Below are 72,089 nucleotides of genomic sequence, written 5' to 3' on the forward strand. Positions count from 1 at the left end.
CTTTTTTTAGAAAAAAAAAAAAAAAAAACAAAACAAAACAGAAGACAAAACCACAATGAGATACCACCTTGCACCTAATAGGATGGTTCTATGCAAGAAGAAGAACAAGTACTGGAGAGGATGTTGAAAAACTAGAACCTTCCCACCCTGATGGTGGACATGTAAAATGGTGCAGCCAGTTTGGAAAAGTCTAATAGTTCTTCAAAAAGTTAAATTTAATTGCCACACAATCGGGCAATTCCACTCCTAGGTATGTACCCAAGAGAAATGAAAGCATAGGTCTACACAAAGATCTGTACACAAATGTCCACAGCAGCATTGTTCACAAAGAGGAAAAGTGGAAACAACCCAACAATTGTCCCTTAACTGCTAAGTGGCTAAAGAAAATGGGGTATATTTTCACACAATGGAATATTCTTTAGCCATCAAAAGGAGTGCAGTACGGACAACCTGCAACAAAGCATGGGTGTGAATCTTGAAAATGCGAAGTGGAAGAAGCCAGACACAAAACGCCACATGTTGTGTGATTCTACTGAGAACTGTCCAGAACAGGCAAATCCTTAGAGAGAAAACAGACTGTTGGCTGCCCGGGGCTGGAAAGGGGAGCCATGGGGATGACCCTTAATAGGTACCGGGGGTTTCTTTTTGAGGTGGTGAAATGTTTGGGAATTGATATGGTGATGAACACACAACATTGTGAATACACTAAAAACCACTGAAGTGCACACTTTAAAAAGGTAAACTTTATGGGTATGTGAAGTGTATCTCAATAAAGCTGTTATATATAAAAAAAGGAATAGGTTATTAAGTGCTGATTTTATTGTTAAGGCTCCCACCTTTTAAATTCCACAAGACATACCCGCAACCATGCCCGTTGGCTGCCTGGCGACTGCTTGCAGCTGGGAGGAGCGAAGTGGCCCAGACCATGAGCACAGACAGCATGACCTGAAAGTTCACTAACCCCGACACAACTAAGACATTGTCTGTGTTCCTCAGTGTCCTTGATACAAGGAGATCCATGCAAAAAATGGCTGATTCTGCAGATGACAGTCACTGAAGTTTCTGTTTTCAGAAAAGAGAATTATGTATAAGACCATCCTTTCGACCTTTGCTACTAGAAAACCTAAGTGGCAAATTCATTGTTCCAATCCTCTTTTCCTCGAATCATGGTTCTAAAGTGATCTACTTTCCCTGCTTGTCTGATGGTTTCTAGTGTGATGTTTCTTTAGATGCTTCCTTTCATGATAAAGGATGCTTGTGTGACCAAAGTGCCCCACATCCTTTCCACAGCAGGAAAAATCCAATTCCAAAACAAAAAATTTCCACCCATGTGCAGGCCCGAGGAAGACTATGACTGATGGCTGCATTTGTAGCTCTGCCAAATCTCTGCATCTCTCTCCAGAGCAGAAACGTTCTAAAGGTGCTGAGGTGGTCTTTTAATAACTCGGTGCTTGAGATGGGGTCTGCCAGAAATGCCCGGGGAGCCTGCTCATGCTAGCCTCCCCACAGGTCCTAGCTCAGTTTATCCCTAACCCACACTTGGACAGGCATTCCCAGTCTACAGTATATTAGCAGACACCTCAGGAAGTCTCTGGTAGCCTACCCTCTGCCCATAGATAAACAGTATGCCCTAATATCAGGGAAAGAACCCAAGGAGCTGAGAAGTAAAAGGACCCACCCATGGATGAAATGCTAGTTGTGGAGGGAAAGTGACTAATGCCTTAATCTCTTGCCTATGAGCCTGGTGCTCCATGGTGTTCTTTCCACTCCAGCACAGGGGTTCATCACTGACCACGTCTATCAGGTCTCGGGCTGAAAAGGATCCGGAGAACACCAGAGGTCAGGCGGACCTGGACAAAGGACACCGGCTTCCAGAGGCTGGGCTCCCTGCTCTTGCCAGAGTTCAATACCATACTCAGACGGAGCCCATGCTCCTTGGCTCTTCTTGGCCGGGCCCCAAGGGGCACAGAGTTACTCTGTAGTTAGTACCACACAGAGCCTCGAAATTTCATTCCTTCCTTTGCCCCCGTTCCTAGAGGTGGCCACACACAGAAGCAGACACCAGAATGTTTTAGAGTACAAAGAGCCCCTCACATTTCATAGGCAACAAGAAGGCCCCGCAAGGGGTAAGCCCTTAGGGTCAACTCAGTAAGTTAGTGGCAGAAATGAGATCAGCCTTCAAGTCTGTTTATTCTGCTTCAAGGCTGCCACTGTCCAGGTACAGATGGACTGAAGACGCACACAGGCGGAACTAGGTCCCTTCTCAGAATGACGCAGGCTTTTTGCAATATGCCTGCCCTTGTGAAAGTCATCCTTGTGGCCCTGTGGGGTTTCCAATCCCTCATTTTCGGCCTTGCAGCCACACTGGGACCCACCTGAGTGATGTCAGGAACCAGAAAGCAATTTATGAAGGGAAGGGACCTAAGAAGCAAGAACAGGCCCTGGGTAGAAGAGTCATTTAGCCCCACAAAGATTTAAACTCTGAAGTCTCAGAAATGGAAAGAGCTGGGCAGTAAAGAACAGTGAGAGACTGGCAACATGATTTTTGTATTGACATTTGGTTCTTATAATAACATCCAAAATGTGTTCTGTTCTTATAGCGCTGCAGCTGGGACTGCATCAGGCTGAGGGCAGATGTTGCCGGAGTCTCTCTTGAGAAGTGTGGGGGAGCTGGTGGGGAGAGAGACGCACACATTGGTTTCTCTTTGGGACCTATATGCAGCTTGGTGGAGAGCTGCAGCAGGTGCCTTGGTTCTGACAGGGGGTGGGGAGGCAATCCCAGCCGGCCCGCAAACACATGGGCAGAGTCCCTCGTCCCCAGCCCTCAAGAACACAATTAATTGCTGATGGGGCGGCGGTGGCAGCTCCAGGACAGTGGAGAGAAGGCTGGGATGTTACATTCTTGAGGCCTTCACAGGTACATGTCATCGAAGCCCGGCGGGGGGAGATGGTCTGGGTTGGGTCTGGAATGGAAAGAGGGGCTGGTGAGTTGGGAGTGATGGAGGGGCTGGGGCACACAGGCAGATGGGCCCTGACAGCAGAGGGAGCCTGTCCTCCAGAACGAAGTACTCTGTGGGCCGGAAGAGCATGAGCTCTACAGTCATGGCTTGATTCCTGACTCTCCCACCTGGGAGAAGTTAATTCATCTTTCAGGGCCTTGATTTCTACAGGATGTGAATGGAGTGCTGCTATCAGGATCCAGCAAGTTCCCGACACAGACTAAACTGCAGGAAGCGTGAGGAGCTCTTCCTCCTCTGAGTGCTCCCTAAAGGGGGCTGGAGGAAGGGAGGCACTGAGGGATGGGTAGCTCCAGGGAGGCATCAGGCAGGGGCCTGGAGGAGGCCCCACTCCCTTGGATGGAAGGGGGATGGAACCAGGGGCACCTCTGCGCCTGCAGTCAGACCCCTCGTTCCTGCAAAGCTGAGCGGAGCTGCCATCAGGCCCTGCTTCTCAGCAGGCCTGAGTAAGTACCTACCCAGATGGGCTGGTCCCAATGGGTCCAAAGGGGTCAAAGCGTGCTCCTGGGGGCACAGCGCCTGGAGGAAGACGGTTTGGGAGGCCCGAGGATGGGTCAATGAGTGCTCTTGGGAAGCCAGATCTCAGGGGATCCACAATCATGCCACCTCTCCGACACCTGAGGCAAGAAGAAAAGACGGGTGAGCAGGTGTGGCAAGAAGCTGCTGGAGAAGAGGCGAAGGAGGTGGGAGTAGACTAAGAATGCCCCGGATAGCTCCTCTGGACAGCTCAAGCAGACAGAGGTGGCTGGTTACCTGAGTGCCAGTAGGAAGCCGGCAAGAATACGAACACAACAAAAGCACACTTTTCCTGGCACACGCAGCCTGTCCTTTGAGCTCTCCAGGCTCCCTGAACCCACAAAACAGAGACTGCTGCCACGTCCTACATCTAAGGGAGACAATTTGAACAAGAACAGGTGCCAGAACTTGCCAAGGTCAATGCAGAACCATTGAGAGGCCCTGCAGGGCACCACTTTAAGTCTACAGACTAGTAGTAGTAGTGAGACAATTCATGACGCGGGCTTTCCTGTGGTTTCCTTAGAGGGCCTCAGGGTGATCTGTGACTCCACCACCAGGGCCAGCAGGGCCAGCGGGTGACAGAGGAGCTGCCTGCCCGGCTTGCTCAGCCCTCCCCAGCAGCAGAGCTCTCCACGAAGCTCCAGGTACGGCAGAGCCGAAACGGGCAGGGACTTCACAGCTGCTCAGCCACAGTGGCGTCCTTCACCCCAAAGGAAGACTGACGTAAAGCTCTAAGATTAGAAGATGAGCCGGGGCTGAAAAGTCACAAGAGTAGGTTGTGTTGCTGCCCCCTCCCCAGCAGCACTCACCCGAAGGGGTCCACGTCCTCTCCCCCGACAGCAAATGGGCCCAGGGGATCACACCTGAAACAAACAAGGGGCAATTACCACAAGTCCCAGAGCAGTCAGGCGCCTGGGTTCCCAGGGGCTTAAAGCCGACGCCTGTGGGGTCACAATGACACTCCCAGATATGGGGACAGGGAGACCCGTGCCTGAGACCATTACACAAAGGACACTTCAAAGTGGTCTTCCGCACAGACTAATGCTGATAATGAACACAAAGCGAGGAGGATGCCAATACCGTCATATATAAAAATACTAACCGTGGTATCCTCCAGATAAATTTTGTTTACACTTTTCTCAAGTTCCTAAACTTTATGTAAAGAACCAAGAACTTTAGCTCAGAAAATATCCGAACACTAAAACCAGAGCTCCAAGACTAAGATTAGAGAGCTTTCAGGGTGGAGTGAGATGGGTGCCCACACAGCCAGAACAGGGCTCTGCAGCCTTTTTCCATGATGGCCTCTGTGTGACACTTCAATCCCACAGACCCCGTGTGTCTGCTTACGCACTGCGGTCCACTGGAGGGCCAAAACCACTGTCCCCCCAAAGAGTTTTTCACCCCCACACCAAAAGCCCATTTTTGCTCTCACTGGGAACGCGCAGGCTAGGATCATTAAGTGAGGGCGTGCTTTCCGGAGGCAATTCTATACTGGCTAACATATAGATCATAATATGCATCTTTCAAAAGTCTTAGGTATCTTCATACTTTTTGACTCAACAGTTTCATATCTAAGTCTCCGTCTCAAAGAACACATCATTCAAATTAAAGTATCACCACAGACTTTAATCAAGGGAACTGGAATTGGCCTAAACAGGGACCGATTAGACACGTTACAGTATATCGCTGAATACAATTATGGAGACAATGTTCTTAGTTTTAAACTGATATGAAAAAATATTTATGCTCTAGTGTTAACTGCTGGGGGAAAAGGACAGTCTAGGAGTAGCCTAGGAAATCAACCGTGAGAAATGTGTGTGTGGGTGTGTATGTATAAATAAAACTAGAAAGAAGCACACAGAAAATATAAACAGTGACACTTACTCCTGGAATGATTTTCTTTACTCTTTCCTATTTTTTTCTATAAAGGATATGGATATAATAAAACAAAAAAGATTTAGAATTTGCCGAAGTGTGCTTTGGAGTCTGATGGAGTCCTAGAGAGTGATACAAGCCTGGCAGTTCTGAGGTTGGTGGCGGTTAGGGGTGTTTCTGCCAGACCTTTGGAGCTAAACAGCAGCTAATATATGCTTATAGTAATTAAAGAACTGGGAAAAAAAATCCAAAAGGAGGTGTTTCTTCAGTCGGTTTTGCTTAATACGCTGAAAAGGATACTGTGATTTAGGTAGACATGGCTAGGTTTCCAAGGGAAGGAATTCTTCCTGACCTAGATGACTTTTCCCAAGTCCTGGTTCATGGAGCCGATGGTGGACCTCTGTTTCTGGTGGCCTCTGTTACCTGCCACCCTGGATACACCAGGTGTGCTGGAGAGCTGCAAGCATCTTAGCTACTATTCCCATGCCCTGCCCTGCTACAGAACAGCAAACATTAGGAGCCTCTAATGACTACAAAAATGCCTGGGAGAACACAGCCATATTCTTCTCGTACTTCAGCCTTCTCTCTTTCTGTCTCCTGGGCCACAGAGCGTGGGGCAGGGAGAACAATGGAAGCTGCAAAGGCAGCTGCTGGGCCCAACCTGACCACTGGGTACTTGAAATTGTCACAGCATATCCTTTGACTCGACACTTAACACACCCTCACTGTAACACGGGCACACTTGTGTGAACTCAAACTTGTTAAGTGCACGCTCAGCACCCACATTAAAATAGTCTCAGTCCACAGTGTGTCAAATGAGGCAGGCTATGGGGATTAAAAGAAAAGTAATTTTTGTACATGGTCTCTGAAATCAAGCCCCTACTACTACATCTGGTATTCCACTGAAGGAGAGTGTTACACACTAACGCTGTAGGCAAGAGCGCCTGGCTGGGCCCACGGGACTGTATGTCTGAGCTCCAATAGGGACCCCTCTAGGGAATTTGAGGGTGATCCTTTTTTTTTTTTTTTTTTTGGAGGGTGATCCTGACCACACACGATTTCCTCTTTCTGTGCTCCCCTCTCCTCTTAGATATAAACAACACTCACGCCTCACTTCAGGTCAGGTTTTGCTAAGGAACAAGGTTTGGCACCAGTCTCACGGCAAAAAACAAACAAAAAAAAAACAAAACAAAAGTTTGGTTTTCAGAGCTCTTTTGATATCAGAATTGCACATAAAAGATTGTGGGCCCACAGAAGTAAAAATTCTCCTTCTCATCCCTGTTCCTCAGGCTCCTAGGGCTTCTACAGATGACTAAGGTATCAGTTTCTTGTATGTTCTTCCAAAGACACTCTGCATACAGAGTGAGCAAATATGTATCTCTCCTACTTTTTTAACAAATGGATGTGCCGAGCTCCTTACATACATTATCTTATTTCGTCTTTACATCAGGCCTCTGAGTACACATATTTTTATTCTTATTTTACAGATGAGGAAACTGAGGCTCAGAGAAGCAAGACTTCTTATACAAGGCCACAAAGGTAGTAAGTGGCCAACACGATATTAATCCCAGGTCTGCCTAACTTCAAAAGCCATGCTTTTTAAACTAATGTGTTGAGACCATTTACATTTAATGTGATTTTATGTGAGATGTTTAGATTTGTATCTACCATTTATTGTTTTCCAATCTTCTGTTTTCCTCTTTTTATTCAATTTTAGTGTTTCTGACTAGATCTCTTTGTAGATTTTTTTTCCCAAATAGTTGCTCCAAGGATTGAATACACATACTTAACTTATTCAATCTACTTAGAAATAGTATTTTACCATTTCAAGTAGAAGGCTGAGACCATACCAGCATATATAGGTCCATTTATCCTCCTCTCTTTATGCTACAGTTGATCCATATTACACCAACATACACCAAGAAGCCACGATTTTTGCTTTCAACTTTAACACATTTTGGAGAATTCAAGAGGAGAGCAGTCAATTACATTTGCCCAGACATTTACCATTTTTGGTAGATTGCTTTTCCTTCATTCCTGATGTTCCAAGTCTCCATCTGGTATCATTTCCCTTCTGTCTGAAGAACTTCCTTTGGCAATTCCTTTTTTTTTTTTTTTTTTTTAAAGATTTTTATTTTATTTATTTGACAGAGAGAGAGATCACAAGTAGGCAGAGAGGCAGGCAGAGAGAGAGGAGGAAGCAGGCTCCCTGCAGAGCAGAGAGCCCGATGCGGGGCTCGATCCCAGAACCCTGAGATCATGACCTGAGCCGAAGGCAGCGGCTTAATCCACTGAGCCACCCAGGCGCCCCTTGGCAATTCCTTTTGCGAAGAGTTGTTGACTATGAATTTTCTTAGTTTCCTTTCACTAGGAATATTTTAATATCCTTCAGAAATAAAGCAAAGTATTTGCTGGATACAGAATTCTGGATTAACAATTCTTTTTTCTCCACACTTTAAGAACATTGATCTACTTCTTCCTGGTGTCCATGATTTCCGATGAGAAATCGATATTCAAGTTCTTGTTTTTCTATAAGCAAGTCATTGTTTTTCCTTAGACACTTTCATTTTTTCTTGATTTTTAGTTTTCAGGAGTTTGATTACATGTCCATGCATGGACTTCCTTGGGTTTATACCATTTAGGGTTTGCTGAGTTTTTTTAATTTGTGGGTTTATGTCTTTTGCCAAATCTGGGAAGTTTTCAGGCATCATTTTCTTCGAGTAATTTTTCTGTACTGTACTTTCTCTTTTTCTTAGACTCAAATCACCCAATGTTAGACCTTTCATAATTCACTCACAAATCCCTGAAACCTCATTTTTAAATCTTTATTTTTTTCCCCCTGTGTTCAGACGGGATAATTTCTAGTGCTCTATCTTCAAGTTCACTCTTTCTTCTATTATTTAACCATTCATCATGAGGTTATTTTGATTATTTTATTTTTCAATTCTAAAATTTCCATTTAGTTCTTCATCATATCTTATTTCTTTGCTGAGACCAATTATTCCATTTATTTCAAGACTGTTTGCCCTCACTTGGAACATTTTTATAATAGCTGCTTTGTATCTTTGCCAAGTAATCCCAACATCTGTGTCATCTCAGAGCTGGCATCTGTTGTCTTTTTGTGAGTTGAAGTTTTCTTGGTTCTCTGTATGCCCAATAATTCAGGACTATATCCTGCAAAGTCTGAACATTTGTTATGAGGCTCTGGAGGCATCCTGCTATTTTTATTTTAGCAGGCAACCAACATAGCTGGGTTCAGGATCCAAATTCTGGTTTCAATGTCAGTTGTTTTCAGAGCCTTTTGCTGTGCCCTTTAGTTCTGTACCACATATATGTTGCACTGTCTGAACCACCTTGGCAGTTCTACTCGAACTTTAATGTGCAGATGAATCAGTGCGGGATCTTGCCAAAGTGCAGGTTTTAATGCAAAAGACCAAGAATGGGACTTGAGATTCTGCATTTTTCACAAGTTCTCAAGTGACCCGATTTTGCTACTCTGGGGAACGCAAATGGCTAGGCCCATCAGGGTACAAGTTCAGCTGGGAAATTTTGGTGTGTTACATGTATTCTGCTCTAAGTGTGGAAACCTAGGACTGGGGACATGGGGATGCTGAGAAGTATAGTCAAAAGTGCATATACATGCTCGTGTGGAACACAGTTATAGCACTCTCAGCAAATAGGACACTAAGCCTTTCCTTTTCCCCACCCTGAGGATATCCTGTGAGTTTAAGGGTGAACTGGGAACTGATATTGCATTTAGGCTAGGTGAACAAAGATTAAAAAAAAAAAAAAAGATATGCACAAATTGTATTAACAAACTGTTAGAAAAATATTACCATAACCTAATGCAATGATTCTTTTTGTTGTTTTTCTAGTCTTCTTCCATAAACATGCTTTTATGAAATTATAATAATTTTAGACCCCACTGTTTTCCTCCACTTATGTCCTATATTTCCCAAGTTGTCTGTCTTTGCTATTGACATTTTTAATGACCAAGTAATAATTATTCAAGTGAAGCAAATTTTTTTAAATTTATGCTTCTACTGTAGGTACTGGATTGCTTCTGGTCTGTGTAACTATAAATAATGTGTGATTAATAATTTTTCTGCACATGTTTTTTTCCTGTCAGAAATCAGTAACTGCTATCCTCTGCCTGTCCCGCCACTGTGTGATGGAGGCAAATCTGTTTCTCTGCTCAAAAGATAGGTTGTGTTTAGGAGCCTCAGCTGCATCTGACTTAGACAATTTAGAAGGTGAGATTTAGGTCCTGCAAGCTGAGGAGATTCAAATAAGATCTGACACTGAGCTGATGCAGGAATGGGTAACTCTTAAGAATCCTAGGGAAGGGACGATGTATACTGTGTTTGGGAGGCCAGAAGGTAGGCTGTGGTAGGTAACATTTCTAGAAATGGCCCCTTTCAGTATTTTTCAGTATTCCACACTGCCTAATCCCCAGAACCCGTGTTATGAGATGAGAAATCAATCTTGTGACTGTTTTATGTAATATGGCACAACTGACTTCAAAATAGGGATAATCTGAATGGGTTAATGTACTCATATGAGCCCTTAAAAAGGAGAAAACTTTCTCTAGCTGACAGCAAAGGAGAAGGTGGAGGGGGAGGGTCACAGCATAGGAAGGGCTTGACACTATTGCTGGCTTTGAAGATGGAGGAGGCCATGTGAGAAGAGATGTCGGAAGTCTTCAGGAGCAGAGAGAGAGGCTCTCAGCCAACAGCCAATGAGGAATGGGGACCTCAAGTCATACAAAAACAAGGAACTGAATTTGAGTTCAGTCAGCTTACAAATGTTATTGGGATCATTCATTCCTAAATAATTTGAAAGAAAATGGAGACTAATTCCAGCAATATGGCAAGGATAGGGAAATATCAAAATATAGTGGAAATGCCAAGTAGTTACAACTGTTTAGGAGGGCAACTGGGCAACATCAAAATCTTGAAAAACAGGCTTAGTCCTTAATGGAGTAATTCTACTTTCAGCAATGTATGCTATGGAAATAATTCAGAGATGTGCTCCAAGTCTGGAAGTATGTTCACTGAGGTTTTAGCTGTGGTAATCCCAAATCAGAAATGACTTTGGCAAAAATACCGCAGATGCATCATCCTTGATTTGCCTCCCCTTTGTTAAGCCAACTCATCAGCAAATCCTGTCAGGTATAGCTCCAAATATACCCAAGATCATCTGCTTTGTCTGCCATTTACTACCTACCACCACAGTTTCTTGCCTGAGTGCCTGTGTCAGCTCCTGACCTAGTCTTCCTGTTTCTACTCTTGTCCCTTTGTGATCCATTCTCTACAAAGGAGCCAGGGAGATTCAAAAATAAAATGTAAACAGTATGAAGCCCCTCCATTGTTAAACACACCCAGGGGTTCCTACTGCTTCTGATCTTGCCCCCAAGGCTCTGCATGCCCTGGTCCCTGCTTACCCCTACATGGTCATCACCTGTCACTCTACCCCACCAATTTACTGAACTCCAACCACACTACTTTCTCTTTGTTCTCGGAACAGTCTAAGACAAGACTGTTTCTTTTAAAATGACTGCTGACATGCATGTTGCAAGGAGGAAATAGTAAGGGCTGAATCCTGCTCCAGTGTCTGTGCTGTATTGGTTTGGGTAAGTTAATTAACCTCTCTGTGCCTCAGTTTTCTTCTCTGTAAAATGGAGGAATTTCATTATGAGAAATTATGAGTTTCATTATGAAGAATAAGACAGATTACTTATTTTACTTACTTAAATTAAACTTAATGTAACTACTTGGCACACAGTAAGGGCTTACTAAATATTAATAGTTGTCAGAACCTAACTGGGATTCCTCAAAAGAAAAGTCAGTGGTTCAAGGGGTCCCAATCAGATTGCTTTCCACCCCAAATGTTCTGATGGTTCCCACTACCCAGGATCAAATCTAGTCCCTTAGCCCACAGAGGCCCTCATAATGTATTCCTTACATTCCCCTATTCCTTCCACATGCCAGTACAGGTGAAATATAATGGCCCTATTCCCTCCCTTGCTGCCCCCCCAACACACACACACACACACACACACACGAGATGATTTCATAGCCTCGTTTATACCCACTGTCCCCAGAGCAATGCATGCCAATTACTCCCAATACCACAAAATTTGTATTAGTCCTTAAAATTTAACCCATCAAGCATTATCTCTGTGAAACCTTTCCTTCTATCTTGTACCAATCAGTCCTTCAGAATAATCACCTTTCTCTGTGCTTTAGCAGACCTCAGAAATATGTCATTGTTTTTAGTATATGTGCTGCCGAAGCGAGCACTAGAAATATGTCATTATTTTTAAAAGACTTATGTTCTGGGGATGCCTGAGTGGCTCAGTTGGTTAAGTAGCTGCCTTCAGCTCAGGTCATGATCCCAGCATCCTGGGATCGAGTCCCATATCGGGCTCCTTGTCACATCAGGCTCAATGCTCGGCAGGGAGCCTGCTTCTCCCTCTGCCTCTGTCTGCCAGTGCACGCGCGTGCACGCGCGCTCTCTCTCTCTGACAAATAAATAAATAAAATCTTAAAAAAAAAAAAAGACTTATGTTCTGGAGTGAACAGGGCCATCAGCCTGGATTGACTGTGAACTCCTTGAAGGCTGGGTCCATACCTCATCATGTAATCCCAGTGCCTGGTACAGTGCTTGACACACAAGCAACATTTAAACAGATTACTCAGAAATGAGAAACTGTGAGAAGGTCAAAGCAAAGGTTTTAGAGTTAGACCCAAGTTCAAATTCTGGCTTCACCACCTAACAGTTGTGTGATTTAGGGCAGGAAATGAAATTTCTAAGCCCTAGCTTTCTCTCCTGCGAAATTTGACAACACTATCTATTTCTCAAGGTTGTTTTAAGTAGCAAATGAGAATGTTTACAAAAGTGTAACACCTGGTACATAACAAAGAGTTCGATTAAGTGGTATCCAATATTCTCTTATTATACCACAACTTCCGCTTTATACTGGTTATGATCAAGTTACTTATTATGCACGAACGTCAGTTTCCTTACTTGTAAAATAGGGATAGCCCTTATCAATCTCTCGGGGTGAAGAGGATTAAATAAGAGCATGTGGGTGTTTCATATGGATGAAGGCCCAGCTTGTTGCTTACAATAGCTGACACTCAACAAGCAGAGGCTGTATAATTATTATTGAGCTAATTTGACCATCCATGGGAAAAACTGAAGAGATCAAGTTTATTTGGTTCTAAGAGGAAAAGCAACGAAGGCAAATTTTAAGAACAGGAAATAATAGCTTCATGAGTGGTGAAAAATGAGAATTTAATTAAGGTGGCACAGGTAGAGGATAATTCTTTTCAAAATATGGTGCTAGATCAACTGGATAGCAATATAGTAAAATATCAACCTATCTTGTTCCACACATAAAAATTAATTTCAAATGGATTATAAATCTAAATACAAAAGGTAAAACAATAAAGCGTCTAGAAAATATATGAGAAATACTACATGACTTTAGGGTAGGGCAAAGATTTCTCAACAGATCAAAAAAAAAAAAATACCACCAAACATAAAAGGAAAGTGTTGATAAGCTAGATTACATAGAAATTAAGAACATTTTAATTTAAAAAAAACCACTGACAGAGTGAAAGGGCAAACTAGAGAGGGAGGATATTTGTAATACATTTATCTAACAAAAGACGTAAATCCAGAATATATAACCAATGCCTACAAATCATAAAAAGACCAGACAACAAAAGCAATCTCTCTTGAGTAATCTCTTGCTCAAAAAATGAGCAAGAGATGTGAAAGACTCCTCAGCAAAAGGGGATATCTAAAAGGGCTTGTAAACATTTTTTTAAAAAGAAAAAGAAAGGATGCAAAATGTCCTCCATAGAATCCTGGGGGAGTGGTCCCTGAAACTCTTTTCGCTTCAGGGGGGTCCACGAGATCAAAGCTACTTCATCTTAGAAGCTGTGTGCTTTTTCCCACTGTGTTGAATCTGCACTGATGGTACAAAAGCGGTGGTGAGCAAAACCACTGAGGCCTTAGCATATATCCCAGCAGTGGCCCCGAACTAGCTGTCAGCGTGCCCTCCCTGGTCAGCCATCAGCCATGCAACTATGCGCATCTAGTGTCACTTTAGAATGTTCTCGAAGAGGTAGTAAAAAATTACCAGGTGTTCTAAAACTGCCATCTCTGAACACACCTCTTTTTCCTATGCTACGTAATGAAATAAGAAACAGGCATAAAGCACGTCTGTGGCATACAGAAAGTACAATGGTACTTATCGATACTTTTGCACTTAGGCTGCCAGCTGAGTTGGCCATTTTTTTCACGGAAAACCACTCTTACTCGAAAGAATGACTAACAGAAAAACCATGGCTATTCAGACTTCTTTTGTTTTTGTTTTTTAATTGAAGACATTTCTCAAAACAATGTGAGCCTGTTACCGCAAGGAAAGCAACTGCCATTATTGCTAATGATAAAACAAAGCTTTCAAGTGAAAATCAGGAATTTGGAAGTTTGTATTCAAATCTGATGGCCTCCCAGTACTGATGGTGATGAGACGGGTAATATTAATAAATGTGATTTGATATTGGATAATGAGTCAGCCTTTAGCAGATCTACATTAACTCAGAGAACCAATATTTCCCAAATGATCAATATACCATCTTCCAATATTATACCTGGGTAAAAGATCCACTTCAAAGGACATGACAGACCAGTGGATTTAATTTTTTATTTTTTAAGATTTCATTTATTTATTTACTTATAGTGTGAGCAAGCAAGGGGAGGGGCAGAGGGAGAAAGAGAGAGAGAATCTCAAGCAGTCTCTGCACTGAGCACAGAGCCTGACATGGGGCTCGATCCCATGACCCTGAGATCATAACCTGAGCCAAAATCCAGAGTCGGATGCCCAACTTACTGAGCCACCCAGGCATCCATAAAACATTATTAAACTACTCTTTTATCTAATAACTATCTTGATAAGGCTTCACCTGGGTGGCTCAGTGGGTTAAGCCGCTGCCTTCGGCTCAGGTCATGATCTCAGGGTCCTGGGATCGAGTCCCGCATCGGGTTCTCTGCTCAGCAGGGAGCCTGCTTCCCTCTCTCTCTGTCTCTCTGCCTGCCTCTCTGTCTACTTGTGATCTCTCTCTGTCAAATAAATAAAAAAAAAAATCTTTAAAAAAAAACAACAACAACAACAAAAAAAAACAAAACGTCACTGCTTGCAGACTAAATGCAGAAGCAGAAATGAGAATCTAGTTGTCTTCCATGCCTCATGATAAATGGGTCTGCCACAACGTGAAACAAGTCATTCTCGCCAAATTTTTATGTTTGAGGAAAAAAATAGGTTATTTTTGTAAAAACTTCTTAGTTGTGTTAACATGCAATGGTTTTATTATTGTTACTTTTAAGTGAATGAATGTGTATTTTTAAAATTTTAGCTGTAATATCAAATATGGTAAAATGTTGACTGATAGAACCCAACAAGAATTCTCTCTTTTTAAAGATTTTATTTATTTGAGAGACAATGAGAGAGAGAGAGAGAGTATGAATGGGGGGAGGAGTAGAGGGAGAAGGAGAAGAGACTCCACTGAGCAGGGAGCCCGATGCAAGACTCGATCCCAGGACCCTAGGATCATGACCTGAGACAAAGGCAGAAGACGTTAAACCAACTGAGCCACTCAGGCACCCCAAGAACTCTTTAATAATTCAAAGTTTAATAATTCTTCCTCGATAATTCAGAGCTCAAGAGGGGTTTTCTGAGACCAAAAATGCTGAGATCTGCCACCATGGAAAATATAACTCAACGAAGCAAAAGAAAAAAACTATATACAGATGCATATAGCTTTACTATTTAAAATGAAAAATTGAACATGCTTAAAATACCCCATGGAAGTTAAGCAAACTATAGCGTATCAGCAAAATAAAGTATCAGATACTAAAAAAGATAGATTTAGCACTTTAGTAAACAGGTTATGAAATTTTAAAAAGAAAATGCAAACACAAAATATTGGAAACATTAAAAATATGTAAAGACAGACTGATTGGGACTGAAAATGAATCTTGAATGACAAGAGCTCTGTATCTAAGGATTTATTTTTAGCGAAGCCCGTTAAGCATAGGAAAAGCTGGTTTTTTCAAAAGACCGAATAGGATTTGGGGCATACGGTCTGCCTGAGGACAGATGGAGCAAAGGGAAATGGGTTAGAATTGTAAGACAACAACAACAAAAGTTAGGCTTAGATTAAAAAAAAAACCTTCCCTTACAGATGGGCTGTTTTCAGTAATTCTTCCCCCTAGAGATCTCAGGAGTAGGATAGTCCTAATTTTCACTATCAATTCTCCACCACAATGGAATGTCCTCTCCACGTGTACTGCTGACTGAGAAGCAGCCTGCGTCACACCCAGTATCCTCTGACAAACTCCGGGTACACATCTCCACACACTTAGGGAAGCAGATCTCTTTCTGCCCCAAGATGGACACCCCATGTGTTTGCTTTTGGAGTTTTCCAGGGGTGGGCTACACAAGATGAGGTGTGGAAGGTGAGCAGGGAGACACGGAACCGTGTCCTCTGTGAAGGAGGCAGAGGCTGACTATTTCCCACTCCGAGTACAAGCCTCAGCTGTTCCCGTGATGGGCTAATTAACACCCTGCAGCAGCCAGATGGGCCGGCTCCTGTGCCGCTCTTTCCCTCCTTCCTGCTCTACAGTCCCACCCCCCAAATCCTGCATTTGAGGAAAAAACAAAAAGGTGAAAGTGTGAGTGCTGGTTGCCCAGCAACCTGGTGGTGGTGGGGGCTCTAATAAAGGAATCGGTGTCATCACAGACATCTGTGCTGACAGAGGAGGAAGGGGGCTGGTGAGGAGTGCGGGTGGAGGGGGGTGAGCAGCTGACAAAAAGCCTCCTAAACATCCCGCCTCTTCTCTGACCATCTCTCACGTACTGCAGTGTCCTAGTCCTGGGAGACAGACTGGCTTGAGAAAGACCTAATTGAGGGACGGCAAGGGGATGGATTTTTCTCCACACTGTGTGCACTCACCATATTGGATTTGTACACAAACTGATCATCGCATGAACTAAAACTGAAGGGTACAGTGGGGAAAGCATGGGCAGAGTTAGACCCACGGAAGGGCAGACTGGGCCCAGCCTTTCCCCTTCCGGTTGGGTAAGGCTGGGAAGCCATGCTACTTCCTTATCCACTGACCCCTCCTGTGTAGAGCAGGGATGCTACGGACCTTCTCACGGGCCTGTCGGGAAGATGAGCCACCATAAATGAAAGCACCTGGTTCGGCGGTCTACACGGCCGACAGCCAAGAAATGGCAGTTATTCCTCTCCTTGATAAATGCAGCCAATGTTGATGATAAAGAGACCATGTCTGTAAGGGGCTGGGCCTAAATGCAGTCACCCCACACACCCCCAGGTCCATACTTTCACAGCTTAAGTGGCTCCACAGCATCAAATCATTTTGTGGGGGGAAGACGCTAGGTATTTAAGAACATAAAACAAGGTTCTGTCTTTGAGAGGACTGTCCACTCATTAAACCTTCAGTCTGGTTTTGATCTCCACTTGCTATCTGAATAGGGTCCACTGAGTATTTAACTAACCTTTACTATATTCTGAGCAATGAACTCAACACATGACATCCATTACATATCAATCCTAAGAGACCTCGCAGACCGGCATAACAATTCTCAAGGTGCAGATGAGGAGACCAAGGTGCTCCCAGAGGCTACATGTGCTCACCGAGGGACAGGTCAAGCTACAAGTTCAGGGTCTGAATCTAGCTGATCAACCTCCAAAGCCCGTGCTCCAGACTGCCATATAATACTCTCTCGTTGATATGGGGGAGGTGGGTGGGGTGGCAGAAAAAAGGAGACCAAGTACCACGTGCTAAGACTAGCATGTGGAAACAATGAGTCTCAGAGAGGTCAGCCCCTCCTTGGGGAAGCCTTCCCTGAACACCAAGTGTGGTTCAGGCTCCTCTTCTATGTGCTCCCTAGTATGCTGTCCCTCCCTGATGAGAGGACAGCAGGAGCAGATGGCATCACTGGTCTTCACGAAACACCCATGGCTGGATCTAGTGTTGCATACCTAGTGAGCTCAAGAAATACTTTGGACTTAAGAACATAGGTGGTTCTTTAGCATCTACATTTTCAAATACCTTTCATTTTAAAATAATTAAAGAGTCATGAGAAGTTGGAAAAAGAATGCAGAGAAATCCTGTGCACCTTCACCCAGTTTTCTCCAAGTGATACCACTGCAAAGCTCCCTCATGCTACCTCACCCACTCTCATAGTCACACCTATAGCCTGCCCCCATCCCTAGCCTCCGGCAAACACTGATGTGTTTAGCACATCTACTAATACTGTCATTCTGAAAGTTTTGTGTAGATGGAATCATACAGTTTGTAACCTTTTGGAATTGGCTTTTTCTTACTCCTTTACCTTGCTGAGCATTCCTCGGGCAGCACCACAGCGTGCATAACCTCTCACCAACTCAGGGACATCTGAATTGCTTCTAGTTTTTGACTATTACAAATAAAGCTGCTATGAACATCCGTCTATAGGCTTCTACGTGGGCATAATTTTTGTTTCTTGACGATAAATGCCTAGGAGTGCAATTCCTAGATCTTAATAGGAAGTGTCTGCTTAAGAAACAGACAATGTTTTTGAGTGGCTGTTCCATTTTACATTACCACCAGCAACGGATAAGAGACTGAGTTTTTCTGCACCCTCTCCAGCTTTTGGTACAGGCGCCAGTCTAGTAGGTGTGAAGGACTTCACCACTTAATTTTTAATTTTAGCCAGTCTAGTAGTTGTGAAGGACTTCACCACTTAATTTCCATTTCCCTAAGGGCTAATGGTGCTGAATACCTTTTCATGTGCTATGTGCCATCTGTGTATCCTTTTAGTGTGCTAACTCTTCATATCCTTGTCCCATTTTGTAATCGGATTTTTTTTTTTTTAACCTGTGGAGTTTTGAATGTTCTGTATCTTCCTAGACATGACTGCTCTGTCAGATTTGTGGTTTGTAAACATTTCTCCCAGCCTGTAGGTTATGTTCTCATTCTCTTAATAGGGTCTTTCTTAGAGCAAAAACATTTTTAATTTTGATGAAGTACAATTGAACCATGTCTACTACAGATTGTGCTTTTAAAGTCTTATGAACACTTCAGCAAGCCCTAGATCCGAAAGATTTTCTCCTGTGAGTTCTAAAGTGTTGTAGCATGAAGTTTCACATTTAGATCTGTGATCCCATTTGAGTTACCGGCTCACATTCATTCTGAGCCCTGGGCTGGTAACCCTTGCTGAACTCATGATTATTACTGTTGCTACTGCTATTATTTGGTAGATTCCCTGAGATTTTCTATGTAGACCATGGTCATCTGCAAACATGAACTGTTTTATTTCTTCCTCTCTTATCTGTATCCTTTTATTTAATTTTATTTCTCATGTTAATGTGGTAGCAAACCTTTCAGTACTATGGTGAGTAAGACTGGTAAGAGTGGATACCTATGCCTTGTTTCTAAAGGGGAGAAGCATTCAGCAGTTTATTTTAAATAAATCACTTCTGCTGGTATGATGATGAACCCATAAAATACCACTTAGGTACTAACAAACTACCCTCTAGTTGAAGGAAAGACACAAAAGTCTCAATCATGAGCAATTATCAATTTTCTTATAGTCTGAACCCAGAGACCTCATTTCTGTTGTTATATGTTCACATTTCCAACAAAGCCAAGGCAAGGCTAAGATCTTTTTTTTTTTTTTTAACAATTTACTGAGCTAATATTTCACATATCACAAAATTCAGCCAGTTATACTATATATAGGGAAGTGGTCTTTAGACATTCACAGAGTGTGCAAATGTTATTAGGATATTTTCTGCACCTGGGCACCTGGGTGGCTCAGTTGGTTAGGCAACTGCCTTTGGCTCAGGTCCTGATTCTGGAATCCCGGGACTGAGTCCCACATTGGGCTCCCTCCTTAGCAGGGAGTCTGGTTCTCCCTCCGACCTCTCCCCTCTCATGTTCTCTCTCTCTCTCAAATAAATAAATATAATCTTTAAAAAAAAATATTTTCTGCACCCAAAAGGAAACTCTGTACCAATTAGCAGTCATTTCCTATTCATGCCCACCAATCCCTCCACCTCAGTTCTTGGCAATAACTAATATTCTTTCTGTGTGTATGGATTTGCCTATTCTGGACAATTCAAATAAAATAATACAATATGTAGATCATCTCACTCAGCAAAATGTTTTCAAGGCTCACACTGGTTGTGACATCCATCAGTAGTTCATCCTTTTTTTACTGGTGAATAACTTTCACTGTACACACGTGTCACTTTGTAGCTCTGATCATCAGCTGATGGGTATTTAGGCTGTTTCCACTTTTTGGCCAGTATGAATAATACTATGGACATTCACATACAGAAGTCATACGTGCTATTTCACTGCGGTGTGGAGTTCCGTTTCCCTGATGATTAATGATTTTGAGCATCTTTCACATGCTCATGGGTTACTTGAACTATTCTGAACCATTTTTAAACTGGGCTTTTATTATTACTGAGCTGTAAGGGTTATGTATTCTCGATACAAGCCTACAGTCAACTAGGATTTGTAAATGCTCTCTCCCATTCTGTGGGTTATCTGTTCACTTTCTTGCCTGTCCTTTGATGCACAAAAAGTTTTAATTTTGACAAAGTCCAATTTGTGCTTTCGGTGTTGTACCTAAGAAACTACTGTCAAGGTCATGAAGATTTATTCCTGTTTTCTTCTAGGAGTATTATAGTTCTCTTATGCCTAGGTCTACGATCCATTTTAAGTCAATTTCTGTGTGAGGAAGGGGTTCAGCTGCATTCTTTTGCCTACAGACATAGAGTTGTTTCAGCACCATTTGAAAAGATGATTATTCCCCCAATGAACTGTCTTGGCACACTTGCTGAAATCAATTGCCCATGGATGTATGGGTTTATCTCTATTTTCTTTTTAATTTTTTTTTTCTTTTTAGATTTTATTTATTTGACACAGAGAGATCACAAGTAGGCAGAGAGGCAGGCGGGGGGCGGATGGCGGGTAAGCAGGCTCCCTGCTGAGCAGAGAGCCCAATGTGGGGCTTGATCCCAGGACCTTGAGATCATGACCCAAGCCTAAGGTAGAGGCTCAATGCACCGAGCCACCCAGGCACCCCTGGGTTTATTTCCAGACCTCAATTCTATTCACTTGGCTTTACAAGTCTATCCTTATTCCAGTACCACACTGTCTTGACTACTATAGCTTTGTAATAAGTTTTGAAATTGGAAAGTGTGAGTCTTCTTTTTACTTTTTCAAAATTGCTTTGGTTATTCTGGTTCTCTTGGATTTTCCATATGAATTTTAGGATCAGCTTGACAATTTCTGAAAACAAAAATAAAAACCCCAGAAAACAAAAAACATACAAACAAGAAACTCTGGGATTGGGATTGCACTAAACACGTATATCAATTTGGAGAATATTGCCAATATTAATTCTTCTTATCTATGAACACAGAATGTCTTTCCATTATTTAATCTTCATTTCTTTCAAAAATATCTTGTAATTCTCAGTGTACAGTTAATTTCTGTTAAATGTATTAAGTATTTTTTCTTTTGGGGGTTATTATAAATGGGATCATTTCCTTAATTTTCAGATTACTCATTACTCATGCACAGAAATACAACTGACTTTTGTTTTTTGATTATGTATCCTGTCACAATGCTGAATTTGTTTATTTTAAAAGTTATTTTTTAGAAGATTCCTTCGGATGTCCTATATATGAGATTTCATGTGAAAGAGTTTGTTTTACATCTTCCTTTTTAATCTAGATACTTTTCCTTTTTCTCGAGTGATTGTCTTGACTAGAATCTCAAGTATGAGGTTGTATACAAGTAACAAGAGCAGACATTCTTGTCTTACTCCTGATCTTAGGGGGAAAGCATTTGGTCTTTCTTCCTTAACTAGGATATTAGTTGTGGGTTTTCTGCAGATGTTATTTATTGAGTTAAGAAACTCCTTCTATTGCTAAATGCTTTTATTCTGAAAGGGTGTTGGATTTTGTCAAATGCTTTTTCTCTACTGAAACGAACATGTGGTTTTTGTTCTTTGGTCCATTCATGTGGTATGTTACACTAACTTATTTTCAGATGTTAAACCAACCATTTCTGGGATAAATTTCTTTTGGTCATGGTATATAATCCTTTTTCTACATTGGATTTGTTTTGCCAGTATTTTGCTGAGGATTTTAAAATCTATATCCAAAAGGGATACTGGTTTGTAGTTTTCTTCTGAGGTCTCTGGTTTTGGTATCAGGGCCCCACAGATCCAAACAAGGTCCAACACTGTATTTAGTTGATATAACTCTTTTAATAACAGCCCCACTTTCCCTTTTTTCCTCATGCCATTCATTTGACAATGAAAACAAGGTTAATTTATCCTGTAAAAAATGTTCAGTTTTTTAAAATGTTCCAGTTTTGGCTGCAACAAATGTATCCCCCTGTGTCTATTTAACTCATTCTTCTATCTCTCATGCTTCTTTTAATCTGGGAGCTAGCTCTAAACCCAGGCTGCTGTGTACTTACTGTTGCATCGTATCAGAAAACACTTAATGTTTGGCTATACCATTTTTAGTGTTAAGATTGATCTATGGGCTCAGGTGCTATTAGCCTGATCTATTCTTTATAAAGTTCTCCATCAGCCTGCTACCTAAGGGTTTCAGCAAACATTGATGATTTGTGCCTAGGTACAATCTTTCAGGAGAAGTTGCAATATGGTTATTTTTGATTCTTTCAATTTTCCAAGGCTAGAAATTTTATCTTCACGATTAAAAACTCCAGGTCTGATTCCTAGTTAGGGTGGCAGAGCCTTGAGGTGCTGCTGTGGAAGCCCTGGGGGGATTCTTGTTTGCCTTTGTGGTTGGAGGATCCTCACAGCACTTGAGGTGGACGCCAGAGACAAGACACATTCTACATAATGAGTTCTACATTAGAAGAATGACCTGCATCCCACACAACTTTCCAAAGTCTAGTTAGGTGTTCAGGGAGGTGGTAAAGCCTTCATAAATTATCCAAGTCTAATGAGACACTCTCCATCTAATATTTTGTTTGCCATTCTCCTAAGAACTGTTCATCATTTCAGAAGAGTCATGTTAGTAACAGCAATGCGTTTATAGTATTTCAATTTGGCTTGAATACATGTGTATATGCCAGCTTTTGTTGCTGTCAAATTCTACATAATTCCATATACAAGTGCAAATGTCTGACTATATTTTCCAGTATAACTCTGCTTAGGCATCTACATGATCAAACAGACATTATCTTATTAATTACTCTCTATTTCTCATTTACATTATAGTTAGGACTTTATATTGATTCCTTTTGAAGTGTGTATTCAGTTAGATTATCTATGAATATCATTTCAAGAAAACTAAAGGAGATTTCACAAAGTATTTGTTTTGACATGGACAGTGAGTCTGAGAGAGCTGAGAATCACTATCTACTTAAGGTGTAAAAATCCATCCCAACGCCCCCTTGATTGCCATCCAGGGCTTGTTCTTAAATCTTGCCACCATATTTGGCCACATCATAGCCATAGCACTACACTGGGATTTGACAATTGAGCTGCAGCCCTGGCCCTGTCTCTTTATTAGTGGCTGGTGACCTCAGGCAGGTCATCTTACCTGTCGTCCTGTCTATAAAATAAGGAGATTAGATTAGACAAGCTTTCCCAACCCTTCAACTACCTTTTAGTATTCACCCTCCCCACAGGATTTCTGAAGAGTGCCAAAGAGACTTACCAATTATTATTCATTATAATAAATTAATTTCCATTTTTTTTAACTAACCGAAGATGTGTAATTGCAAAACAGGATAAAATAACAATGGCAGTGAACACTTTCTAAGTACTTATTATGGCCCCACGGTGAAGCCCCAGGCCCCCATTACTGCTACACTGGGGACTCCAAATTGGGAAAAGCGCTGTCTCAGCCAGAGACTAAGGTCTCCTGCTGGTTCTCGTCTCCTTCCTCAGAACACGAGTCTCTTGTCGTAGATGCTGCCACCCTAACCTGGTAAGTCTTGGATGAGACATGCTCATACCCCATGCTGCTTTGGAAAAGTTCTGAAGCAGTCAAAGAGGTTAGGTGGCTACCATGAATGAAATGGAACGGGAAAGACAGTTGGCCTCCATCCCTTCTGGGAAGGTACTTCTGCATCTCTGCGTTTCCCTGAAATGCCTAGCCCCGGTCCCTGCAACCCAAAGAAGCTGGGTAGTTAGCAGTCGTATCAGAACTCAATGCTCCACTTCCGTCTCCATCCACCAAGACTCAGACAATCTGTTGCAGACACATGGAGGGCAGAGAGGGGGCCACATGGCAGGATGGTTATGGCTAGAACCCTGCAGAAGCATGGGATGGCTGCCTGCTGGGGGGCTCTGTACTCACCAGGGAGGCTGCCGGCTTGTGTGTGGGTGCTGTGGGTGAATCCGGAGCGGGTCCACCTCTCTGGCAGTGGCAGGCGGAAACTCCCGGTGGGGACTGCTGACACTAGCCTTGTCCCAGTGCTCATGGATAGGTGTGATGATTCCAGACACAATACGAGACCGAAGTTCCTCACTGTTCTTGTAGGTCCTGTAGGAAGGAGATGAGGTGTCAACTGCTTGCACCTGGCTGGCAACTCCGTATACACTATTCTGGCAGCGGCGGCGGCGGCGGCAGTGGCGGCCCTGATAGCTCTTCGCTTTGCGCTTGGACTGTTTGCAAGGGTGGGAACAGGCCGCCCGGCGGACCTGTGTGAGGGGGGCAACAGCCCGGTGTCGTCTCCGAGATTTGGGCCTAAGCTTCTTAGGCATCTGAGTTGCCCCTCCTCGCTTACCACCCCATTAGAAAGAGGTGACAGTGCAGGGGCATAGGGCCTGGACTGGCTACTCCTCTGTACCTGCCCAACCCTCTCCTCAGCCTCATTGTGTGTTCATCAAGGGTCATGGGAAGGGTCATGGATGGCCAAGGCTCTTGGGGAGGATGAACCAGGCTCCTGGTCCAAGTAGGCGGGGCTCTGGGGGCTCAAGGTCCAGTTTTGTCACCAACTCAGAGCCCTCGGAAGGCTGTGCTGGGCCTCTTTTCTCTGCCTGTGACAGCCAAGCATGGTGGGCTGTAGCTGAGTGTTGAGGCAGGCTGAGGTAGCAATGAGTGGGTAGTGCTCTAGAATTCCTAAAAATCTAAAATTTAAAATGAGCCATATCCTGGGCCAAAAAGCAAATCTTACAAATTTTAAAAAACTGAAACTACATAGAGTATGTTCTCTGACCATATGGAATGATACCAAACATCAAAATAGAAGTCTCTAAATAATGGAAATTAACCCAATTCTAGAAAACCCTCAGATCACAAAGGAAGACATGAAAAAAAATACAAAGCACTGAATAAAAATGAATATATAACATATTATGTGGGGTAGGTGTGCCTGGTGTGTCAGACAGTTGAGTGGCAGACTCGATTTTGGCTCAGGTCACCATCAGGGTTAGAGATCATGTCCTGTGATGGGGCTCCCCGCTCAGCAGGGCATCTGCTTGGGATTCTCTCCCTCCCCATCTGACCCTCCCCCAACTCTCTCTTAAAATAAATTTTAAAATCTTAGAAAAAAAAGGCAGGGATATGGCTAAAACAGTGTTGAGAAGAAACTTCATTACACTAAACGCTCACATTGGAAAAGAGGAAGGAAATTGATAATCAAAATTCTGACCTCAAGAACCTAGAAAAAGAGCAAATAAAACCCTAAACAAGGGGGAACCTGGGTGGTTCAGTGGGTTAAAGCCTCTGCCTTCAGCTCAGGTTGTGATCTTGGGGTCTTGGGATTAAGCCCCACATTGGGTTCTCTGCTCAGTGGGGAGCCTGCTTCCCCCCACCCTCTGCCTGCCTCTCTGCCTACTTGTGATCTCTGTCAAATAAATAAATAAAATTTAAATTTAAAAAAAAAGCCCTAAGCAAAGCTGAAGTAAGGAAATAGTAAAGAATAAAAAAAACAATAAAAGAGAAAATAGGAAAATGAGAAAATTAATTTAAAAAAATGGTTCTTCCAAAAAATGAATAAAATCGACAAACTTTTAGCAAGATTGGCAAACATGAAAAGAGAGAAGACACAAATCGCCAATAGCAAGAATGACATGGGATATTACAACACATGTATTGTCACTGGAAGGATAATAAGAGAATACTAACGACTTCAACTACTTAGAACACACCAATTCTTCAAAAACCACAAACAACTCAGCCAAAATAAAATAATTTGAAGAGTTCCATTACAGTAAAAAAAATTCATACTTAAGCACCCAAAACAAGAAATCTCTAGAGCCAGATGATTTCAGTGGAGAATGCTACCAAACACTTAAAAAAGAATTAAGACTAATTTACAGCTATTTCCAGATAATAGGAGAGGAAGAAACATTTCCCAACTCATTTTATGAGGCCAGGATTGCCTCACATCAAAGCCAGACAAAAGAGCACACACACACACAAAAAAACTACAGACATGCATTTCCCATGAACTTGGATGCACAAATGCTCAACAAAGTACTAACAAGTTGAATTTAAAAATGTATTAAAAGAATCATACACCCCCAGGATTCACCGTTGGCATCCAAGGCTGGTTCAGTATTCACAAATCCCTACCATATCAATAAGCAAAGAAAAGATATATGATCCTATCAATTGATGCAAAAATGCATTTGACCAAATCCAACATGGAAACCCATTAATTATAAAAACTCAACAAACCAGGAACAGAAGGGAACCTCTTGAGCTTCATAAAGAACACCAACAAAAATCCACAGTTAACAAAATACTTAATAGGGGCTCCTGGGTGGCTGGGTAGGTTAAGTGTCTGCCTTGGGTTCAGGTCATGATCTCCAGTTCCTGGGATCAAGCCTTTCATTGGGCTCTCTGCACAGTAGGGAGCCTGTTTTTCCCTCTCCCTCTACCTACTGCTCCCCTGCTTGTGATCTCTTTGTCAGATAAATAAATAAAAACCTTAAAAAAAAAAACCCCACAATAACAATCATTTTAATAATGAAAGCCCTGAGCTGACTGCAGGATATTTCTGAAGCTAAGCGGGAGGGAAAGACTGGGGAGTAGGGAAGGAGGGAACAAAAGCTGAGCTATGACGTTTTTTCCCCCTTTTAAGATTTTCTAGAATGGAAACAGGTAGAAGTCTTACAAATTAAGTTTATTTCCCTTTAACTGGGAAGCTATTGAACAGGTAAAAGTGGCAAATATGGATTGTATTCCCATATGATTTAGGTAGTATGTTCTTGGGACCTTAAATACTGAGTTTTGGAAAAAGGTTGCTCATATACATGGAGCAATAATGATACAACTAATATTTACTGAGCACTTACTATGTGATAGGCACTGTTCTAAGTTTTTTATATACATTACCTAAGTAAGTTTACAGAACAACTATTAGTTACAAATCCAGTAAATAAAGTCAGAATTTGAATGAAAATTATAATAAAATAATGAAAGATTCAATACTTTGCCTCAGAATGGGAATATGGCAAGGATGTTCTCTTTTACCACTCTTAAATAACATAACACTGAAGTTCTAGCCATTGAATAAAGCAATAAGTAAATAAGAAAAAAGAAAAAATATAGATTAGAAGGGGAATAAAACTTCCCTTTTTTGCAGATGACATGATGGTCACCCTTGAAATTCCCAAGAAATCTACCAAAAAACCTCCAAGAACAATGAGTTCAGCAAGGTGACTGCATAGAAGATCAACACGCATTTCCATATACTAAAAGTGAATACCTGCAAATTGAAACTAAGAGCAGAATACAATTTATAATCACCCCCCCCCCAGAAAAGAAACAGCAAAAACATGTTCAGGAGCTACATGCTGAAAATTACAAAACAACGATGAAATAATTCAAATAAGACTTAATAAATGGAGATATACCATGTTCATAGTAAAAATGTCAATTTTCCCCATTATAGGTTTAATGATCTATAGGCTTAATGCAACGCCCAGCAAGGTTTTTATTGACACAGACAAGCTTATTCTACAGTTAGTATGGAAAGGCAAGGACCCTGGAATAGCTCGGACTCTCTTGACAAGATAAGTGGGAGGAATCATTCTACTCAATTTTAAGGTCTACTATGCAGCTACATTAATCAAAACTGTGTGATACTGGCAGAGGGACACACAGAAAGATCAATGGGAAAAAACAGAAAACCTAAAAACAGGCGCACATTAAGTACAGACAACTGCTTTTTGAAAAAGCTGTAAAAGCAGCTGAAAGAAGGAAGAACAAATGGTTTGGAGCAATTAGAATCCAGAGGCAAGAAAATGAACCCCTATCTAAACCTCACATCTTATATAAAAATTAACTTAAAATAGACCACAGACTTAAATGTAAAATGCAAAACTATAAAAAGCTTAGGATAAAACATAAGAGAAAATCTTGGGGCTCTAAACTAGGCAAAGCATTCTTGACACCAAAAGCATGATCCATCCGAAGAGTTGATAAAATAAATATTATCAAAATTTAAAACTTTGTGAAAGACCCTGTTGAGAGAATTATAAAACGAACTATAGGCTGGGAGAAAACATTTATAAGCCATCATCTAAGAAAGGACTTGCATCTAAAGCATATAAAGAACCCTCATACATACAGCAGTAAAAAAAACTCAAACAATCCGATTAGAAAATGGGCAAGAGACATGAACAGACACTTTGCCAAAGAAGATACACAGATGGCAAATACACACATGGAAAGATGCTCAACATCATTAGCCATTAGGGAAATACAAATTAAAACCACAATGAGATAATACTACATACCTATCAGAATACTAAAATGAAAAAGAGTAACACCATTAAATGCTGGTGAAGATGCAGAGAAATGGTATCACTCATTCACTGGTGGTAGACATGTAACACAGCACAGACAACTCTAGAAAGTCATTTGGCAGTTTCTTAAAAAACTAAACATACAACTGTCATTGTGCTCTTGGGCATTTATCACAGAGAAAGAGAATTATGTCCACACTAAAGCCTGTACCTGAATGTCCACAGCATTCAGGTATGCTTATGTCCATAGCATTCACAGTGCATATGGCATTATGCAGAGTGAGAAAAGCCAATCCCATAAGCCTAAGCTTACATACTGTATGATTCCATTTACTTAACATTTTTTTTAAGGCAGAGGTATTTTTTTAGAAGATTTTATTTAGGAGTACCTGGGTGGCTCAGAGGGTTAAGCCTCTGCCTTCAGCTCAGGTCATGATCTTAGGGTTCTGGGATCGAGTCCCACATCAGGCTCTCTGCTCAGCAGGGAGCCTGCATCCCCCTTTCTCTGCCTGCCTCTCTGCCTACTTGTGATCTCTATTTCTGTCTCAAATAAATAAATAAAATCTTCTTTTAAAAAAGATTTTATTTATTTGTCAACAAGAGCGAGAGAGTGCACAAACAGGGGGAGTGGCAGGCAGAGGGAGTAGAAGGATCCCCAGAGAGCAAGGAGCCCAATGCAGGACTCAATCCTAGGGCCCTGGGATCATGACCTGAGCTGAAGACAGACCCTTAACCAAACGAGCCACCTAGGTAGGTGTTCCTTACCATTTTTGAAATAAAATTTTAGAGATGGAGAATAAGTGGTTGCTGGGGGTTAGGGATGAGGAGGGACAGTGGGTGTGGCTATAAAAGGGCATCAGGAGGGATCCTTATCTGGGCAGCTGGGTGTCTCAGTCAGGTTAAGCATCTGACTCTAGATTTTGGCTCAGGTCATGATCATAGGGTTGAGATGGAGCCTCATGTCAGTCTCCATGCTGGAGCCTGCTTAAGATTCTCTCTCTCCTCTCTCTCCCTTTGACCCTTCCACCTCTCTCAAAAAAAGAAGAGGGATCCTTACAGTGTTAAAAAGGCTTATATCAATGTCAATATCCTAGCTGTACAGTTTTGTACAATGCGATTACTGAGGTAAAATGTATAAAGGATACAAAGAATCTCTGTATTATTTCTTACAACTGCATTTAAGACTACAATTAAGACAAAATAAAATTTTATGATTTTTTAAATTTTTAAGTAAGTTCCATGCCCAGCATACAGCACAACACAGGGCTTGAACTCATGACCCTGAGATCAAGATCTGAACTGAGCTCAAGAGTTGGGCCCTTAAACAACTGAGCCACCCAGGTGCCCCTCAAAATAAAACGTTTAATTTAAAAATACATTTTTATTATATAACCATAAGATGATTGAGAAATTTAGAGTAGATAAGTGATTTCAAATTTTCTCTCTTACAGAAGGGGGCCCAAGGAACATAAAAGAGAAAGCCCAGGGACCTCCATTTCCTGCCCCTAGCCTTTCCACCAGAACAATTTTACTTTTACCACTTTAATGTGTCAATCCTAAAGAACACTGTGAAGAAAGAGTTGGTGGTTCAAAAGTGTAACACGTGAAATGGCTTGGAAGATCTAAGGGCCTGTGGTCTCTACATCCCTACAACAATCAGGTTCTTGCTCAGAACACAGAACTTTGGGGACCTTGCTGCTTCCCTGACCAAGCTGTGTGGAAGGGGAAAATCTAAATCCTCTTTCCCTTCAATCAGATGAGCTGTGTGTTATACAGCTGGAAGGCCTCTGATCCCCTATATAGGATGTGTGTTTACTTGCAGAGTTGCGGTCTGAAATTCTCGCACAATTTCTAAGCCTTTGTAGCACTGCAATTTTGGTAGCAGCAAAAGATGGCCTATAGGCTATCATCCGGCAAGGGCAGAAATAGAAGGGGCACGGCAAAAAGGAACTGGTTTCTACTCCTTAGGAAATCAGGGTTCGCTCGGCAAGGGGCATAAATTCCCCCATAGTGTGGACAAGACAAGCCATGAACACCTGCCAAGGAGGGCTGGATGGGGGAAGGTGACTAGATATAGGCAGCTCAGTGTCGCTGACAACAGGACAGAACAAGGAGGGTGGTCCTAACGATCAGGAGGCAGATCCATACCCCAGCTCTCAGAGCCTCAGTTTCCATGGAGATGATTCCTGGTGATGAGATATTTTTCTTTGTATGTTTACTACGAGCTGCTACACCCAGTCCTGAGCACTTTGTGCTGACATCTCATTTTGTTCTCACAACACTCCAAGGTAGTATTGTTGGTTCCGCATTTCACAGTCATCAAAAACCAAAACAAAACACTCCTCGAGCACATAACCCCAACGAATTTAAATAAATAAATATATAAATGGTGACACTGTCATCATTTCTCGCAGGGCTGCTAAGAGGACTAAAGGCTGGAATAGGCATGTAGAGCCTAGCACGGGACCTGGGTTCCTGCACAGATTTCATCAACTTCTGCAATACAATTCCAGAATGAAGAAGTCAAGAGAAAGGCTCCATGTCCTTTCCTTACCCACCTTAGGGGTGCGGGGTTCACGCAATGTGCAGCGCCCACTCTGGCTGCTGTTCTGGGCTGGCCTCACTTCACTCATTCCACTGGCCACTATATGCAGAACAGACCCAGGCCCTGCCCTCAAGGAGATCACAGGCCAGGGTGGGGATGACCAACTCTACCCATAAAATACCCACGTATTAAATGCTTCAAAGGGTGATATGAAACCTCAGACGTGGTGGGTGGGCAGGAGAGGCTTCTTTGAGGAATTGAAGTTTCAATGGAAACTGAAGAAAGACTGGGAGCTGGCTGCGTGAGGAGATCGGGTACAGTGCTCTAGGCACAGGGGAGAGCCCAGAAGCCGGGCAGCGGTGCGTGTGGCACACTGGCCAAGGCACAGCCACTGGCAGGGGACGTGGTACAGGACAAGGTTGCCGGGGTGAAGCTTGAGGCCTCATCAAGGATTTTGTTCTTTATCCTAAGAGCAAACAATATTCAGTGGAGGGTTCTGAGTATTTTTCAGAGTAAAAAAAAAATTTTTTTTAATTGTGGGAAAATACATATAAAATTTACCAGCGTAACCATCTATAAGCATAGAGCTCAGTGGTGTGAGGGTGCAGATTACAGCCACCACCACTAGCCATCTTCTGAGCTACCCATCTCTCAAAACTGAAACTCTGTACCCAGGAAATAGTAACTCCCTATTCTCCCCTTACTCCCATAACTCTCCTATATCTCCCAGCCCCAGCATCCACTATTTTACTTTCTATCTCTATGAATCTGACTACTATAGGTATCTCATCTAAGCGGAATCATAACATGTTTGCTTGTGAGTGGTTTACTTTGCTTAGCATAATGTCCTCAAGGTTATTCCATGGAAGCCTATGTCCAACTCTTCCTCCCTTCTTAAAGCTGAGTAACTGTAGGTACAGACCACACTGTATGTATGTCACTGTGCGTCTCTACTACGTTCTGTTTATGCATTCATCTGTTCTAGGTATTCATGGATACGTACATGGCTTTCACCTTCTGGCTACTGTGAATAATGCTTCTATAAACATGAGTGTACAAGTATGTATTCTGGACCCTTTCAATGCTACTGGGTATATGCCCAGAAGCGGAATTCTTGGATTCTATGGTAATGTAATTTTGTGAGGAACCATAACACTGTTTTCCACAGTGGCTGCACCATTTTAAATTTCCACCAACCATGCACAAGGATTCCAATCTGTCCACATCCTGGACAATACTTGTTATTTTGTTTTGTTTTGTTTTGTTTTGTGATAGTAGCCATCCTAATGTATGGGACGTTGTATCACTGAAGGATTTCAAGCCAGGGTTTTAACCATGACCATGTTTTAAAAAGGCTGGTCCGATTTCTGTGTGGGGAATCAACTGAAGGGTGGTGAGTCGAGAAGAAGTCGGGAGCTCCTAACACAAAGGCTGCTTGGAAGAGGGGCAGAGATGAAGGGGTGGCCTTAATCATGGAAGCAGATGGTCTGCAAGTTTGAGAGGAGTGGGGTGGGTTCAAAACGGTTATTCCTGATTAGATATAATAAAATGCAACACGGTTTCTAGGCTGTTCTGATGACTTTGAATTTGCACTCACGCCAGGCTTCCTCTAAAATCAAGAAGGTCAAGGAGGATGGCAAAAAAGTCCCTACGATACAAGAAAGTGGAAATAACTGGGCCTAACCATGTAACAATTTCATTACACTTAAGGAAAAGGAGTAAGTACCCTCTGAACATAATACTCTGACTATGTACATCCTCAGCGGGACACAGCTGAATAAAAAGAACCGGAAAGAAACTGTACTTGAAACTTTATTTGGTTGATTTGTTCTTCATTGATAATGATGTAGCAGGTCAGAGACTGTGTATTTTAGGATCAAACAAATAAGTACATATGTTGATGCTGTTGGAAACTGGAGTTCTCACCAAAGAAAAGAGCTAAAGTACAGAATAAAAGAGTAAGAATCCCATGGTGTTAGATTAAAAATGAAAGCATCACTTTAAAATTTAAGAAAATAGACTTAAAGGAAAAAGATTCTAAACTCTAGGGGGCGCCTGGGTGGCTCAGTGGTTTAAGCCTCTGCCTTCGGCTCAGGTCATGATCTCAGGGTCCTGGGATCGAGTCCCGCATCGGGCTCTCTGCTCAGCAGGGAGCCTGCTTCCTCCTCTCTCTCTGCCTGCCTCTCTGCCTACTTGTGATCTCTCTCTGTCAAATAAATAAATAAAATCTTTAAAAAAAAAAAAAAAAAGATTCTAAGCTCTATTCACTCACTGAAAGGGCCTGGAAGCAATGGCATCCTTAGTATTAATGAGCATATTCAGGGCTCAGATTCTGGTTTTTAAATATGATTCCCCACTAACAGAAATCATGGCTCCTTAGAAAATCAACTGATTTCAAGGCAGGGGCAAGACAATTACAGGGTGAGGCTGGGAAATCTTACTGTGTCAGAAAGTATGAAACACTCTATGAATGACAGGTACATGTTAAAAGGACAAAGAAGGCAGCCTAAAAGGGTTCCCACTGGGCATCCAAAGAATGACAGAAATGGACCATAACTTAGAATAAAAAAGAAACTAAGTCTACACGGGTATTTAAAAAAAATAAAAATAAAGGAGACAGAAAAAATAGAAAACTTTTTTTTTAAATGATGATAAATGTAAAAAGAATGATTAAGAAAGAAAATTACTGTCTTACGTTCATCTCTGTAATAACGGACTCAGGCAAGAATCATGGATAGATGCCAAGACTGCTAGATGGAAGACTGCTAGGAAGCAGAGTACTCACGGTCTGCTGGTATAATCCTGCAGATGACTTACTGAACATAAAGGAAAACAGATGCCCTTACCAGGGAGAAAGCTGGCAGACACCAAGTGATCGCCAAGTGATCGCCAAGTGATCACTGAACAGAGTCAACGAGACAGATGTCTGCATCTGAAGTGAGACACTGAGGAGAACACAGTGTCATCTATACAATGCCCTTGTCAAAAATGATCAGTCTGAATCAAATGATGAGCAAATAACCTAATAAATCTGACTGCTAGGAAACAATCTGAACATTCTACATGATAATGGATCTGGAGTCTTCAAAAATACCAAGGCCGTGGAAAACAAACATCTAGGAAACTGTTCTGGATTCAAGGGAATTAAAGGGCCATGATGATAAATGCAATTATGGGATCTTTGGTTGGGTAAGAAAAAAACCCTCAAAACCAAAAAACCCAAAGACTAGCTAAAAAGGACACTCCAGGATGACGGCAGAAATATCAGCATGGATGACGGCAGAAATATCAGCATGGACTGCATATTCAGTGATACTCCTGCGTCCGTGCTACGCTTCCCGAGTGTGACCACTGTGCTAATGTCATACAGGAGGACGCCCTCATCCGAACAAGGAGATAAAGATGCTGCTGGAGTATTTAGGGGTGAAGGTTCACAAAGTCTGGAGATAAATCTCAGCTGGTTCAAGAACAAAGAGCACACAGAAAAATTAAGCAAATGTGGTAAAACATTAAAAACTGGTAAATCTAAGTGACAGGCATATGGGCGTTCACCATATTTTTGCAAACCATCTTTTCTGTGGGGTAGCAAATTTCAAAATAAAGTCAAGAGGGGGCACCTGGGTGGCTCAGTGGGTTAAAGCCTCTGCCTTCAACTCAGGTCATGATCCCAGGGTCCTGGGATCGAGCTCCGCATCAGGCCCTCTGCTCATCAGGGAGCCTCCTTCCTCCTCACTCTCTACCTGCCTTTCTGCCACTTGTGATCTCTGTCTGTCAAATAAATAAATAAAATCTTTAAAAAAAAAATAAAAATAAATAAATAAAGTCAAGAGAATGAGAAAATAAGCCAGAAAGGGAAAAAATCTTTGCAAAACATATATGATAAAATATCATTACCCAAAATACACAAAGAACTCTTAAAACTTAACAGCAAGAGAATAAACAATACTAAAAAATGGGCCAGAGATCTAGACGAACACCTCACCAAAGAAGATATGGGGATGGAAAATAAGCATATGAAAAGACGCTCCAAGTCGTGTGTTATTTGGTAACTGTAAATTAAAACAAGATACTACACGCTTATTAGAATGGCCAAATCTGAAAAACTAACACCACCAAATGCTGACAAGGATGTAGAGCAACAGGAACACTCAGACATTGTTGATGGGAATGTGAAATGGTACTGCCACCATGGAAAACAGCAGGGCAGGTTCTTACAAAGAGAAACATGTTGGAGGCTCCTGGGTGGCTCAGTTGGTTACGTGTCTGCCTTCAGCTCAGGTCACGATCCCAGGGTCCTAGGATTAAGCCCCACATCATGTCCGGCTTCCTGCTCAGTGGGGAGCCTGTTTCTTCCTCTCCCTCTGCCCCGCCTTCTTGTTCACTTGCTCTATCTCAAATAAATAAAATCTTTAAAAAGAAAAAAAAAAGTGAACACTCCCACACACACTGCCAACAATGAACCTGAATGTAAACCATGGAATGCGGGTGAGAACGTGTACTGATGCAGGTACTTCCATTATAACACATGTACAGAATGCTGATGGTGGAGGTGGGAGTGGAGGGGGAAGTGTTCACGGGAACTCTGCACTAGCTGTTCGATTTTGCTGTTAACCTAAAGCTGCTCTAAAAAATAAAGTTCATTTAAAAGAAAAAGTTGGAGGTGGAGGTAGGCACACCTTTGCTCCAGGAGCCCACTGTAACTGACCCCACTGGCCTGACTCCACTTCTCCCCTGGAGCCACTGCAGCACTTGTGGACCCTCGCTTCTATCATTGTACTTCACATAGCATTTCCCATGTGAATCTTCTCTTAAATTAAAAATAGAAAAGAGAATTTAGATCTTGCAGATAATCTAATCCCATTTCCTCATTTCACAGATGAGGACACGGAGGTCAAGAGAAATAAAATGTCCAAGTTAAGAGGTCTGAGACCTAAGTCTCCAGACTCCTGCTCTACTGCTCCCTGCCTTGTAGCTGACTGCCTTCATGACCTAGTACTGGAAGTGACCGTGCCCAGAAGACAAAGATCATTTTATTAACCTTTCTTGACTCTCTGGACTTCTCCACCCATTCCATTATTTCTCTCTTCTTTTTCCCAGGGAAAAGCCATCACTTAGAAGTACCTGTGGAAGTCAGCCAGGTGTTCTGAATCGATATAATCATCCAAATTCAGGGTCAAATCTGATACCTGCTGTGACCCACTTTCCTAGAAAAATGAAAACAGAAAACAAGAGACTGGGGATATTTCTGGGCTAATGGGAGAATAGTTAAATACTCGGGTTAAAGAAATATACATACACAAAGAAACATACCAGGAATGTCTGTAGTATGTGGAATACCCTTCCGGTGCTTGGGGTCGGCTCTGATTTAGAAAGATCACCTTTCTGAGGCTGAGGCCAGTAAACTTACTTGTCAGGCTCTTTTGCGGCATGGGCACAGGCATGTCACAAATGGATGCACATCCTTGACTTGGAGGTGGGCAACATGGAAAAGCAGGCCCAACAAAGGGTAGATGTCTTGCTCACAAGGGCAGCAGCAGAGGCATCAGCAGCTCATGAGAAGGTGCTCCAGGGTCCACAGCCCAAGCCAGCACCTCATGCCTGGGGCAGTGGCAGAAGTGGTTTTCATGGTGTGCTTCTGAGCACTGTCTTGAAAGCCCAGCCTTGAACCTGTTTCTCCAGCCCTCCCAACAATTCAATGGCTATCCCAGTTCTTTTAATAAACCAAATCTGTTTAAGTAACTTGAGGGAATTTTGTTATTTATAACTAAGAACTCTGTCTGATACATGATGTATGTCTTTGTCAAAACAGAAAGGGTAAGATGAACATAGGGGAAGGGAAGGAAAAATAAGATTAAAAACAGAGAGAGAGGCAAACCATAAGAACTCTTAACTCCAGGGAACAAACTGAGGGTTGCTGGAGAGGAGGTCAGTGGGGGGATGGGGTAACTGGGAGACAAATATTAAGGAGGGCATGTGATGTAATGAGCACCTGGTGTTATACACAACTGATAAATCACTGAATTCTACCTCTGAAATAATAATACAGCACAAGTTAATAATACAGCATATGTTAACTAAACTGAATTTAAATAAGGGGAAAAAAACCAGAAAGGGATAAATTATGGTACTATAAAATACTACATACTAGTTAAAATGAATAAGGTGTATCTACATGCATTCCCATGTAAAGACCCCCAAAATATATTGAGTGAAAAAGCCAGGTACAGTGCAATACAGATTGCATGCTACTTTCATATGAGCACACAGAGACAATGAGGACTAACTTAACAGGAGAGTCACTGCCCTTGGGGGGCTTAAGATAAACATCAAATCAAAGGACAACTAAGTACATAATTACAAACTGTGGTCAGGACCAGCAAGGAAATAAAATGATGAAGTAGAGAGAGATAATTTAGATTTTTCTGGCAGGTGAAGAGTAGGTAGTCAGAACCACACTTTTTGAGAAAGTGAAAAATGAGAAGGGGTCCGCAGGAGCTGAAGGGAGGAGGGCGTGTGTGAGGAAGCCCACAGTGGTGGGAGAGTTTTCCTCCCCTGGAAACAAGACATGTAAGGGCACTAGGATAGCAGAGAGCTAGGTTTATCTAAAGAACTAAAAGTAGCCCCCACTCGGGCCTACAGTAAGCTTTTTTCCTTCCCTGTTGTCATCGAAAGGATGATTTGCATAATCATTTACATAATCATTCCCCTGTGATGAAGTACTCCCCCTTGGTAATACCAGAAGGTAAACATCTTTGAGCACAAAGCTTTTCTATATGGAGGATTCCTATCTTAGTTCCAGAAGTAGGGTCACTGGGTAAAGTCCTCACAAACATTTAAGACTCTTGATCTGTACTGTTAAATGGGCTGATCAAAGGTGATCCCAATGTCCGCTCCCACCAGCAGGTGCCAACATGTCCCTGAGACTCACCAGCACATTGATGATCATGCTGTTCTCCACGGTGACAGCCTTCACAAGGAGCTGTCTGGACCCATCCTTAGACTCATACCGGAGGACATATAGGTCTTTACTGCTATTCCATTCGGCCGGCAGCAGTTCTGACTTCTTATCGTTGGGACCTGGCTGAGAAGACACCGAGGTTGAGAAGAAGATCACAACCTCAGAACACAGAGGTATGAAGGACCTTGAAGATAACCTAATTCCATTTACTCATTTCACAGACAAGGACATGGAGGTCAAGAGAAATAAAATGTCCAAGTTAGAGGTCTGGGACTCCTGCTCCAGTGCTCCCTCCCTTGTAGCTGACTGCCTTCATGACCCAGTCCTGAACCTGTCCAGAATCTGCAGCCTTGGTTTGGTAAGAATCTCCTCTCCACCCCCCTGCCAAGAATAAAGCCAATCGCCTGAAGGGATGCTGTGAAATTCCAAAACTGTTTTTCTAAGTTCAGGACCTGAACTAAGTTCAGGACCATCGGCAAGAGAAGCACCAAAGCGTTGACAAAAAATAAAGATCCTAGTGTGCTCCCCTCCAGACTACTGCAGTGGGTTCCCACAAATGACTGACAGTTTTCACACACACACACACACACACACACACACACACACACTCAACGGAGCACATGTACAAGAGAAAACATCAGTGCACACCTATGTGCCTCCTGCTTCAGAAACAAACCACCACCACTGCCAATGCCTTAAGCAGGGTACTCCTAATCAATCTCTTACTCCTCTCACGGGTAATCGCCACTCTGTTATTTTTTAAAACGTCTTTACTTTTCCTTATAGCTGTATTACTACATATGCCACCCTAAAAGATGCACTGCTTCAGGTCTGTTTGAATTTACGGAAACAGCATCACCTTTATCACTTCCTTTTTCATTGGAGACTGTGAGGTTTCGCTGTGTCGACACATTTAACCACACACGGTCCACTACCTAGCGCTCTGGCAGCACAGCTCACAGCTATGCGGTGCGGTGCTGTACAAGCTGCCAGGTACACACTCACTTGTTGATGCCTATGTGGACGGTGCAGAGGTTCGCTGTTACAAACGCTGCTGCTAGGAACACTTGTGTACACACCTGCTGGTGCACAGGTGGATAAACTTCTGCAGAGTATGTGTGGGGAAAGAACTTTCAATCTGTAAGATAAAGTCAAACCGTCTCGCGAAGAGGTACTGATTTACACTTCCACGTGGCAGGGGTCTCCTCAGAGTTCCCTGTGGTCAGCAACATTGTCACTGCCCAACTTTAAAATTTGTGCCCACCTGGTGGGTGTAAAAATGCATCCCTGTGAGTTGTGAGGTCTTCTTTTTCCTTTTAAACCATCCTAGGACTTCCCTTTTACACACAATAAAGTTTGCAAAATCATCTTTAAATTATTTCTATAGGAAAAGGTAACAGAGTAATTTTCAGGTGGGGAAAGACCTCTTAAGATCCATGAAAAAAAATAATACTGTCTTTGAGACTGTTCCCCAAACTGAAAGCTTCTGTTCAACAACAGACACTGCAACGTTAACACGCAGCCGCAGGCCAGGACGAGATGTCTGCCATGGCTACAGATGAAAAAGAATGGATAACTAGCACGTTAAGGGAATGCCTGGAAAATGAACAATAAAAATTGGGAACCCATTTGGAAAACTGGCAAAAGATATGAACGAGCAAAAGAGCAAGCAGATAACGGTATACAGAGGGCTGTTCAACTTCACCAGCACTCAGACAAGTGCAGGCTGACACCGTGAGGTTCCATGTCACACCCGTCTCACTGGTAATCATCCATTTCTCTATTCCTCGTGGCCACTTACACTGCTGCAAACCCTCTGGAAAGGAGTCTGGCAGCATGTGGTACACTCGGGTAAGCAGACACCCAGGGACCCCAAACCTCCATTCCTGGAGGAGACCCTGTGCACAAAGACATGGGAGACATCACAACCTTGCCATGAATACCAAAGTGGAGGTGAAATGAAAAAATATGCTCATGCTGGAATACTATGTAGAAGTGAGAAAGAACAAACTAGATCAAACTGTAGCATTACAGATAGGGTAAAAAATATAACTTAAAATGCAACTTAAAAACTGTAACTTAAGAGGCACCTGGATGGCTCAGTCTATTGGGAGCCTGACTCCTGATTTCAGCTCAGGTCTTGATCTCTTGATCTCAGGGTCATGAGTTCAAGCCTCACATTGGGATCCAAACTGGGCTAGGATCCTACTTAAAAAAAATGTGTGTGTGTGTGTGTGTGTGTGTGTGTTTACGTGTATATATATTTGTATTTATATGTGTATATATATACACACACATACATACATACACACATATGTAGAGAACTTAAATTTTTCTTAGAAGTTAAGAAAAAATGTAATTTACAGCCTGGTACCATTTATGTAAAAAAATTTTAAAACACATGAAAATAAGCCGTGTATTTTTTTCATGTATACCTACTTATATGGCTGAACACGAAGCAAAGTGGATTGGGAAGCTTTGTACTCAGGAGAATATGCTGGGAGGAATTGGACTAAAGATGAAGAACCAGGACGCTTGGGTGGCTCAGTTGGCCAAGCCGCTGCCTTCGGCTCAGGTCATGATCCCAAAGTCCTGGGATCAAGTCCCACATGAGGCTCCTTGCTCCCTGCTCAGTGGGGAGCCTGCTTCTCTCTCTGCCTCTGCCTGACACTATGCCTGCTTGTGCGTGCGTGCTCTCTCTCTCTGACAAAATAAATAAATAAATAAATAAATAAATAAATATCTTTACAATAAAAAGATGAAGAACAGCAGCAAAAGACAAAGGTCCACCACCAAGGACAATGGGAGGCCAAGAGTAGGGGGCCTCTCCCCTTTGGTCACCCTTGGTGCTTGGGAATCCAACGGGGGAAGTGGTCCCAAATACAATGCAAGATGTTGCAACTGTCATGGTTTAAAAGCTGGCTGGATGACAAGGAAATTCACAAGCCTGAAGCAAAGAAATGAGAGTGAGGAAAAACAAAAGTGAAAGTACTCAAACCAGTCTGCCAAAAGAAACAATCCCTCACCTCCAACTTAGTACATTTCCTGTAACAGGTTTAGTGGATTCAAGGTTTCCTTTGGAAGTTTAGATTTTGATAATGTGCCTTGTCTTTGTTCTGTCCGAGGCCTCTGAATTTCTATGTATATCCTCTGCATATAGCATCTGACCCACCAGAATTTTCCTTGGAATATAGATAATTTGGTCTGCTCACTCTTTCACAAACTCTGGCCTCTAGGGCTCTTTTGCCCCAGAGTCAGGTGAAGCTGATACCTCTTGCTGCAGGGGAACTGATGGTCCCAGCCCAAGGGCTGCCCTGATATGGGGAAAACAGATGGGACTAAGAGGGACTGGCCCTGGTGATATCAGGCCAAATTTGGCATTTCAACTGTTCTGGGCCCTGACATTAGATATCAGGGCCCCCAGAAAGCTGCAACTGGAAAGTAGCCAAAGCATATGATTGTGTGGTTTAATACCCTCAGATGAAAAATTTAAGGGCTCAGAGGAGCTGAGAACTGCCTAAGGTCACAGTAAGTCAGATGCAGAGCTGGGTTTGGCATTCAGAGCTCCTGGTTGCTTGGTATATGGCTGGAGATTTTTCCCAGCTAGATCCACTAGACTGGCCCCAAAAGAGTAAAGATAGTTGTCCACTTAGTCCACCCCAGTCCTGGGGCTGGAAGGATTCTTCAGTGGCCATGATTTCATCCCTGGGTCTCTGGGCTAAAACGCACTCAAAGAAACACAAACAGATCATTTTGGGCATTCCCTCTCTTTTACCATAACTTTTAAATTCCTACAACAGAAAACAAAATTCTCAACCTTACATCTATAGCCTTCTATAACCTCCTGTCACCTAACCCCCTTACCACCTCTGTAAAGCTCTTAGGAGGAGTGGTACTGACTCCAAAAAGGTAATTCAAATTCAAATACTGGATTTTTATTGAAGCCAGTGGCCTCACTGCTCTTCTAACCAAGGTTTACATACACAACTGCTCTGTGTGCACAGGACAACATAAAATCAAAGAGAAAAACAGCCAATTCAGCTTTCTATTTAATAGTCAATATACTGTATGATGAAGCACATACTTCTGGGAACTTCCTCTCTCCTTATCACCCCTACAAGGATGGGGCACAGGAGGAGGATGGAGAGGCAACATAACTATTCTCTGAGCATGGTAAATACTTTTGGTCTCAGCGGAGTCTGCTGGTCCCAGGCCAGAAAATTAAACCCTCTCTTAAATAAACTCATAGATGCCTCTCTAAAGGGCTTCTACTCCCACAGAAGCTGACTCAGCAGAAGTCAGAGGAGGACAAGTACAACCTGGGCCTGAGGAGCTCTTCAGGGAAAGGGCACAGAAGCAAAAAGACACACCAGGGAGCAATACGAACACCCAGCCCCAGAAGGCGTGCATGATTTAGCGCTGGGGTAGACAGACAGACAGTGGACAGTGCCTTTCAAAACCCTCCCCACCCTCTCTGGCTTCCTGCCAGATATCTGGGGTCTGCATCTTTTTCTGGCCGGCATGAACTCAGTTAAGTGGCACCATGAACAGAGTGGAATTAGATGGATCTTTAGGAATCGGTCAAGGATCTTTTATGTCTTTTTAATCAGTATTAAAATGAGATTGTCTTCTTTTTGCACATTTCACCTGAAAAATTGGGACCCAGAGTATTTGGCAAGGGCATGATGCCAAAGGAGGCAATGACCTATATGAACTGATGTCCCTAAGCATCAGAATAGCTCAGAGCTTCAGACAGGTATGTGAAGGGACGGGTGGTGGGAGCAGAGCTGCAGTGCTGTTATGTCCCTGTGAAATGGGGAGAAGAGAAGGAGTCACAGAGGGCCTCAGTAACAAGTTCCTGTTCGGGGGAGAGATTCCAACTACATCAGAGCAGTAGCTAGCTGGGAGTAAACAAGGTGAGGTCCACGAGGGGCAGAGAGCAGGGCAGACCTGTTAGATCTGAAGGACCGGGCAAGGGGTAGGGGGAACTGAGGGCCCATGGACAAGCCCCAAGGGCAAGAACAAGTAAGTCTTCCTCCCCTCTCCAATCCCACTGCACTCCATGCCATTCTATACGTCCGCTTCCTGGACTTCCCAGGCAAAGGTGAAATGAAATGACTGGGGCAAGTGAGAGAGTCATTCAGGATTGGAAAGGTGAAGTGAGGCAAGTGAGGAAACAAAGTCTCTGTTGGGGACACTATACACTGAGCAGGAGCCCAACACTCATGAGTGCAGACCCCATCTCTACCGGGTCCCAAGGCCTGAGATGTTGAAAGGCAGGGTAAGTGGAATGCAGTGCAGGATGGGCAGAAAGACCAAGAATAGAGCAATTTGGGAGGAAAACGTAGTTCCTGCTTCCAAGGTGTGTGTGTGAGGCCCCTTCTTTTCCAGCCTTATATCCAGTCCTAGATTCTATAAGAGGGAACAAGGATGTGTGAGCCTGGAGAGGGGTGGGGATAGGGGATGCTAAGTGTGTATCTGGGGTCCCTGTGAGATACCTGAGGTCTGGGATCGGGCTGGGGGGGGGGAGGGGAAGCCAAATATCCACAACAGTTCTTATCCTTCTCATGTGACTCCTGTTGGTGGGCGTTAAGCATGAGAGGGGGTGGTTGTTTTGCTCACTGCTCTAAAGGACAGAGGAAAGGAAGTGGCTGGCTCTCAGGGCTCAGGATGTGTAAACTGTTTGAGGAGGGATCCTTAAGCTCCGTGCCAGGAGAGGAAAATTTAGGACACTGGATGTACATCTGAGAAACTAAGAAAGGATTAGGGAGTTTGAGAACTGAAGTAGTGAGAAATGAGAATAAGGTTAAAATCTTACCATAAGAGATGCAAGGGGTGAGATGAGACGCCCTACTCCCCAGAGCTGATACTGGTTTTGAGGGTGAGAAGAAGGTGACAATGAGGGGCAGGCTAGGAATCCTGTGTGTATGTGGGGTGTGTGGCTGGGAGGATATTTTCCCTGATAAAGTAGAAGAGAACTGAAGGGGCAGAAAGGGGGCCAGGCCCAGTTCTCACCGGAAGCTAATGTGCAGGATGCTGTGGAAGGTGAAAGTCACCGGCAAGGGAAAGGGAAGATGAACAAAGTTTCCCCCAAATAATTACACAATAGGCAGGGCCCAGCAGTCCTGGGGGATCTGTGGATGTGACAAGCCCCCCAGCTTGGAGGGGGGCAGAGCCTGAGGATGGGAGAGTGGGAGGGGGGCTGACCCTGTAGGTTCAGCTGTTGGGGAGGAAACCTTACCAGGTTCTCACATCCAGGGTGCAAGGGTGTACCTGTGGGGCGGTGCGGGAGGGTGGCTGTTTCCCAGAACCTGAGCTGGGGATGGCAGCGGTTGAGTGGGCTGCATTGGGCCCTTCAGTAAAGGGTGAAAGGTGTGTGTGCTCTCTGGGCCACTGCTGAGGAGTGAAGGAAGGGTCCCTGAGTGGGGCGGAGCAGAAAGCTTGCGGGTATAAGCGCGCCTGGATTCAAATGATCCGGTGGAAGCCCAAGTTGAGTACCATCCCCCCGGCCCCGCCACTGTGTAGGAAGGAGCTTGGCGGAGTTCAGGCAGGTGAGGGGCGCTCAGGGGAGCTAAGCCCCGTCTCAGTGTCGGTCCACACGATTCTGGCCTGGGAGGCTGCCAGGCTGTGCCGAAGCGAGCTTCTCTAAGTTTCCAAATCAAGCTGCCCCAGCTGTGTTGTGAGGGGCGCTGGGCCGGGCCAGCAGAGCAGCTCCCCGACCCGCACACCAAATCGAAGGTACCAGGAGCCCCAGGGCCGGGACTCGGGCGGAGGAGCGTCGGGCGCTTGGATCCGGGCAGAAGACACCTCACCCCCACCACCCTGGCCCCGGGCCCGCTCTTTGGAGTACCTGGTCGCCGACACCCAAGGCGTAGTAGCCGTGCGTCACCACCTCCCAGTGCAGAAAGCAGATGAGCGCGTCCTGCGCGCAGGTGATGGCCGGCGCCGCCGACGCGTACAGTACCTCCAAGCCCGCCATGGGCACCCCAGGCTCCTGCGGGCGGAGGAAGAAAGGGACACAGTGCGGTGAGCCCACTCGGCCCTGCGACGGCTGAAGACTCCCTCCGCTACTCCACCAGGCCCACCTGCGGCCAAAATGGAGACGCCCGGGGGCGGAGCGCGGCCGCCGGAAGTAGCTCCAATTCGGCTCAGTAGCGCGAATGAGCCGGCTGGAAACTAGAGCAGGGCACTTAAGGGTTCCGCCAGGCAACCTGCGGGCGGGGCGGGGCGGGGACGGGCGGGGCGGGGCGGGGCGGGGCTCTTTCAAGCGGAAATCCCGCTTTTCCAGGTGGCTGGAGGGACTGCCACAGGCAGTACGTTAAATAAGGTCACCAGGAGAGGCCACCTTGCTCTGAGCCACAGACTTCTCATCCGCAGAACGTGGGCATATGTTGTGGCGAGAGAGTTTATGAGATACGGCTGAAATATATTCATAATAGTTGGCACTATGCAGTTGGCACGTGATTCTAAATGCGTACTTGATTGAACTCATTAATTTAATCCTCACGACCCGACCCTATAAAGTTGGTATTAATGATAGCCCCATTTTCTAGAGGGGTGAATTTGACCGCCATGACACAGCCAGCCAGTGCGTGGCCGACATGGTGCCAGAACCTAACAGTCTGGCTCCCAGGACAACGTTTGTGTGCTAGATCCTGTGCCCAAACCTTTACACCACCCTATCAACAATTCCGTGAGTTATGGCCCATTATCATCCCCATTTTGCAGATGACAAAACCAGCTCAGAGAACTGAAGCTGCTTCCTCCAAGAAGACAAAAATCTGCTGCTGGGAGAGCTGGAGCTCCTAATCTACTACCAAATTTCAATCATTTGCCTGTCTCTGTGGTTTTTACTACCTATTATTCTTTCCACACATTTCTCAAATCCACTTTTTGTTTTTGCTCAAATTAATTTAGTTTTCCCCTCCCAGTCAGCACCCTGTGGCAAGCCACCATCATCTCTCAAATGGATGACTGCATCAGCTTCTGAACCACCCTAGTTCATCTCTGTCTCCCGAAAGTCTGTTCTACACTCTGCATCTAGAGATTCTGTTAGGACATGAGCCAAATACCACTCTTCTGCTTAAAATCCTCCCGGGGCTCCCATCAGGGAAAGTAAAGTCCTCCCCATGGTCTGCAGAAACCTGCATATGGTCTGTGCCCTCTCCCCACTCATCTCTCGGACATCATCTCCTCTAACTTTTCCCTCATCCCCTGCACTCTTGGCTGCAATAACCTGGACCTCCATCCTCTCGTGCCCACCTCGGATCCACAAGCAAAGCCAGTCAACTTTATCCTCAAAATGTATTCTGAATCTGACCACTTCCAACCGCCTTCACTGCCTCCACCCTGGTCTGAGCCTCTGGCGTCTCATACTTGGACTAATGCAGTAGCTTCCTAACCAGGTTTCCTCTTCCACATGTTTGGTTCTCCAGGTCTCTGAACGTACTGCTGTCTCTGCCTGGAATGCTCTTTCCCCAAACACCCGCATGGTTTGCTCCTTCAATTTTAAGTGACTCCTTCTCTCACCTCTTACTGGCCTCAGCAGACACCTTCCCTGACCCCCAGCCAAAATAACCTCATCTACCCTTTAATCCCTCCCTCACCCTGCTTTCTTTCCTGCAAAGCATTAATCATAACCTGACCTTCTAGCAGGTATCTCTTTGCTTGTTTATTTAATGACTGTCTTCTCACTAGACTGTGAGAAGGGAGCAGAGGCCACATCTGTCTTGTGCACAGGTATACACCTGAGGGCTTTCCTGGCTCAGGGTATACTTGTTGAATGCTGAGTGAATGAATTTTTTGTGTGGGCTCAACTTCATGGGACCAGTCTCATCCCTTTTGCAGTTCCCCACTCACTTTGTTACCTGGCCCCGTACATAGGGGTACTTGGAGGTCTGTGCAAGCCCAGAAGAGGCATCTAATTCAGGCTAGAGGTCAGCGCGGGCTTCTTGGAGGAGGAGATGCCCAACGTGAAAGCCTTTCATGACCAACACGAAAAGCCCTCACGTAGGGAACTGCGCAATTTAGAAGAAGTGGCCCTTGGTGCTTAGAGGTGATTGCTAAGGAATGAATTGGACACCATGGCATCTGCTATTCCCCAGCCATGCCCCCCCACCCCGTTCCCAAGGGTGAGCCACGCCTTCACCAGTCTGTGGCCCAGCAGGCAGCACGGAGTAGTTACTAGCGTCTGTGTGCCACGGAAATGAGGTAAGCTTTGTCCCTTGCACTGGGCGGTGTGTCCTTTGGGCCAGTACTGTGTTCCATCCACCCCTGAACCTCAGGGTCCTCCATGGATGAGAGCCCACGAGAGGATCCCCTGGGACAAGAGGTTTGTGTATATCCTGCCCCTGGTCCATCCAGCACTTTCTGGGGACTTACCACCATTGACAAGGGTCTCAGTTGTCCCTGTGAGGCCTGTGATTTGCTGAGAAGGGAAGCAGGTGGAAGGTGCCTCCCCAGCTGGGCCCTCGCTACCTAGGCAGGGCAGAGCCCATGCCAGAGATGAGGGCGAGGGCCCAAGATGATGAAAGGAACATGGGCAGTGGCTGCAGCCACCAGTTCCTGGTTGCCAAGTGACAGCAATGTGAGGATTCTAAGCTCCCTGGAAACTGTATCCCTGGAAACCATGAAGAGGTGAGCTGAGGGGCAGGGCCCAAATGGGCACTGAGATGGAATTATTCCATACTGGAAGCCTTCTGCTTTTTTTGGCTTAGCATCATTCTAACAACCTCGCCTCCACCAGGAAGCCCTCCATGATTAATAGTGTTCAGTACAGGAACCCACTGGATGAGTTGGAATGTAGAGATGGGGAAAGCTGCTTCCAGCTTTCAGGGGGTCTGGAAGTTGTAGGGACTGCAGGAGAGTACCAGCAATGATCACAGCTGCCTCTTGTCCTAAGGCAGCATTCAGGGGGAAGATCTGCAGAGGTGGCTGCAAACCTGAATGGAAACTCTGGACCCACTGCTATTGGAGAAGCAATAAGGTGCTTCTGCTGCCCCGCATTGCCTGGATCTAACCCGGAGTCCCACGGACAAGTCCTTCTGGAAAAGGGCGGACTGGATGGGGATGGCATTGAGGCTCTTACAGACAAATTGGCCAATATTCTCTTACTTAATTCCCGTAACTCTTTAAGATAGAAACTAATTTCACCCTCATTTTTAAAATGAAGAGAGTAAGGCACAGGAAGGTAGTACCATGGCTCCTCAGTGACACAGTCAGGATTTGAACCAGATGGTGTGTCTATAAATCACCACGTGGCTGTGCCCCATGACAGCATCCAATGGGCTTGCACGCCTGCAAGCTCTGTCCAAGGTCTGCACAGGAGATGGTGAGAGAGCTGTGACTGAGTTTTTCAGACTTTGGCTAGAGGCTGGTAAGGCTGGGAACAGGGAAAATGGTATAGGCTGGGGACTGAGAAATGGTCCCCAGAAATGGTCTAACCATGGGAAGTCTCTTCAGCTCCAGCAACCGAGGAAGGTTCATGCAGAGACAAGAGATGCCACAAGAGGGCGCCCGGCCCCACCCAAATGCCCACCCAGGGCAGCCACGCGCTGTGAGGTGCCTATCTCCTTTCCCTACTCTTTCTAAGGGGAGGTTCAGGGGAGCCCTAGACTGGGGATGGCAGTGTGGTCAGAATTTTAACACATGGAAAATGCCTACTTGTAGCTCTGCACACTGTTGACCCCAAGGGGAAACTGTCCTCAGGGGACCCCAGTCCCAGCAGTCAAAGGGTCTGCTCTCCTCCTTTTTAAAATTTAATTTAATTTTATTTATTTATTTGACAGAGAGAGAGTACAAGCAGGGGGAATGGCAGAGGGAGAGGGAGAAGCAGGCTCCCCGCTGAGAAAGGAGCTGGGTGTGGGGCTCCACCCCAGGATCCTAGGATCATGACCTGAGCTGAAGGCAGACACTTAACTGACTGAGCCAACCAGGCGCCCCTGGTTCTGCTCCTTTCTGAGGCCATTCTTCTTCTCAAATACCCCACTTTCTTCAGCAGACATCTTTGTATCCATCCTTTCACAGACTTGGTCCTGATCCTCTCCCCTCCCCCCAACCTCAGCCCCCTCCAGCTCCAGCCCCGAAGTCCCATCAGGCCCTTGCCCCACCTGGTGCGGCAGCTGGCATGGGTGATCAGCCTCATTGAGAGGCCAGTGGCTCCCCTAACTAAAGCATCAGCTTCATGAGTGCAGGAATGGCATCTGTTTGGTTCACTGCCCTCCCTCCAGCTCCTAGAACAGTGCCTGGCATACATCGTGGGTCTCAATAAATATTTGTTGAATTAACAAATAAAAGAACAAATGCATAGATTGGAAAAAGTGTCTAGATCTTGGAGTCAGGCAGCCTGGGTTTACATCTCAGTCTCAGTGCTTACTCTCTGTGCAACTTGGGGGAGATGACTTATCAAATTGTCAAATAGGGATTATAATTGTGTCTCTAGTGGGGTGGTCAGAGAGGATTCCTAGAGATGATGTCACTAAAGTGCCTCCCATGGTGCCTGGCCCAAGGCAGGGGCTCCTAAGCGGTGTCTCATTATTTGAGCTAATGAGCCCTTGGAAAGCAGCTGCTATTTATTGAGAATTTACCATGTGTCTGGCACTCTTCTCACGTTCTCCAATTCCATTTTCGTAACTACTTGGTGAGAGGTTGCGGAGCTCAGAGGGGTTCAATAATGTGCCCAAGGTCACACAGCTGAGAAGAACAAACTTGGGTTTCTCTCTGGAAGTTGAAGACTGTAGCGTGCAAGCTCAGACTTCTTGGTTTCAAGTCCTGGCTCTATCACTCTCAAGTGGTTTGACTTTGGGCACATTTCGTAGTAGGGAGATGTCAGAACAGGCAGTAGGGGGTTGCTGCATAGGCCTGGGTCCTTCTTTCAGGTTTGGAGGAGTCAAAGACACCACCTACTGTAACACTGCAGCTTTGTTCCCTTGAGATTGAGGCACCAGCCAAGGCCTCTGGAGGCCTTTTTAGCTCCAGCCCCACCTGGATCCCCGTCATATATCGGGCCATTTCTTTGGACTCAACCTAGAGCTGGAGTCACCATGTAGTCAAGTAGGCAGGATACACACACACAATCACACACACACATGTAGCTTCAGAGGAAGAAAGTGTTGGCGTTAGCTGTGTAACCTGGGCTCCATTGCTCTGCCTCTCTGAGCCCTAATTTCCTCATTACTTCACTATAAAGTGAAGGGTAAAGGGTAGTGTCGTATAGGAGCATCACCTAGAAAATGCCCGAGACAGGGCTGAGTCCTGAGCACTGGAGGGAAGCAAGGAGCCATGGGAAGGTTGATCTATAGGACTATTGCCGGAAGGATCTGGCACCGATTTCTACAGCTCTGTTAGAGGTCATTTTCAGAAAAAGGTAAAATCCTGATTTTTGTACATATCTGGAAGGGAGCACGTGTTAAAGACTTAATTTTACTTGTTAAACAGTGAGAGAATCAGACAGATGTTAGAACCGGTTCAAAGAAAAAATAAAAAATGCATGAGTTCGTATGGACAAAAAGAACTGAACAAGAAATGGAAGCAAAGCTAGTTTCCCCACAAAAGGGAGGGAAGTGAATTCTACCAGACAAGACACAGTTTGCATGCTAATGAGTTAGTCACCGAAGAGGAGCAAAATAGCTCAAAGACAGTGAACAGGGCGAGAATCAGACCACGGGAGGGGGTTCTACTCTTTTCTCTGCGGCCCATTTTGGCCCAGAAATTCCAGGCCCAGAGTCTCTTGCTGGCAAGTGCAGGGCTTCTCAGCCCTTCTGGGATCAGTGTCCTCATCTGTGAAATGGGGTCACTAACCGTCTGGCCTCCCAGGGTTGTTGTGTAGGTGACACAAGCTGGTGGAGTTGAGTGTCTAGATGGGACCTCGCGCACAGGGTAGATTGCACCCTCGGTTCATCCTCCTCACAGCTCGATCCAGGACAGACCACTATAGCCTCTGACGAGGGGACCCAGGCTCACAGAGGTGGTCGTGCTTGCCCCGTGAATGGAAACTGGCCTCACAACCCTGGGATGCTGTTGAACACCAGCGTGACCTGAGGCAGGTCACTACCCCTCTCGGGCCTGTCTGCGCATCTCCCCAGGAGGGTTCGATCCACTGAATTCTGAACGCCACCTCCCAGTCCCTGCACTCCGTGGGAGTGCTCCAGGGCTGCCAAGCTGACTAGGCCAGAGCAACTGTGGGAACGGCCTGGTGAGCAGGTGGTGTGAGTAGGGCAGTCAGGGACACTGATGGCCAGGGACGCGGCAGGGATGAAGTCCAGCCTCCGGCATGCAAACCTCAGACAGGCCAGAACCACCATAGTTTCCACCTTGCTCACCAGCCTGGTAGAAAGGGCCGGCCCTGGCTGGACTCTAACAAGGAAGAAAAAAAAGATGTTTCCCAATTGCTGGGTCAAACTCCAGGTTGGCGAGAATGAGAAGGATGAGGCCCAGGCCAGCTCATCAGAATCAATGTTTTCCCTCTGCCTACCCGTGGCCTAGCTGTCATCCCACACACAGCTGTCCTTGGGAGCATCTCTGTGGCAGCTGGAAGGCAGGCTATCCTCCTTTGGGTCAGGGCCTCCCATACACCCAGCTGTCTGCCAAGTCCTTTGGTGGAGTTAAGGGAGGGGCCCCTGTCTTCGGAGGGTTTCATTGTCAAGTTCTCCACCAGGGATGCGGTGCTTAGGATGCTTTGTATGCGAAGGAAGGAAAATCCAGTGCAAACAGGTTTGGGCAAAAAACCCTCCAATTTATTAGCTTATGTAACAAAATTGTCTGTCTTAAGGAAACAAGTGAAATGAGGAGAAAAGAGGGTAGCAGTGAGGCAGGCATATTTTGCCTTGGGAGGACACAGAAGATCTCCCAGACAAGAGACATTTGAGCAAAGACCAGGAAGAGGTGAGGAAGTGAGCCAGGTGGAAGTCCCAGACAGCCAAACGGCAAGTGCAAAGGCCCTGAGGTGCAAGTGTACCCAGCATGTACGTCCAGAGCCTAGGAAGGGAGGGGGGAGGCGGGAGTTGAGGTCTAAAGGGTCATCTAAAACCAAATATTGGGAAAAGACTTGAACAAACAAACAAAAACGTTTTTAAAGAAAGCTCTTTATCCCATGGCCTGAAACTCAGTCTGGTTCCTACAGGCTTTGGGGGGGATCAGGGTTGAGGTGGGGGAATCAGGTGGGATAGGAGGATGAGGCAAGGACCACCCCTCCAAGCTCAGCCCTCTTTGACCTTGGGAGACTCAGACTAGGAGTTAGAAGGAGAATTCATGGCTTAGCTCCACAGCACAGCTAATTACCAGTCCTATCATCAGCAGACAAAGCCTACTCTGGAGTTGCCTAAAACCACCCCCACCCCCTACCCCACCCCCAGCAACTGGGCTGGGCCAGAGCTGTGTGTGATAGGGGCTGGCCCACCACGGATGGGCTCTGGTGCACAGAGCACTGTCTGTAGTGAAAGTGTCCAGACCTGGCCCCCATCCAGGGGTCATAACTTCATAGGGGAGTAACTGATGGGCATTCCAGGCTCTGAAGACACTCAAAATCTTGGGGAGAAAACAGGAGATATCAGCCAACGACTTCGTTTTATGTATGGGAAAACTGAGGCGGGGGCGAGGAACTGGTGCACCCAGGGTCAAACAAGGGAATAACCACAAAGCTAGGACTTGAATTCAGACTTCCTGATTCCAGTGCTCCTTTTTTCAAACGTGGGGGAGACTGAAGCCTAGAGGGCATGCCAGCCCCACAGTTAACCCCTGCCTGTGAATCCTGGCTTCACCAGTTGTTGGCTGCGTGCCCTTGAGCCAGTCACTTCACCTCTCTGTGCCTCCGGTGCCTCATCTGTAAAATAAAAGTAATGCTAATAACAATACTTAACCTCATAGTTGTGGCCTAAAGGAAATTAGGTGCTATCTGCAAAAGGGTTAGAAAGTTTAAAATGGTAGTGTTGGGCTTCTGAAAATTCTCTCTTCTACAAAAGCACTGAAAACATGGGCAAAAAATGTTCAGAATCAACATTTTCAGAATTATTGAATGAATCAAAGCTCACAGCAATCAAGGAAACAGTTATTCAAGGCAAATGGTTAAATCTTATTAAGACATGACCCTTCTGCAGCCTGCTCTCCCCCCCCACCCCCCCGCCATGGTAGACCTAGAATCCAGCAGCCTGGTGGCCACCAGACATGACAAAATTCAGTTGCATCTCCTTCAAAGCCTTGTTCCCAGAGTATTGTCATTATTTGGCCTGTCTGATGGTTCCCTGGAAGACCCCACTTGCAAGGTGGACTTTATTTGACCTGACCAGGAGCTCGCCCTGAAAAAGCAAAAAGCTCCCCCCGGGGGGGGGGGGGCATTTTACAAAAACCATTTAGAGGCAGTTGTTTAACTTGGGGGCAGCTTGAGGCGGTGGCTAATGGTTGGCAGAAAACAACAGGCTTACCTGGGCTAACCAAAAGGCTTAAAAGGAAAAGCTGAGGAATGGCGTGTCCACAGGACACGTGAAAAGCTCTGACATATTCCTGGGAATCTGAAAGGCTGTGTGCATGTATGTGGAGGGCTCCATGCACCCAGGGCTGTGCAGATGCGTAGGAAAGATCTGAGAAGGTCCTAAGCTCTCCCCTCTGGCTACGCTTAGCGCCATGCTCAAGCTGGAAGAGAAGGCAAAGGCAGAGTTATCCAGCCCTTGGCCTGAGTCCTGGGAGCATGCCCAGACATGCACAGATGGCCCCTCAGCAAGGACTGGGAGACTCACCCATTCCCGGCGCTTAAGAACATCTCTGCTCAACCATTGGCTGACCACCAGGTAACTGAACAGAGAGATTTCAGTCCCGCATGAGAAAGAATACAGACTTTAGAGAATTCATTCAGAGGTCACTAGAACAAACAGCAGCAACAAAAACCTGTGGGGATGGAGAGAATCTGGCTTCCAGAGTCACCATGTTATAGTACATAAAATGTCCCACTTTTCACCAAAAAAAAAAAATGAGACCTGAAAATAAATAAGAAGCCATGACTCCTACCCAGAAGGAAAACAATCAATGGAAACTCTCCCCAACGAAGCCCAGACATCAGCCTTGAAGCCCAGACAAAGACTTTGAATACTCTATTTTAAATCCATTCGAAGAGCCAAAGGAAACCATGTGGAAAGAAGTAAAGGAAAGTAAGAATGATGTCTCGCCAAATAGAGAATTCTCAGGGAGATAGAAATTATATAAATAGAGCCAAATGGAAAGTTTGGCATTGAAAAGCACAATAATGGAAATGAAAAATTCACAAGAGGGGCTCAACAAATGACCGCTTGTAGGAAAAGGATCACTGAACTTGGAATTAGGTCAACTGATGATCCAGCCTGAAGAATGGAGAAAAAGGAAGAGAGCCACAGAGATTTATGGCATAACATCAAGCATAACATTGTGTGCATGACAAGCATCCAAGAAGGAAAGGAGAGAGAGAGAGTCAGAATATTTGAAGAGATAATTTGATGAAAAACATGAATCTACACATCCAAGGGGCTCAACAAATTTCAAGTAGGATGAACTCAGAGATCCACACCTAGACCATCATAATCAAACCAGTGTACATCAGAGAAAGAGCAAGAATCTTGAAAACAGCTAGAGAGAAGTAACTCATAAGCTGGAAACATCCTCAACAAGTTCACAGCTGATTTCTCCTTAGAAACCACTAAGCTCAGAAGGCAGTGAGATGTAATAAGCACTGAAACAAACAAACAAACAAACAAAAAAGACTGTCAATCAAGCATTCTACATCCAGCAAAGCTATCTGTTAAAAAATGAAAGAGGGGGTGCCTGGGTGACTCAGTCAGTTGAGCATCCACTCTTGATTTTGGCTCAGGTCATGATCTCAGGTTCCCTGCTTCTGATTCCACAATCAACACGGAGTCTGTTTGAGATTCTCTCTCTCCCTCTACCTCTGCCCCTCCCCACTCTCACTTTCTCTCTCTCTCTTTCAAATAAATAAAATCTTTTTTAAAAAATGAAAGAGAAATTAAGACATTCCCAGATAAACAAAACCTGAAAGAATTTGTTGTTAGCAAACCCGCCCCTCAAGAAATACTTGTAGGGTGAAAATGAGAAGATGTCATTGAAAGAAATTAAAGATCAAAATAAATGGAAAGACATCATGTGTTCATATATTAGAAGATATAATATTGGCAATACTCTCCCAATTGACATACAGATTGATTGCAATCCCTGTCAAAATCCCAGTTGATGATTGTGAAGATATTGGTAAGCTGATTCCAAAATTATATGGAAATGCAAGGGACCCAGAATAGTGAAAATAATCTCGAAAATAAGGACACTATTAGAAGGTCCACACTTCCCTATTTCAAAATCTACTACAATGTTATAAAAACTGTGTGGTACTGGTATGCGGACAGGCATATGGATCACTGCAATAAAACTGAGAGCCCAGAAATAAAGCCATATATTTATGGGCAACTGATTTTTGACAAAGTTGCCAAGATAATTCAATCGGGGGAAAGAATAGTTTTTTCAACAAATGGTACCAGGACAACAGAATATCCAGGTAGAATGGAGGTGGATCTCTATCTTGATCCATATATATAAATGAACTAAAAACAGATCAAAGGCTTAAATCTAAGAACTTGCACTAGAAAAGTCTTAGAAAAAAGTTCAGGAGTCAGTTGATTTCTTAGATGTGACATCTAAAGCATAAGTAAAGGAAACAAAAATTTAAAACTTTTGTAATTCAAAGAACACGACCAAGAAAGTGAAAAGACCACTCACGAAATGGGAGAAAATATTTGCAAATCATTTATCTGGTATGGTTATAGTATCCAGAACATACACAGGATTTTTTTTTTTAAGATTTTATTTATTTATTTGACAGAGAGAGATCACAAGTAGGCAGAGAGGCAAGCAGAGAGAGAGAGAGGAGGAAGCAGGCTCCCCGCCAAGCAGAGAGCCTGATGCGGGACTCGATCCCAGGACCCTGGGATCATGACCTGAGCCGAAGGCAGAGGCTTAAACCACTGAGCCACCCATGCGCCCCTACACAGGATTTTTATAACTGAATTTAAAAAGCCTCCAATAGCGCGATTTAAAAATGGGCAAAGAGGGGCACCTGGGTGGCTCCGTCAGTGAAGCATCTGCCTTTGGCTCAGGTCATGATCAAGGGTCCTAGGATCCAGCCCCACATTGTGTTCCTTGCTCAGCGGGGAGTCTGCTTCTCCCTCTCCCACTCCCCCCGTTTGTGTTCCCTCTCTCACTGTGTCTTTTTATGTCAAATAAATAAAATATTTTTTAAAAATTTTAAAAATGGGTGAAGGACTTGCATAGGCATTTTCCCAAAGATCATATACAAATAAGCACATGAAAAGATGCTCAACATCAATTAGTCATTAGGGCAAAGCAAACCAAAACCACAATGAGATAGCCCTTCACACCCATTAGGATGAGTCAAATAAAAAAGGGGACAGTAACAACTGATGGCAAAAAAACATAAAGAAATTGAAACTCTCATACATTGCTAGTGGGAATGTAAAATGATGTCACCCCTTTACAAAATCATTTGGCAGTTCCTCAAAAAGTTAAATGCAGAGTTACCATATAATCCATGAATTCCAGTCCTAAGTGTATATTCAAAGGAACTGAAAACCTATTCACACTCAAACTTGGACGTGAATGTCTACAGTGGTAGTATTCATAATAGCCCCAAAGTGGAAAAAAATCCAAATGTCTATTAACTGATAAATGGATAAACAAAATGTGTTCTATCCATCCAACAGAATGTTATTCAGCCACCAAAAAAGAATGAAGTACTAATCCATTAGATCACACAGATGAACCTTGAAATTGCTAAGTGAAAAAAGCCAGACTGAAAAGGCACATATTGTATTCTGTTGCTAGGAATTGTCTAGAATAGTCAGAAACAGAATAGTCCTCAGAAACAGAGAGCAGAGGAGTAGTTGCCAGAGGCTGGGAACAGGGGCAATAGGGAGTGAGGGAGTGATGCTAATGGGGCTGGGGTGTCTTTTTTCCCCTTTTAAAAAACAGACTTTATTTTTTAGAGCGGTTTTAGGCTCTCAGTAAAACTGTGCAGAAGGTACAGAGATTTCCCATACACCCCCCACTCCCACATCAACACAGCCTCCTCCTCTTTCAGAACCCCACACCAGAGCAGTACAGTGAACCTACATTGACCCAACGTTATCACACAAAGACCGGAGCTCACATGAGGGTTCACTCACAGTGATGGGTTTTTTTAGAGTGATCAATATGTTCTGGAATTAGATTGTGGCAATGGTTGCATAAACCACTGAATTGTACACTTTTCAAAAAGGTGAATTTTATGTGATTATGTGAGTATCTTTTAACGTGCATCCTCTCTTTAAAAAAGAACGGTGCTGGGGCGCCTGGGTAGCTCAGTGGGTTAAAGCCTCTGCCTTCGGCTCAGGTCATGATCCCAGGGTACTGGGATCGAGCCCCGCATCGGGCTCTCTGCTCCGCGGGGAGCCTGCTTCCTCCTCTCTCTCTGCCTGCCTCTCTGCCTAGTTGTGATTTCCCTCTTTCAAATAAATAAAATATTTAAAAAAAAAAAAAAAGAATGGTGCCAGACACAGGGTAAGCTCATTAAACATTAGCAGTTTTTTTTTTATAATTTTTTTTCAAGATTTTATTTATTTGACAGAGAGAAATCACAAGAGAGGCAGGCAGAGAGAGAGGAAGGGAAGCAGGCTCTCCGCTGAGCAGAGAGCCCGATGCGGGACTCGATCCCAGGACCCTGAGATCATGACCTGAGCCGAAGGCAGCGGCTTAACCCACTGAGCCACCCAGGCGCCCCTCATTAGCAGTTTTTATCTTAATTTTTTTTTTACTAATTGGTGGGCTGGGGGAATAAATTAACTATAATTTGTCTTATTTTAACCTCTACTTATTAGAGAAGAAAAAATGGGGGGGCACAATAAGAACGATTCTCAAGTGTGTGCCGCCCACATATAGAGCATTCTCAAATCTTTTTCTAAAGCTGCTGCCCCACCCACCACAAGACAACTATAAACCTTGATCATTACTGTGATTATTTTTTTATCACCTCATTATTTTGTCTCTTTCCCCCTCTAGGCGAGCAATTTGTCTAATTCCTTTGGCACTTCTAATGTACAGTTGGAATACAATATACCCATTTGTTGGGTGAGTGGACAAATGAAGGAATGAACAGCCCCACGCTCTCGCTTGAACTGCCAACCAACACTGTAAGGTTAGACAAGTTTCATTATCTCCACAAAGTTAGGGCTGAGCCTTACCGAGGGCAGGTGGTGAGCCTAAGGCCTTTGGCGGCACTGGGACCTGGTAAGTCCATCTTCCTCTGCCCTTCCTCTGTTCCTTCCTCTGGCCAGTGGTGTTTTTATTCCCAAACTGACTGAGCGTAGGACTACTCTGGCCAAGTTTTCAGCCCTCCCAGTGACCCCCGAGGAGTTATGCCTAACAGTATGTCCCCTCAGGTGCTTGTGATCACCCTTATTTCAGAAATGCCTTGGTCACAATTCTCCATTACTAAACTGAAATTCAATTTTCTCACTCCTAAAATGGGTAGAATCCATGTTCATGTGTGTTCAGCATGATCTACAAATTCAATGCAATCTCAGTCAAAATTCCAAGAAATCGTTCTTTCTTTCTTTCCTTTATTACTATGATTTTTTTTTTGGGGGTGAAAAATATCAAGCTCATACTGAAGTTTACATGAAAATCCAAACAGCCGAGAGTAACCAATAAAGTCTTGAAGAAGAAAGGAAAAATTGCTCTAGCAGGTATCAGGATGTGTTATGTTAATTATTGGGAAACAAGTAATTAGAACAATATAGTTTTTGTAGAAAGAGACCAATGGAATGAGTAGAGGCTGGAAACAGATCCCTACATATGTGATACTTGATTCAGGACAAAAGTGACAGTGGAATACAGGGTATACTGGAAATACGTGTACTTTTCAATTAATGGTGGTAAGTCAACTGAATATCGAGCTGGGGAAGATGAAATATTGATTCTTAATATCATACAAAAAATTCCAAGTGGTTTGTGAAATTAAATTGAAAAATAAAATGATAAGTAAAACAAATAAGCTTAGGTTAGGCTAGGTTTCCTCAAACACTTCAGAAAAATACTAATCATAAAAAAATAGTGATAAATTGGACCTTATAAAATTATGAATGTCTTTCATCCAAAGATACTACTAAGAAAGTGAAAAGGTAAGCCACAGAACAAAAGAAGTTATATTTGCTTTATGAACAACCAACAAAAGACTTGTTCACCAGAACATATAAGTGCTTTCATTCGTGAAGAAAAAGATGAACCAATTTCAAAAAGGACAACACACACAGACAAGCTGTTCACGGAATAGGGGAGCAGGAAGAGCCTAGTGACTATCTCAAGGCTATTACCACTCTCCCTCCAAGCCTTCTAGTTCATGGTTGGCAGAAGTAGCTCTTCTTAGAACTTGCTTCCTCTGATTTCTAACTGTAGCAATATCCAGAATTTATTTAGGAGGAAGGACCAGAAAGACAGTAACAATAGTATCTTCTAATATGGTAGGGGCTCCTCTCACAGGTGATGGGGGAAGGTGGGGGGTGGGAGGGGACGTGGGTGTCAGCACCATCCTGCCTTGGTGATAAGGAAACTGGAGGAAGTCCAACCACTTGCCAGATCAGTAAGAAGGTTTGTGATAGAGTTCCTGCTCCACCCTGGGCCTCAGTGTCCTCATCTGTAAAATGGGTTGGCCAGTTTCTAAATTCACAGGCCTGGTTTGAAGCTCTGGCTTGGGAGAGAAAAAGAGCAAGAGAGGAGGATGAAGAAGGGGAGAGGATGAAAGGAAGATGAGATACAGAGTGTCAAAGCGGTGGCTTAGATTTCAGCCTTTTTTTTTTTTTTTTTTTTTTTTAGGTTGTAATGAGAAGAGATTCAAACCAGATGTGGTCCTGGTGGCTTGCAGTAGCTGAGGGTGGAGCCGTGTTGTGATAATGCCGTATTAGCTGAAAGCAGTATATCTATCAACAGCCTCAGCCGGCGCGAAGCAGTTGGCATTTGCAGGAACTGTGTCCCCACGCTGGAGTTCAGCGTTTCAAAGGACCTCAGAACCTGACTGACCTTCTAAGCTCTTCCGGGAAGGGCTCGTTCTTCAGAGGTCGTCCAGCCCCCCGACTCCCACTCACACCCCTGGGGAGAACCTCACTCACAAAGCGAGGCCAGCACCCCAGTCTTGGCGACACCATCGAGGCTGAATGGAAGGCGGGCGCAGCCCAGAAGAGCCAAGCTCAGTGGGGGCCGATGGAGCACGGCCCAAACAGCCCACGGGATCACAGGCCACATTGTTACTACTTTTTAATTAAAATGGCGTCTTTTCCCCTTATTACAAAAGCCATGTCTGTTTATTTTAGCAAAATTAGACAGGCCAGACCAGGAGAAAGGAAAAATTAAAAATGACCCACGACCCAGAAAGAGCCATTGTTAGTTAGCGCCCTGGTGTGTTGGGGGCAGGGGACAGGGGGCGGGGGGCAGAGGGTGGGGGGGGTAGGTGGGGTTACAGACCGAATGCACAGGGCCCCAGACGGTGAATATAGATGTGAACTGGATGGCATTAAAATTAATAAAAAATGTGTGAGGAGGGTGAATTAATTTATATGAAAATTAATATAAATATGGGAATTGCGATATTAAAAAAATGTCAGGAAATGTTTGAATCTGTAGGGTAATGCAGAGTATGCAGCCAGGGTAAAGACATTCAAAAGTCAAAGAATTTTTTTTTTTTTATTTGACAGAGAGAAATCACACTAGGCAGAGAGGCAGGCAGAGACAGAGAGAGGAGGAAGCAGGCTCCCTGTGGAGCAGAGAGCCCGATGTGGGGCTCTATCCCAGGACCCTGGGATCATGACCTGAGCTGAAGGCAGAGGCCTTAACCCACTGAGCCACCCAGGCGCCCCAGTCAAAGAGATTTTAAACACTGACTTGGGCTCCAGTGGTCACCGGTCTGCCACCTCTGGCCCTCTTAAGATCATACACTTGCTGTGTATCTTTCTAGATCTATCAATTAATCAACCGACCAATCAACTTATCCATCCATCTAAATACTTAAAAATGTATATATAAAAATTAACACACATTTTACATATACACACATATATACAGATAAACACATGTAGACACGTGTCTAAATTTCAAGTGGAAATTTAAGTGGATGCTCAGTATAATACTCAGATAAAAATGGCTTTTTATCCTTGGGTTGAAGGAAGATTGGGAGCCACTTTGACCCCTTCTTGCCATGTTCTCGCCCTAACAGCAGACCCTAAGAAACTCAAGGCCACAGAGGATCTGGTTTGAAAACCAGTCTTTTGTTCCGGGGGTTCCCTGTGTTTAGCACTTCAAGGACCAGTAATTTTCGCTTTCCAAAAATGAGGGGGCACTGATCTAGGGCTGCCATCTCTCTTCTCATCAAATGTGACAGGCATGGGTCGCTGCCTTCCTATTATTTCTAACCTATCCCTCTACCCCTTCCTTTCTTGGTTTTGTTTGAGGGTTTTGTACATTCTGTTCCAGGCAATTCATCATTGTCAATAAACTCAACATGGTAACCCCATTTCCTTTCTGCAGATTTCATATTTCCTGGACTCCCTTACAGCTAAGAACAATCCCATGACCTAGTTTAGCCAATAAGACAGAAGAGGTCCTCAGGAGACTTCTAGGTTTTTGCTTTTGCTTTCCTGTAAAAGGAAAAAGGTCATTGGTGATATCTGATCCCCACTCTTCCTACCAAGACCAGGGGCAGCTCTCTTGGGACCATGAAGCAAAAGGCGAGAGAATCACAGAGACTCCTCCCTGCCCTGCGTTGTGAGAAATGGCACTTCCCCCGTGGCCTCTACCTCCAGACTTCTTTCAGTGTGAAAAAATAAGCCCTCTTTGGTTTATACCACTGTTAGAAAGAAAAAATGAACATTCATTACATTCGTCAAGCCAAAGAGGTAGAGAGGAGACAACGTTACAGGAAAAAAAAAGTTTACATGGACATCTTGCTGTTGTCTCCGTGTTTCTGATTTTGCCATCTGCCAGCCGCCACTTCTCACAGAGCCGCCTTGGCCCAGGGACAGGCGTCTGGAAGTTGTCGATTCTGACCACAGCAGCAGAGCAAATGACTAACGAACAGCCCATCAGACTTCCAGTCATTCGATAGGGCATCTCTTGGTGTTGGACATTCGGATCATTTCCAGTTACTTCCTTATAAACAGTGTTGCAATGAACATCCTCGAAGCTAAGTCTTTACCCTCATCTTTACAGATTTTCTTAGGGAAAATTCCCAGAAGTGGAATTTCTAGGTTTTAAGCTTTAGTTCATATTGCCCAACTGTCTTCCAGAAAGAAAAAGCCAAGTTACAACGGTTCCCTCCCCACAGATGTTTCACACAATTTGGACTGATAGTGTGAGTTGCTCCAAGATTCCTTCCAAACAGCACTTTGGACTAAGATGTTTTGAGTCAAGTGGCTTCTGCCCCTCTCACCGCAAGACTTCATTTATACACCTGTGCCACCCTCCCAAGATCAAGGCCACATGCGTGTTTACACATGGTCACTGCCCATCTTACAATCCTCCCCTACCCTCCTCTGTCCCCCCTACCCTAGAATAAAGGAATAATGCTGGGGCTCTGGTCAACGTCTGAGCCTGCTGGTGTCCCAGCCTCAGCACCTACCTCTCTCTGGCACATCCAGCTATTTCTGTTCTACGACCATATCACAAGCTATTGTGCTTCTGTGTTTTTGTACATGATTTCATTACCGCAAAGGCCTTTTCTCTCTTCCTAGCTCAACTTTCAAAATTCATCTTCAACAGCACTGCCACCAGGAAGCCTCCTCCACCTCCCCACACTGGGCAGGAGGTGTGTTGGGACCCCCCACCCTCTCCTACAGTGCTTTTTCCTATGACGTCTTGAACACACTCCATGGCAACTGCCGTCCACCTGTCTTATTCCCCAATCGGACTTTAGTCCTCAAAGGGAGAGAGAACTGTTCCCTGTCCTCCCCCCTTCTCCTCCATGAAACTCTGCCCATGCTTTGAGCCCTTGCTCAAAGACCTCCACAGTCCTGCCCCCCACCCCCGACCTGGAAATCTTCCCTGGTGGCCTCAGAACCTCATCAATTCCCTTGGGGTCTGGCTTCTCTGGCGTTGCCCCTCAGGAGGCAGTGGCCAGAGGGTAAGTCCTAGAACAATGGGTGAACTTTGTCTCAGTCTGCTTGGACTGCTGTCACAAAACAAATACCCTAGACCAAGGGCCTGTAATAACGAAGACTTATTTCTCACAGTTCTTTGGATGCTGAAAATCCAAGGTCAAGGTGCTAGCAGAGTCAGTGTCTGGGGAGGACTCGCTTCTGTGTCCTCCCATGGCAGAGACAGGACTCTGTGCTCCTCTTCTTGCCAGAACACTGGACCCATCACTGTGGCTTCCTCCTCATGACTTCATCTGAACCTAATTACCGCCCACAAAGCCCCGTTCCTAATACCATCACTTTAGGGGGTAGGGCTTCACGTATGGATTTGGGGGGGGACACAAACATTCAGTCCACAGCACCCCTGACAAACTGTACAATTACAGGCACATTGTTCCCTTCTCAGGCTGAGCTTCCCTTTTGCACAAGGAAGGGATCAGAAAGTTTCAACCAGTCAGCAAACTAAGGGAGCATTTATCTTCCCAGCCATCCTCCTTTCTTCTGGCAAATGCCCTGATTTTCTTCACTCCAGGAGGGTGGGGTGTGAGGCTCTGGACCTACTTAGGCAGGCCAACCTGACTTAGGGCCCCAGTGACTGGTTGGGGCATGTGGGCAGGTGACCTGAGAGCCAATCCGAGTGAGTTTGCTGGCAACTGCAGGGGTGGTTGCTGGAGACTGTCCCTGTTTTGTGTGGCTCTGGAACCCAAAAGCTACCTAGGTGGCTAGAGAGGGGGATCCACACAGATGGGTCAAGAGAGACCAGGTTCTGATGCCATTGTTTGACCTCTGTATCTAGCCTTTCCTAGATTTGATTCTTTCTTCCTTCCCCTTGCCTTCTTTTTCTCCTCTCTTTTTTATTTCTCTGGCCCTGATTCTCCCCCCCCACCCCGACCCCCAACCTGCACCAGGTCTTGAGCATCTAACCCCCTGTTGCCCTATCCCACTCAGGTCAGGTGTCTCTCAGGTGGTGCCTGGCCCAGCTGCAACCTTATAGCCCAGCAGGGCAGGAACTGGGTCTTCAGGGGGCTGTGAGGAGCAGTGTGCAGAGGGCACATGGAAAGGTTAGAGAGACTGGGTAACACATAGCGTTCCTTGTCTTTCAGAGAGAGCTTCTTTCTTCGGGGCACCCTTGGCATCTGCAGCCTTGCTACCAGCTTAGGAGCTTGCCCAGGGGCTGGCTCTGAATGTTCTGCATAGCACTGGGCAGGGGGAAGTCTTCCCCCTTATCTGACCCATTTGCTCATTACTGAGATAGTTCAAGGTCAGCCCTAAGCAGTGCAGGAAGAATGAAAGGGAATGGTCTGCATTATGGCTTTAACATCTTGCAATACTGATTGGCAGGAAGAACAAAGGACATCTTCATGATCACCTGGGTGCATATGTCTTCTCACCCAAGCCTGAAATCATTATCTCTTCCTGGGACCATTTCTCCCCTGCCAGGAGCTTCCAATCCGGCCTCCAAATCACCAACAGTGTGCTTTGTCTAAAATGTGAGGTATTCAGGTAATTCACAAATTCAGGGAATGGGTTAATTACACATCACGGCACAACAAATCACAAAACAAAGTGACTTAAGGCAGAGGTGTGCAAACGAGAGTCCTCAGATCAAATCTGGCCCATTGCTTGTTTTGGCAAATAAAGTTTTATTGGAACACAGCCACACTCATTCATTCACATATGCTCTATGGCTGCTTTTGCAGAGTTGAATAGTTTACATAGAGACCATATGGACCACACAGACTAAAATACTTACTATCTGGATTTTTACAGAAAAAGCTTATCAACCCCTGGATTAACACTACAGTAATCTTTTGTTATCTCTTGTGGTTTCTCTGGATCAGGAATCTGGGAGCAGCTTGGCCACGTGGTTCTGGCTCAGAGTCTTTCTGGAGGTTTCAGTTAAGTTTTAGATAGGGATGCACTCATCCGAAGGCTTGACTGGGGCTGAAGGATTCTCATCCAAGAAGGTTCACTTGTGTGCCTGGCCAGCTGGTATTGGTTATACACTGGAGGATTCAATTCTGCTTTATGTGGGCAACACAGGATAGCTGAGCGTTCTCGTGCATGGTGGCTGCTGTCCCTAAAGGGGAGAACAAGATCGAAAGAACAAGGTAGAATCTCAATGCCTTTAGGGGATAGATTCAGAAGCCATACACTCTGACCTCTGCCCTAGTCTACTGATCACACAGGCCAGCCCTGACTCAATGTAGGAAAAGAAGACAAAGAGAATACATACCACGAAGTGGGATCCCTAGGGCCATCTTGGAGGTTGGCTACCATATGGAAGATGCAAACTCATGCTCTCATGAGCATACTGATCTATACATGTATTTTCTTAGGCTTACACCATGCTTTATGTCAATATTTTTAAATTGGGAGATTTCACAAAATATCTAAAATATCTAAATTGTCCCCCACACATTTAACAAAAGGATGGTGATGAGTAACAGTTACCTTCTTTGCAAGGGGCATGATTCTTTCTACTTCACCACATTTCTCACCATTCTTTATTGATTCCTGGCAGAGAAACTGGATTTTAGTGATCATTAATAACAATCCTTGACCCAGGATGGCTGGATGGCTCAGTTGGTTAAGTATCTGGCTCTTGATTTTGGCTTAGGTCATGATCTCAGAGTTGTGAGATTGAGCCCCACATCGGCTCTGCACTCAGCAGGGAGTCTGGTTGAGATTCTTTCTCCCCTCCTGATCACACTCTCTTTCACTCTTTCTCTCAAAAATAAATAAATAGGGGCACCTGGGTGGCTCAGTCATTAAGCATCTGCCTTCAGCTCAGGTCGTGATCTCAGGGTCCTGGGATTGAGCTCCAGATTGGGCTCCCTGCTTGGTGGGAAGCCTGCTTCTCCCTCTCCACTCCCCCTGCTTGTGTTCCCTCTCTCTCTCTCTCTCTCTGTCAAGTAAATAAATAAAAATCTTTATTAAAAAATTAAATACATACATACATAAATCTTTAAAAAATAATACTCTTTGGCCTGTTTTCTTACTGTAGAGAAATACTTCACTGCAACCTCATCTACATTAAAAGAGGGCAAAGAACAGATATTTTATGAGAGTCTCTCATTTTAAGAAGAATCAAGAGAACCACATTTCTTATTAGGGGAGAAGACTATTTCTGTGTATTTAATATGAACATAACACATATGTACTTTATTTTATTGTATTGTATTTTGGGGGGAGAGAGAGAGTGTGTGCACATGAGTGGGAGGGGGCAAAGAGAGAGGAAGAGAGAGAATCTTAAGTGGCCTCCATGCCCAGCATGGACCCCTAAAGGGGGATCGATCTTACAACCGTGAGGTCCTGACCTGAGCTGAAATCAAGAATCAGACACTCAACTGACTGAGCCACCCAGGCCCCCCACATATATGTGTTTTAAACAACTACATAATCACATAATCAAATTTGCAGAAAAATGTCCTTAGTTTGAGATTGAAGATCTTTTGTAATCTGGCATTGCCTACCTTAAAGGCAAGATGGTGTAGAGATTCCAGGGTCTGGAATCAGGCCAGATGGTTTAATTTTTTTTTAAAGATTTTATTTATTTATTTGACAGACAGAGATCACAAGTAGGCAGAGAGACAGGCAGAGAGGAGGAAGCAGGCTCCCCGCTGAGCAGAGAGCCCGATGCGGGGCTCAATCCCAGTACCCTGGGATCATGACCTGAGCCGAAGGCTGAGGCTTTAACCCACTGAGCCACCCAGGCACCCCAGATGGTTTAATTTTTTAAAAGATCTTTAAAAATTTTATCTGAGAGAGAGCATGAGACAGAGAGAAAGATAGAGAGAGAGAGAGAGAGAGAGCCGGGGGAGAAGCAGAAGGAGAGGGACAAGCAGACCCTGAGCTGAGCACAGAGCCCAATGTTAGGCTCAGTCCCAGAACTCTGAGATCATGACCTGAGCCCTAACTGAGAGTCAGACGCTTAACTGACTGAGCCACCCATGTGCCCCTGGACCAGCTGGTTTTACCTACTAGCCCCACCATTCCCCTGCTGTGTCCTTAATTCTCTCATCTCAAAACTGGAGACAATAACAATATTCATCACATAGGATTTTGTGACCACCTTCCCTGCTCTGTCTCCAGGCCTGCCAGAGCCCCAGCTACCTGAACACTCCAGACTATTTTAGGCCCCTGTGCCTTTACACTCTCTGTTCCCTCTGTCTGCAGTTCACACATCCTATTTCTCTGTCACAAGACTCAGTCCACAGCTACCCACTGAGGTTGTCCCTAACACTACTCACCACATCTGTCTGGTTGTCCTGGACATGATGTGGGATGGTACTTCTCAGCCACCTTGAGAGTGGGTTGGAGTCACGTGACAAGATCTGGTCAGTGAGTTGTGGGTACAAATAACACATGTCTTTTCCAGGCTGGAGTATTTAACAGCAGGTTCAAGACTTTCCAGAGCCGTCTTCCCTCTGCCACAGCTGCTAGACCCTGGAGTGAGGACAGTGGCGTGAAGAGAGCTGCCCCAGGTACACCGTTTTTATATGTGCTGAGCAAAAAAACCCATCTTGTGGTTTAAGACTCCAGAGTTGAGATAACAGCTCTACCTAGCCTGTATTGACTTCTTTCATTAAGAAAGCTTCCTTAAACTTTCCTCAAACAGAACTGATCATAGGCCATGGGTTGCCATGGCAACCAGCACACACCTCTATCAATACATTATACCCTACGGTCCCATATTACAACCGGCTCACAGGGCTCATGGTGCCCACTGGTCCTATTTTCTCCCCAGCGTGGCCTGCCCTAACTACCCATCCTTAAAGTCCTCCTCCGCTCCTCTCTCCGTGAACACCCAGCTTATTTAGTTCTTGGTATTTTATTCTCGAAGGCAATTACATTTTTTTACTGACTTGTTTATTGTCTTCTTCTCCCATTGGACAATAAGCATATAGCCCTGGGCTCAGTGTCCGCCCCGGATATATTTGTAAATGAGCGAAGGAAGGGAAACTGTACATCCCATGTTTGGCGTGATGCCTGGCACAGTGTGTGACCCTGAATGAGTGAATGAATGAATGAGTGAATGAATGAATGAGTGAATGGCCCTTGGTACAACTCAACAGCTCTGCCACCCTTGACCACATCCTCAGGCGTCCTCTTTCAGGCCTCTGGTGGGACGGGGACTCCAGAGGGAGCAGAAGGTCGGGCATCAAGGGTCTCTTGCTGCTGCCTTTTTGTTTTCCCCCACACTGTAAAATCTCCTGTGACCGTTTAAAGCCAGGAAGCAAAATCAAAGGGCCCTGGATTCAAAGGACACTAATTACCTTTCAAAGAGTTCCCCTTGGCTTTAGCCACACTATTCCCGTCAGAGGCTGTGGGAGTTTGTGGTTCCTGTGCCGGGCTTTGAAACTGGGAGGGATTAATGGGGCTTGATTAAACCACAAATGTCAGGAAGTGCAGAGGGCAGCTTGGAATGCTGGCCACCTCCGTCCCGAGAGGGAGGACAGTCATTGACCTCCCCTCCCCCATTAGGCGTGAGCTTCTGATAAAGGTGGGGGAGGCATTTCTCCGCCACCCCCCAAGGGTATCACTTCCAGGCTTCTCCGATGCTCCCTGACGTGCAAATGACTGACATGCTAATGCTAATGAGAATTTAGTTTGGCATTTTGTCTACAGAGGAGTAATAAGAAAACTGTCCACTAATTTTCCATGCTGATGTCTCAACAGCAACCCCCTCTACTCCACAACAAGCATGTGCTAGAATAATGACTATAACAGGTCATTATTGGTAGTCATTGGTAGTCACTGATAATGACCATAACAGGTACAAGTTCACCAAGCACCTACCTTAGGACTGACTAGGCACTGAGCTTGTTGCTTTATGTAGTTGATCTCATTTTATCTCACAACCTCCATAGGGGGAGGTAAGGGTTCTCACTAGCCCCATTTCACAGATATGGAAACTGAGGCTCAAAGAGGTGGAACGATGTGTCCAAGGTCCCACAGCATGGAAATGGCAGCATGTGACAGACCAGTCTCCCTCTCTGAACCTAAATGGCTCTACCCTTTCTCATCTTTTGGAACATTCTAAAGGACTCTCCCTCTGATATTCCAGTAGGAATGATTCTATAAAAAGCAAGAAGACAGCAAAGTTAAGAGAAGGAGAAAGACATGTTGGAGAAACCCATACCAACTATGTGGGAGCCTCACTTCGTTTGTGAGCTGAACCTGAACCATTTTATTCATCCCCCAACTACTGAGAAAGAAGCTGGTAACGCTTCCTATCAGGAAGCTAGAACTCCTGAGAACTCAGCAAGAAGACAACGTGGATTTGCTTGTCCCCAACAAGCCTTCATTATAGAGCTTGGAAATACCAAACACCTACTTTCCCAGCCTCCCTTGCTGCCAGAGGGATCCATGTGGCCAGTTCTAGCCAATGAGACAAACATGGATGCCTCCACTTTCCTGACAGGAAGAACATCTATTGCTTCAACGGTCTTCCCCACTTCTTCCTTTTGCAGGAATGCGATGTGACACTTGCTCTGTGGCAGCCATTTTGTGTTCAGAGGGAAATGCCAAGAGAATAACACACATTGCTGAGCCATCAAACCAAGGTGGCCTAGCACCCACTTACCTCTAGAACTTTTGAAAGTGGGAAGAATAAAACTTTCATTTAAGCCCCTTTAGCTGAATTTTCTATTGCTTGAAATCGAAAGCATGTTAATGGGTACAATCTTTCATCCCATGTTTCTTCTTAAGAATGAGGGTAGTTCCTAGAAATCCCATCCCTATATAGATCCCCTCACATATCTGTCCAGAATTTTGTCCAGTGTCTTTTCCTAAGCTAATTGTCTGTCAGAAAGGAAAAAAAAACCAACGTGGTCGGCTTAGACCAGTGGTTCTCAAACTTTGAAGTGAATCAGCAATCTTACTGGGACGGCTTGTTAAAACCCAGATAGCTGGGTCTTATCCCCAAAGTGTTGGATTCGGTAGGTCTGAGGGGGTGGCTGAGAATTTCCATCCCAAGGAAATGTTCTGCTTCATCACCTATTCGTATAAAGTCAGAGAGAATTCAAGGAAGTAGTCAAGGAAGGCTTCTTGGAGGAGGGGTCATGAGCTAAACCTTAAAGAAAGCTTAAGAATGGAGAAGACACGTAAGAATGGTAGCAGGAAGGAAGACCCTGCGTGAGAAAGGAATAGTAAGGAAGGAGGTACATAGAGCAAGAGGAGGTGTGGAGGTGTGGTCAGGAGTAAAATGAAGAATTGAATTGGATTGGGTAGGTATCAAAGCTGATAATGGCCCTTCAGCTTTAGCTTCAGAAGCTAGGAGGTGATTTTGGAGGCAAGAGAAGATCAGGTGGGTTGAGAGCTTAGTCTTGTTGCCAGACTTGAATTCAAACCTTGGCTCCCCTATTATTTTTACTATGTTTTCTCTGAACAAGTCAGTTTACCTCTTCAAGCCTTTGTTTTGTCAGCCATAAAATGGAAATGATGGTGCCTCTCTCATAGAGGTTAAGAGATGTACATGATATAACGCATACAAAGCACCTTGTGTTAAATACATAACCAAAGAGAGAAAATTGTTTTGAGAAAAACCTTATCCCAAACTCTCATGATACATTAATAGTCACACTAAGAGTTCTATCACCAAAGGATTTGGGGAAACACTGGGTTAGGAGAGTTTTCTTTCCTGCAGGATTTTCCCGTCTTTCATATGCTAAAATGAAGGATGGATCTCTTCTGGGAAGACGGTTGGCCTGCAGCATTTCCCCAAACTTGTTTTTAAAAATGCTTTTCAATATATACCTCTTTGTGAATAATTTGAGGAACGCTCCTGTTTAGCAGTACAGTAAGAAACCAATGTAAAGCATCAGTGTCCTAATTACAAAAATCAGCCATTTATACTGTGTTATGCTGAGATAACAACCAACCACAAATCTCTCTGACTGACGACAATAAAAGTCTCATTCTCCCCCATCCTACATCCAGGATTGGCTGCAGCTCTGGCCACGTCTTCCTTCTGGGACCCAGTGACCCTATTTGGGTTATGCCGCTTTGGTGGAAGGGGGAAACACCCACTTTGGAAATATGGGATGGCTTTCAAAGTTTCTACTCAGAAGTGGCATGACAGCATTCAAGATCACATCGTATTGGCCAAGGGAAGTCATGTGGCTAGGCCTGATGTCAATGGCACAGGAAGTATAATCATCTTGCGAGAGAGAGCTTTGGGAACAACAACAAAAGAAACACTGTTCACTCTGTCATTTTGGAAATAGCCTCCGTATCTTAAAATACTGCCCAATTTGGTTTGTTTGCTAATTCAGAAAGACATTCAATGACTCTGTATTTCATGTTTTATGGTTTCATTACTACAACCTTAGAGTGAGTGGGTCTTGATGTCTTATAGGACCACTCTTCTTTTTTAGGCTTAGGATTTCTGGTCTTTTATTCCCCAACCTGGATTTTGCCACCAAATTGTCAAGTTTAGTGAAAAACCCTGTTGGGATTTTAACTGAAATAGCATTACATTTATTAATTAAATTGGGGAAAGAATTGCCATATTCATCCCCCTGAGCCTTCCCATCTGTGAATCTGGTACATTTCAGCATGTATATAGGCCATCATGTGTGTCCTTCACTACAGGTTTTTAAGTGTCTCCACAGAGGTTTTTTTTGTACATCTCCTGTTAGATTTATTCCTGACAATCTTAGAGATGTTTGTGGCTAGAGTGAATGAGGTCTTTTAAAATATATATATTTTAAAATTTGTCATTGGGGCACCTGGTGGCTCAGTTAGTTAAGCATCTGCCTTTGGCTCAGGTCATGATCCCAGAGTCCTGGGATCCTGCCCTGCATTGGCCGGGGGTGGGGGGGGTGGGGGGGTGGGCTCGGGGTTCCTGCTCAGCAAGGAACCTGCTTCTCCCTCTGTCTGCCACTTCCCCTGCTTGTGTGCTCTCTCTTTGACAAATAAACAAAATCTTATAAAAAATAAAAAATTAAATAAAATTTGTCACTGATGGTATATTAAGAACTATGGATTTATAAATCTTGATCATCTATCCAGCAATTTCACTGAACTGTCTTAGGATTCTCTTATGTCCAGAGCTTGAAATTTCTAAGAGGAGAATTACATCATTTGCAGATGGCAGGAATTTGTATTCCTTTTCTTCATAACTTTC

The 72,089-nt window shown here is 44.4% G+C and overlaps 1 protein-coding gene across 1 annotated transcript; it reads right to left on the bottom strand.

Moving 5' to 3' along the window:
• Nucleotides 1–2,171: 2,171 nt before the first annotated feature.
• PSMF1 (proteasome inhibitor subunit 1) lies at nucleotides 2,172–44,897 on the bottom strand. Its single transcript, XM_045981415.1, has 8 exons — nucleotides 44,843–44,897; nucleotides 44,608–44,751; nucleotides 37,728–37,880; nucleotides 35,921–36,003; nucleotides 23,852–24,037; nucleotides 4,343–4,396; nucleotides 3,476–3,634; nucleotides 2,172–2,963 (listed from the first exon to the last, which is right to left on the bottom strand). The coding sequence occupies exons 2-8, from the start codon at nucleotides 44,734–44,736 to the stop codon at nucleotides 2,912–2,914; spliced, it is 816 nt and encodes a 271-aa protein (XP_045837371.1). The 5' UTR covers nucleotides 44,737–44,751; nucleotides 44,843–44,897; the 3' UTR covers nucleotides 2,172–2,911.
• Between the last annotated feature and the right edge of the window lie 27,192 nt (nucleotides 44,898–72,089).

Source organism: Meles meles, chromosome 16 (genome assembly GCF_922984935.1).
Source record: "Meles meles chromosome 16, mMelMel3.1 paternal haplotype, whole genome shotgun sequence".
Classification (NCBI taxonomy): domain Eukaryota; kingdom Metazoa; phylum Chordata; class Mammalia; order Carnivora; family Mustelidae; genus Meles; species Meles meles.

Excerpts from the sequence above, each read along its gene's own strand:
- PSMF1 (XM_045981415.1), bottom strand. The coding sequence starts at position 44,736 with ATGGCGGGCTTGGAGGTACTGTACGCGTCGGCGGCGCCGGCCATCACC. Across the intron at positions 37,881-44,607 it reads CCTTGGGTGTCGGCGACCAG|CCAGGTCCCAACGATAAGAA; the intron begins GTACTCCAAAGA and ends GTGTCTTCTCAG. Across the intron at positions 36,004-37,727 it reads GCATGATCATCAATGTGCTG|GAAAGTGGGTCACAGCAGGT; the intron begins GTGAGTCTCAGG and ends TCATTTTTCTAG.